At 42.8% G+C, this 60,948-nt stretch overlaps 5 protein-coding genes across 6 annotated transcripts; 4 read left to right on the top strand and 1 right to left on the bottom strand.

Moving 5' to 3' along the window:
- Positions 1-3,472: 3,472 nt before the first annotated feature.
- Positions 3,473-6,036, top strand: LOC117352008 (nitric oxide synthase-interacting protein-like). The gene is made up of 3 exons (XM_033927965.1): positions 3,473-4,105; positions 4,946-5,087; positions 5,981-6,036. Exons 1-3 carry the CDS (start codon positions 3,929-3,931, stop codon positions 5,983-5,985), a joined length of 324 nt encoding a protein of 107 aa, XP_033783856.1. The 5' UTR covers positions 3,473-3,928; the 3' UTR covers positions 5,986-6,036.
- A 10,089-nt stretch (positions 6,037-16,125) lies between these two features.
- LOC117352007 (nitric oxide synthase-interacting protein-like) lies at positions 16,126-18,327 on the top strand. The gene is made up of 3 exons (XM_033927964.1): positions 16,126-16,393; positions 17,237-17,378; positions 18,272-18,327. Exons 1-3 carry the CDS (start codon positions 16,217-16,219, stop codon positions 18,274-18,276), a joined length of 324 nt encoding a protein of 107 aa, XP_033783855.1. The 5' UTR covers positions 16,126-16,216; the 3' UTR covers positions 18,277-18,327.
- A 968-nt stretch (positions 18,328-19,295) lies between these two features.
- LOC117352006 (nitric oxide synthase-interacting protein-like) lies at positions 19,296-35,228 on the top strand. Of its 2 annotated transcripts, XR_004537551.1 has the most exons (9): positions 19,296-19,607; positions 19,950-20,094; positions 30,966-31,047; positions 31,888-32,029; positions 32,372-32,516; positions 33,204-33,285; positions 34,126-34,267; positions 34,610-34,754; positions 35,161-35,228. XR_004537551.1 is itself a non-coding variant. In XM_033927963.1 (3 exons), exons 1-3 carry the CDS (start codon positions 30,871-30,873, stop codon positions 32,925-32,927), a joined length of 324 nt encoding a protein of 107 aa, XP_033783854.1. In that variant the 5' UTR covers positions 30,850-30,870; the 3' UTR covers positions 32,928-32,979. The 2 variants fall into 2 exon arrangements, 1 of the variants encoding a protein (XP_033783854.1); XM_033927963.1 differs by lacking the exons at positions 19,296-19,607; positions 19,950-20,094; positions 32,372-32,516; ... (2 more) ...; positions 34,610-34,754; positions 35,161-35,228 and adding an exon at positions 32,923-32,979 and having other exon boundaries at positions 30,850-31,047.
- Positions 33,027-42,431, bottom strand: LOC117352010 (vitamin D 25-hydroxylase-like). Its single transcript, XM_033927968.1, has 3 exons — positions 42,342-42,431; positions 40,849-40,990; positions 33,027-33,309 (listed from the first exon to the last, which is right to left on the bottom strand). Exons 1-3 carry the CDS (start codon positions 42,405-42,407, stop codon positions 33,269-33,271), a joined length of 249 nt encoding a protein of 82 aa, XP_033783859.1. The 5' UTR covers positions 42,408-42,431; the 3' UTR covers positions 33,027-33,268.
- A 14,219-nt stretch (positions 42,432-56,650) lies between these two features.
- CALCA (calcitonin related polypeptide alpha) lies at positions 56,651-59,251 on the top strand. Its single transcript, XM_033928574.1, has 4 exons — positions 56,651-56,741; positions 57,215-57,310; positions 57,630-57,758; positions 58,688-59,251. Exons 2-4 carry the CDS (start codon positions 57,225-57,227, stop codon positions 58,884-58,886), a joined length of 414 nt encoding a protein of 137 aa, XP_033784465.1. The 5' UTR covers positions 56,651-56,741; positions 57,215-57,224; the 3' UTR covers positions 58,887-59,251.
- Positions 59,252-60,948: the final 1,697 nt, after the last annotated feature.

Genomic DNA, 60,948 nt, shown 5'->3' on the forward strand with positions numbered 1-60,948 from the left:
AGGAACTGGTACTCTTCTCCAAACTCCAGGAGCATCGGGTGCACATTCCCATCCCTTCTGCTTAGGCTCCCACCGCCCTGAAGACCTGGTGCTACTGCTGTCCAGCCCAGGGAAGCTTTTAGCCTCATTAGCTAAGAGACGGTGATGTCCTGTATGACCCAGTTCAAATGCAGTGGAAACACAGGAATATTCAAAGTCTCCATCCCTCTCTGGATTAGTTAACGAATGGATCCAGTCCACCTTTTATCCCCACTGAATGCCATGCTGATTGCCTCAAGACAAAGCAGTGGACAATTAGAACAAGTCTCTGCACGCAGTGGGATAAAATTCAGGAGTGAATCAGTTTGGTCGACCTGGGATGGAGCAGCAAATCCACGGTCATTTGAGACTCGCTAGACCAGCCCTCAGGATGGCTACTGAAGCAGCCTGTGCTGTGTAGAAGCTGTGGAGCAGGGGTCTCCAAAGTCCCTCCTCGAGCGCCGAATCCAGTCAGGTTTTCGGGATTTCCCCAATGAATATGCACTGAAAGTATTACATGCACATAGATCTCATGGATATTCATTGGGGGATTCCCGAAAACCTGACTTGATTCGGCCCTCGAGGAGAGACTTTGGAGACCCCTGCTGTGGAGTCTTCCCTAGAAGCTGGTATGCGATCCCAGGGCTACCAAGTTTCCCAGTTCCAGGCTGGAGCCTTTTTGGCCAGTCCTGGTTTTGAACCTCCATCCTAACGCACTATGGGATTCGTAGTCCCTGCTTTTACCCACTGAACTTTGTGCTGAAAATCAAAGATATCAAGGATAAGGCTGTCAGAAACCCAGAACGGACCTATGATCTCCCTTCTGGAACTGGGCAATTTGGCAGTTGTGGCACAATGCCTCCAAAATACATGTCTCTAAGATGTTATAAGCAAGGAGTTAATATATTGAACATTTGTCATCCTTCTAATATAATTATAATACACATGTTGAACATATAACTTTTAAATGTGCTAAAAGTCATAAGTATAAAGACACTGCAGAGAAACTTGTTAAATGTTCTGAATGTGCTATGCATTTTAGGCATGCTTTGTTTCTGCAATATCATATAAAGACACATATTTGCATGCTTAATTGATAAATGTCAATATTGTACTTGATTTAAGATTTGAAATGAATAAAGATTAAAAAAATAAAATAAAATAGACACATACTGAAGAGATACCTTTTAAATGTTCTGAATGTGATAAATATAAAGACACTGAAGAAAAACCTTTTAAATGTTCTAAAAGTTATAAGTATAAAGACACTGAAGAGTAATCCGTTAAATGTTCTGAATGTGATATGCATTTCAGGCATGCTTTGTTTCTGCAATATCATATAAATACACATACTGAAGGGAAACCACTTTAATGTTCTGAATGTAATAAGTATAAATATAATGAAGAGAAACCTTTTAAATGGTATGAATGTGATAAGTCCTGTAAGACCCTGTTCAAATGCAATGGAAACACAAGAATATTCAAAGTCTCCATCCCTCTCTGGATTAGTTAACGAATGTATCCAGTCCACCTTTTATCGCCACTGAATGCCAGTCTGATTTCCTCAAGACAAAGCAGTAGACAGTTAGAACAAGTCCCTGCAAGTAGTGGGATAAAATTCAGGACTGAATGAGTTTGGTCGACCTGAGATTGAGCAGCAAATCCAAGGTCATTTGAGACTCGCTAGACCAACCCTCAGGATGGCTGTGCAGAAGCTGTGGAGTCTTCCCTAAAGGCTGGTAAGCGACCCCCCAGGGCTACCAAGTTTCCCAGTTCCAGGCTGGAGCCTTTTTGGCCAGTCCTGGTTTTGAACCTCCATCCTAACGCACTATGGGATTCGTAGTCCCTGCTTTTACCCACTGAACTTTGTGCTGAAAATCAAAGAGATCAAGGATAAGGCTGTCATAAACCCAGAACTGACCTATGATCTCCCTTCTGGATCTGGGCAATTTGGCAGTTGTGGCACAATGCCTCCAAAATACATGTCTCTAAGATGTTATAAGCAAGGAGTTAATATACTGAACATTTGTCATCCTTCTACTGCCCTTTGTATGTTTTAATAGATAAGCGAGAGGTAAAAATAAATTCCAGAATGTTTAAGGTAGAAGACCTCCAGCTAGCTGGCCGGTCTGAGGAGGGACAGAGAAGGTGGGGTGCAGTGAACATTGCTGTAAATTTATATCAATGATTAAGCGATTATACCTGTATTCTGAGGAATGGCCACAGGAGGACAGCACTGAGCTATTAAATGTAATTGGCGCCCTCCTGTGGCGCTATCCAGAATAACACCTATAAATCTAAGATTTGAAATCCAGCACAAAATTTCTTTAGATGCATTTTGTTTTTATTTATAGATTTATTTATTTGGTTGCTTAGCCCATCCTCCCAAAAGAGCCCAGAATGGGTTACAGATCAGCATACATAGTATAATTAAATAACTGCATAGCACAGACAGATACTCTTACAAAGAATGTTGTTAATTTTCCTGGGAACAGTATTTCAGATGCATTCAGGTAACAATTTAGAAGTCAGAGTCTATGATTGCAGTCCAGTTCATGTGGGGATTTAAATACACAGGCGGTCCCTGCTCAGAAGTGCTGACAATCTAATTTAGACTGTAAGGAGAAGGAGAAGTATAAGTGGGAGAAAACGTGATGCAGCCTCCCATCAGCCCACTGGTTGTTTGAATTTTAAATCCAAAACAAGGCTGGAGAAGTATAAGGTGGAGAAAAAGAGAGCCAAACTTCATCAGTCCAGTGGTGGACTAGAGGAAAGCTTTGCTACCTTGCACCAAAGAGTCTTGGGTTCGACTCCCGTGCTAGGATGTTTGTATTTTAAAATCCAAATCAAAGCATGAAAGGTTTAAAGTTAAGAAACCGAAAGCATCTAGTACCTGCCTCACTGGTGGCTCAATGGATAAAGCACTTCCACTTGATACAGGAGATCGTGGGTTCGAGTCCAGCTTAGCCAGAGGCTAGGTGGGACCAGAGCTGGTAAGTAGATGGGTTGAAGGGGGGGTTTGTCAGAAACTAGGTGGAAACAGAGAAGGAGGTTAGATAGATCCTGAAGAGGTGGGGGGGACTAGGCAGACCAGGGGTAGGAGGGGCCGGGTATCTCTGTGTTTTAAGTATACTTCATGAAAATTAATAACCTTTGCTACTTTTTACTATGATTGGACTACATTTGAGTAAAACTACCCTCTTCTCTTCGAGCAGTATCAACCCCTACTCCTTAGCTGAGACTTGAACCCTCAGTCTCCTGTTACTAAGCCAGCACACAACTCTTTAAACATCAAGAGCTTTTCAGAACTTATAGTTATCCATTTCTGGGTTCAAATCCTAGCAGTTGACACAGACAAAAAAAAAAAAAAGATTTGAACCCTTAACTTCCTCTTACCCTCTTCTCTTGAACCCTCAGCCTCTTCTCTTGGACCCTCAGCCTCTTCCCTTGGAGCAGTGTCAGCCCTACTCCTTAGCTGAGGTTCGAACCCTCAACCTCCGGTTACTAACCCAGCACTCAACCGTTGAGCTAGCCAAGTTTTCACACTAAGAGCTTTTCGGAACTTATATTTATCCTTTTCTTTGTTCAAATCCTAGTAGTTGACACAAAATAGAGTTGAACCTACTCCTTACCTGAGGCTCGAACCCTGAGCCTCCAGTTGCTAACCCAGCACACAACCCTTGAGCCAACCAGGTTTTCACAGCAAAAATTTTTCGGAACTTATATTTATCCTTTTCTGGGATCAAATCCTAGTAGTTGTCCAACAAACATCAAAATAGAGTCTAATGTTGGCATAGTACCAGAGGGATGATCCAGTGGTGACTGTGAGTACTGCACGTTAGAAACAATTATTCAGGTTCAAGTGGATGATAGAAGTGAATGCATGTGAGGCCTCTGGCAGGTGTTTCAAATGGACCATCAAGTAGACTTATCTCCTGTTTTGTTAGGCTTGTGTGATGGTGGTGTGATGACTGGTGGAACATTCTCTTATCTTCCTTTCCTTAGCCCTGACGGTTACATCTATGACAAGGAAGCAATCCTGGAATACATTTTGCACCAGAAGAAGGAGATTACCCTGCAGCTGAAGGTACGTTGGCCATGGTTGATTTTCCTAGAGGGCAAAATTAGTGGCGTGTTATTAGACAAGCTGTGAGGACTCTTGCCGATGTGAATGCTGAGAACTAGAAAGAGAAAGTTTGGCTGTGTGAGGGATCGCTATTGAAAAGCACCGATGCAGTTGGCTGGGGTAGGGGAGAGTTTAGGTTTTACCCACATAAGGCATGAACACATGAATGAGCTTTCAGTGGGGGTATTCTCATACCTGCTTGAAACCTGCCGCATCTCTGGGAGGATCATAAGCGAGGGCTCAGAGTCACAATTTCAGAAATCCCATCGCTATTGTAAAGTCCTCTTACTTGTGATGTCCTGTCCTGTCTGTCTGTCCAAATTAGATTGTCAGCTCTTCTGAGCAGGGGCTGTCTATTGAATGTTAAATGTACAGCGCTGCATACGCCTTTCAGCGCTATAGAAATGATAAATAGTAGTGTTCACGATAAGCCTCAAGACCTCGGTAGTGGCGCGTTTCACGTGAAGACTTTCGCCTCACAATTTGCTTCTATTGTCATTGGTCATGGAGAGACTGTTTCAGGTCACAAATATCCCGATGTAACTTTAATATTTGAAAAACATTTATATGAGGAATAAAGTACATCGGGGCATTTGTGACCTGAAACACTCTCTCCATGCAAGCAAATTGTGAGGCGAGAGTCTTCACGTGAAACAAGTCCCTGCCAAGGTTTATTATAGGTCTGAGGACTTTATAACAGCACTGGCATCTCTGTGAGGAGACGGATGAGTTTGGGTGCTTGAGGGGGAAGGTGTCCTAGGTTACTTTTTTTCCTTCTCCTTGCCATTTCTGGCTGTGCAGGCATATGAAAAGCAGAGGAGCGAGCTGAAGACGGAGCAAGAGGAGCTGAGCAAAGCAGCCAAAGAGTCGCAAGTGAAAGGCTTTCTGGAGAAAGAAATGTCCATTGTCCTCAAACCTCTGAACCCTTTGACCGCATTGCCAGGTACTGTGACTTAGAAAATTCAGACTATATCTTTCATGCTTGAAGCTGGCTTCGTATGCTGTCCAACATCCCGAGGGGTATCCCATATTTGTACACATGTAAACATGGGCAAATTGGCTATGTGAAAATACACCCACTCATATAGTGTGCAGGGGGTGTACGCGATACGTAAAAAACGTACGCATTCCATGCAAGAAAATATGCTACTTGGGCGCAAAAGCGTGGGCATCCTTGCTTGTATTCGATGTGGCAATGAATCCCCTGCCTAAACAGAGCTTGATGTACAGAACTTAATTCTGCTTCTTTGATTATTTTAACTCGTAGTTCCTCTTTATTTTCCAGATTGAAAATGGCCAGTGCAAAAGTCTGCTTTAGTCAGCGAAGAGCCTGTCAATTCTTGCTTTTTTGGGAGTTATATTGTATGGCAGCAGTGTGTGTGTTTGTGTACTCTTTAGCTCACACCTTTTCAATAGTCGCTCAAAACAAGGTAACATAGTAAATGACGGCAGATAGAGACCCAAATGGTCCTTTTGCTTAGATATTTCTTGGCCAGAAACCCAGAGCTCTGCCTGGTAGTGTGCTTAACCGTGCACATCTGCCCTGTACTGGCCTTAGTTCTTCAATATATACCATTATTTTCTGATTAGAGATCCTCTGCTTCTTTGAACTCTGTCACCGTTTTCCTCTCCACCACCTCCCTCGGGAGCGCATTCCATGCATCGATTAAAGATGAATTTCCTACCATTATTCTTGAGTCTACCACCCCTCAACCTCAAATTATGTCCTCTGGTTTTACCATTTTCCTTTCTCTGGAAAAGATTTTGTTCTACGTTAATACCTTTCAAGTATTTGAACGTCTGAATCATATCTCCCCTGTCCCTCCTTTCCCCTAGGGTAAACATATTCAGGACTTCCAGTCTCTCCTCATACGTCTTTTGCCGCAAACCTTCTACCATTCTCTGGACCGCTTCAAGTCTTCTTATGTCCTTTGCCAGATACAGTCTCCAAAATTGAACACAATACTCCAAGTGTGGCCTCACCAACAACCCATCCAAGGGCATCAACACCTTCTTCTGCAAATGGACCATCAAGTAGACTTATCTCCTGTTTTGTTAGGCTTGTGTGATGGTGGTGTGATGACTGGTGGAACATTCTCTTATCTCCCTTTCCTTAGCCCTGACGGTTACATCTATGAGAAGGAAGCAAACCTGGAATACATTTTGCACCAGAAGAAGGAGATTACCCTGCAGCTGAAGGTACGTTGGCCATGGTTGATTTTCCTAGAGGGCAAAATTAGTGGCGTGTTATTAGACAAGCTGTGAGGACTCTTGCCGATGTGAATGCTGAGAACTAGAAAGAGAAAGTTTGGCTGTGTGAGGGATTGCTATTGAAAAGCACCGATGCAGTTGGCTGGGGTAGGGGAGAGTTTAGGTTTTACCCACATAAGGCATGAACACATGAATGAGCTTTCAGTGGGGGTATTCTCATACCTGCTTGAAACCTGCCGCATCTCTGGGAGGATCATAAGCGAGGGCTCAGAGTCACAATTTCAGAAATCCCATAGCTATTGTAAAGTCCTCTTACTTGTGATGTCCTGTCCTGTCTGTCTGTCCAAATTAGATTGTCAGCTCTTCTGAGCAGGGGCTGTCTATTGAATGTTAAATGTACAGCGCTGCATACGCCTTTCAGCGCTATAGAAATGATAAATAGTAGTGTTCACGATAAGCCTCAAGACCTCGGTAGTGGCGCGTTTCACGTGAAGACTTTCGCCTCACAATTTGCTTGTATTGTCATTGGTCATGGAGAGAGTGTTTCAGGTCACAAATACCCCGATGTAACTTTAATATTTGAAAAACATTTATATGAGGAATAAAGTACATCGGGGTATTTGTGACCTGAAACACTCTCTCCATGCAAGCAAATTGTGAGGCGAGAGTCTTCACGTGAAACAAGTCCCTGCCAAGGTTTATTATAGGTCTGAGGACTTTATAACAGCACTGGCATCTCTGTGAGGAGACGGATGAGTTTGGGTGCTTGAGGGGGAAGGTGTCCTGGGTTACTTTTTTTCCTTCTCCTTGCCATTTCTGGCTGTGCAGGCATATGAAAAGCAGAGGAGCGAGCTGAAGACGGAGCAAGAGGAGCTGAGCAAAGCAGCCAAAGAGTCGCAAGTGAAAGGCTTTCTGGAGAAAGAAATGTCCATTGTCCTCAAACCTCTGAACCCTTTGCCAGGTACTGTGACTTAGAAAATTCAGACTATATCTTTCATGCTTGAAGCTGGCTTCGTATGCTGTCCAACATCCCGAGGGGTATCCCATATTTGTACACATGTAAACATGGGCAAATTGGCTATGTGAAAATACACCCACTCATATAGTGTGCAGGGGGTGTACGCGGTACGTAAAAAACGTACGCATTCCATGCAAGAAAATATGCTACTTGGGCGCAAAAGCGTGGGCATCCTTGCTTGTATTCGATGTGGCAATGAATCCCCTGCCTAAACAGAGCTTGATGTACAGAACTTAATTCTGCTTCTTTGATTATTTTAACTCGTAGTTCCTCTTTATTTTCCAGATTGAAAATGGCCAGTGCAAAAGTCTGCTTTAGTCAGCGAAGAGCCTGTCAATTCTTGCTTTTTTGGGAGTTATATTGTATGGCAGCAGTGTGTGTGTTTGTGTACTCTTTAGCTCACACCTTTTCAATAGTCGCTCAAAACAAGGTAACATAGTAAATGACGGCAGATAGAGACCCAAATGGTCCTTTTGCTTAGATATTTCTTGGCCAGAAACCCAGAGCTCTGCCTGGTAGTGTGCTTAACCGTGCACATCTGCCCTGTACTGGCCTTAGTTCTTCAATATATACCATTATTTTCTGATTAGAGATCTTCTGCTTCTTTGAACTCTGTCACCGTTTTCCTCTCCACCACCTCCCTCGGGAGCGCATTCCATGCATCGATTAAAGATGAATTTCCTACCATTATTCTTGAGTCTACCACCCCTCAACCTCAAATTATGTCCTCTGGTTTTACCATTTTCCTTTCTCTGGAAAAGATTTTGTTCTACGTTAATACCTTTCAAGTATTTGAACGTCTGAATCATATCTCCCCTGTCCCTCCTTTCCCCTAGGGTAAACATATTCAGGACTTCCAGTCTCTCCTCATACGTCTTTTGCCGCAAACCTCCTACCATTCTCTGGACCGCTTCAAGTCTTCTTATGTCCTTTGCCAGATACAGTCTCCACAATTGAACACAATACTCCAAGTGTGGCCTCACCAACAACCCGTCCAAGGGCATCAACACCTTCTTCTGCAACAGAGTAGACACGCCGGATGGTGTGAAGGACCTGGCGAAGCTTGAAGAATGGTTTGAAATTTGGCAGCTAAAATTTAATGCTAAGAAATGCAAGGTCATGCATTTGGGCTGCAAAAAACAGAGGGAACGGTACAGTTTATTGGGGAAAGAACTTATGCGCACGACGGAAGAGGGGGATTTGGGCGTGATTGTATGTGATAATGTTAAGATGTCATAAATCACCACTTAAATTATTATTGTGAAATTCACTATCCACCTGATACAATGCGCTGTCGCAGAAAATTCAAATATAATCTTCTGACACAATATTTTTGAGATTAACTGGGATCTCAAGTGCTCACAGCCATAGTATTGACGTATATTTCAAAATCAATGGCCGATACCGTGAGCTATCATTGAACCCTTATGTAATCTCTATGCATTCTATTGTGTCTACTTTTTTCTTTTTCCTTTTTTCTTTTATAGTTTTTCCTTTTATAAAATATATAAATTATTTGTTTTACTTTCCCATATAGTGTGAAACCACTTATCTTATTTTCTTTCTTAGTGTTTCTCTTGATGTTCGTTCACTTCAATATTTTATTCTCACTTCCTTCATTGGATATTGTATTTTACTTTCTTTCTACGGAAGATCTCCGTTTCGCACCCAAATTTTAATGTGGGGCTTCGTCAGGAAAGCGATAACATTCACTATAGAAAAAGCAAATTTCATTAATATTCACTTTAAAAACGGGTACACCCTTAATTCTTACCTATTTATATTAATGTTTTAATACTTTGCGCTAAACTTGGTGATATGGTGATAGCCATTGGGGATAATTTTTCCTTATTCTACAATTTTTACATCATATATATTATATTATAATTCTTCTTGAAAAATAGAGGTTATCCAGGTAGGGAAATAAAAAAGTCTTATCGCAGGGCGAAGCACAATCATCCTGAATGGCTTTTGCAACCTTCGAGGCTAGAAGTTTCCAGTGCTCAGGAAAACAGGGGGGACTATAATATAAATAAGGAAGTGTCCACATTCATACTTAGATACAATTCTGAATCTGAACATGTAGCCAGAGTGATTCGGAACCATTGGCGAATAGTGCAACGTAGTCCTTGCTTTGAAAACACTAAACTACGGTTAACCTACACTCGAGGTAGAAATTTGAGGGAACACCTTAGATATAAAGTAGATAAAAAACAACCAAATGTAGAACGAAGAGGGTTTCATTCACAATGTGGTGCATGCCAGATCTGTCAATTAACAATTCAAGGCAGTGTATTTGAACATCCAAGAAATCACAGGCAATATACCCTACAATATATGACTACATGTAAGTCAGATCATGTAGTATATATTATTACATGTCCCTGCCAGAAAATTTATGTAGGGAAAACAACTAGGCGGTTGAATGTACGAATGGCGGAACATAAGTCTTGTTTGAAACATCAAAGAAAAGAAGCCCCACTAGTAGCCCATTGCATGCAATATAATCACGATTTTCAACAGCTAAAATGTATGGTAATTGATAAAATTGAAACATCAGTACGAGGAGGAGATAGGGGGAGAAAGCTGCTACAGGCAGAACAAAGGTGGATTGAGCGTTTGGGTAGCCTACAACCCCAAGGGCTGAATATAGCCATTAACTGGCAAACCTTTTTTTGAAAGAAAAACTAGAAGCAAATGAGAAAAATGTTTATAAGTGTAAATGAGAAGTGAGTTTTATATATATAAAAATAAGGATTGCTAGTTATAATGAAGGACAGTAAAATTTCGTTTGATTCGGTTCATCTCAGTCAAATTTGAATGACGTCATGACGTACGTTTAGGGGGTGGAGTCTAAGTAGGGCCGTGGCTTCTCTGGTTTCACCGGATGTGATGTCAGACGCCACCGATAAGTTTTAAATAAGAAAGAGTCAGAGCCTGGCGCATTCTCCGATTGATAGTAGCTGGGTATGGAGACCAAGAAGAAGTCTCTTAGAATTGCTGTGAGACCCCAGTCTAAAGAATCTTCATTTCATGTCATGATCATAAGCGAGGTAGGCGAAAAGGCTATTTTGAGTAGAAGGGGGTATAGAGGATATATGTGTGTTATGGAGGGGTGGATTCTTGTGTCTGTAACACAGCGTGTTATATATTAGATAATATAAGGCAGAAGGAAGTTTAAAACATTATGCAAAGAAGAATTATAGTATAATATATATGATGTAAAAATTGTAGAATAAGGAAAAATTGTCCCCAATGGCTATCACCATATCACCAAGTTTAGCGCAAAGTATTAAAACATTAATATAAATAGGTAAGAATTAAGGGTGTACCCGTTTTTAAAGTGAATATTAATGAAATTTGCTTTTTCTATAGTGAATGTTATCGCTTTCCTGACGAAGCCCCACATTAAAATTTGGGTGCGAAACGGAGATCTTCCGTAGAAAGAAAGTAAAATACAATATCCAATGAAGGAAGTGAGAATAAAATATTGAAGTGAACGAACATCAAGAGAAACACTAAGAAAGAAAATAAGATAAGTGGTTTCACACTATATGGGAAAGTAAAACAAATAATTTATATATTTTATAAAAGGAAAAACTATAAAAGAAAAAAGGAAAAAGAAAAATGTAGACACAATAGAATGCATAGAGATTACATAAGGGTTCAATGATAGCTCACGGTATCGGCCATTGATTTTGAAATATACGTCAATACTATGGCTGTGAGCACTTGAGATCCCAGTTAATCTCAAAAATATTGTGTCAGAAGATTATATTTGAATTTTGTGCGACAGCGCATTGTATCAGGTGGATAATGTTAAGGTGGCCAAACAGGTTGAAAAGGTGACGGCGAAAGCTAGAAGGTTGTTAGGTTGCATAGGGAGAGGCACGGCCAGTAGGAAAAAAGGGGGTATTGATGCCTTTGAATAAGGCTCTTTTGAGATCTCATTTAGAATATTGTGTACCATTCTGGAGGCCGCACCTTCAAATAGATGTAAAAAGTATTGAGTCGGTCCAGAGGAAGGCTACTAAAATGGTATGTGGTCTTCGTGATAAGGCGTATGGGGACAGACAATCTGTATACTTTGGAGGAAAGGCGGGAGAGGGGACATATGATAGAAATGTTTAAATACCTATGTAATATAAATGTGCATGAGTCGAGTTTCTTTCATTTGAAAGGAAACTCTGCAATGAGAGGGCATAGGATGACGTTAAGAGGTGATAGGCTCTGGAGTAATCTAAGGAAATACTTTTTTACAGAAAGGGTGGTAGATATATGGAACAGTCTCCCAGAAGAGGTGGCGGAGACAGAGACTGTGTCTTAATTCAAAAGGGCCTGGGATAGGCACGTGGGATCTCTCAGAGAGAGAAAGCGATAATGCATAACGCAGATGGGCAGACTAGATGGGCCATTTGGCCTTTATCTGGCATCATGTTTTTATGCTAATTATCCCGGAACCACAACCCTCAGAATTTTCTGATTCTGGACATGTTATGTCAGGCAACAATGATATACATCTTGGTTTAATGGGTTCGATATATTTATTATTATGATTATGCCAGTTCATTCATCTGCCACTCTTGAGGAGGGCAGTGGATAGGAAATGAGGCACTTATACGCCCCTTTTCCACCCCAAATATTCTGTGACATGCTTCTTCTCAGGAGGCACCAGCCCAAGGTCCTGTGCCTGGATAAGCTCCCTGTTAGCATTGCGAACAGAAACGGGTCAGGTGTAATGGAAATACACAGAAAAACACCTCAGCGGGACAGGATTGGCCCATCAGAGTTCCCAATATCGATTCATCTTTTATTTTTGAAATCCATTTAATCATGGATATACCCTCTCTAAAAATACGTAACAGCATGATGTTCTTCCGAGGAACTGGTACTCTTCTCCAAACTCCAGGAGCATCGGGTGCACATTCCCATCCATTCTGCTTAGGCTCCCACCGCCCTGAAGACCTGGTGCTACTGCTGTCCAGCCCAGGAAAGCTTTTAGCCTCATTAGCTAAGAGACGGTGATGTCCTGTATGACCCAGTTCAAATGCAGTGGAAACACAGGAATATTCAAAGTCTCCATCCCTCTCTGGATTAGTTAACGAATGGATCCAGTCCACCTTTTATCCCCACTGAATGCCATGCTGATTGCCTCAAGACAAAGCAGTGGACAATTAGAACAAGTCTCTGCACGCAGTGGGATAAAATTCAGGACTGAATCAGTTTGGTCGACCTGGGATGGAGCAGCAAATCCACGGTCATTTGAGACTCGCTAGACCAGCCCTCAGGATGGCTACTGAAGCAGCCTGTGCTGTGTAGAAGCTGTGGAGCAGGGGTCTCCAAAGTCCCTCCTCGAGCGCCGAATCCAGTCAGGTTTTCGGGATTTCCCCAATGAATATGCACTGAAAGTATTACATGCACATAGATCTCATGGATATTCATTGGGGGATTCCCGAAAACCTGACTTGATTCGGCCCTCGAGGAGAGACTTTGGAGACCCCTGCTGTGGAGTCTTCCCTAGAAGCTGGTATGCGATCCCAGGGCTACCAAGTTTCCCAGTTCCAGGCTGGAGCCTTTTTGGCCAGTCCTGGTTTTGAACCTCCATCCTAACGCACTATGGGATTCGTAGTCCCTGCTTTTACCCACTGAACTTTGTGCTGAAAATCAAAGATATCAAGGATAAGGCTGTCAGAAACCCAGAACGGACCTATGATCTCCCTTCTGGAACTGGGCAATTTGGCAGTTGTGGCACAATGCCTCCAAAATACATGTCTCTAAGATGTTATAAGCAAGGAGTTAATATACTGAACATTTGTCATCCTTCTAATATAATTATAATACACATGTTGAACATATAACTTTTAAATGTGCTAAAAGTCATAAGTATAAAGACACTGCAGAGAAACTTGTTAAATATTCTGAATGTGCTATGCATTTTAGGCATGCTTTGTTTCTGCAATATCATATAAAGACACATATTTGCATGCTTAATTGATAAATGTCAATATTGTACTTGATTTAAGATTTGAAATGAATAAAGATTAAAAAAATAAAATAAAATAGACACATACTGAAGAGATACCTTTTAAATGTTCTGAATGTGATAAATATAAAGACACTGAAGAAAAACCTTTTAAATGTTCTAAAAGTTATAAGTATAAAGACACTGAAGAGTAATCCGTTAAATGTTCTGAATGTGATATGCATTTCAGGCATGCTTTGTTTCTGCAATATCACATAAATACACATACTGAAGGGAAACCACTTTAATGTTCTGAATGTAATAAGTATAAATATAATGAAGAGAAACCTTTTAAATGGTATGAATGTGATAAGTCCTGTAAGACCCTGTTCAAATGCAATGGAAACACAAGAATATTCAAAGTCTCCATCCCTCTCTGGATTAGTTAACGAATGTATCCAGTCCACCTTTTATCGCCACTGAATGCCAGTCTGATTTCCTCAAGACAAAGCAGTAGACAGTTAGAACAAGTCCCTGCAAGTAGTGGGATAAAATTCAGGACTGAATGAGTTTGGTCGACCTGAGATTGAGCAGCAAATCCAAGGTCATTTGAGACTCGCTAGACCAACCCTCAGGATGGCTGTGCAGAAGCTGTGGAGTCTTCCCTAAAGGCTGGTAAGCGACCCCCCAGGGCTACCAAGTTTCCCAGTTCCAGGCTGGAGCCTTTTTGGCCAGTCCTGGTTTTGAACCTCCATCCTAACGCACTATGGGATTCGTAGTCCCTGCTTTTACCCACTGAACTTTGTGCTGAAAATCAAAGAGATCAAGGATAAGGCTGTCATAAACCCAGAACTGACCTATGATCTCCCTTCTGGATCTGGGCAATTTGGCAGTTGTGGCACAATGCCTCCAAAATACATGTCTCTAAGATGTTATAAGCAAGGAGTTAATATACTGAATATTTGTCATCCTTCTACTGCCCTTTGTATGTTTTAATAGATAAGCGAGAGGTAAAAATAAATTCCAGAATGTTTAAGGTAGAAGACCTCCAGCTAGCTGGCCGGTCTGAGGAGGGACAGAGAAGGTGGGGTGCAGTGAACATTGCTGTAAATTTATATCAATGATTAAGCGATTATACCTGTATTCTGAGGAATGGCCACAGGAGGACAGCACTGAGCTATTAAATGTAATTGGCGCCCTCCTGTGGCGCTATCCAGAATAACACCTATAAATCTAAGATTTGAAATCCAGCACAAAATTTCTTTAGATGCATTTTGTTTTTATTTATAGATTTATTTATTTGGTTGCTTAGCCCATCCTCCCAAAAGAGCCCAGAATGGGTTACAGATCAGCATACATAGTATAATTAAATAACTGCATAGCACAGACAGATACTCTTACAAAGAATGTTGTTAATTTTCCTGGGAACAGTATTTCAGATGCATTCAGGTAACAATTTAGAAGTCAGAGTCTATGATTGCAGTCCAGTTCATGTGGGGATTTAAATACACAGGCGGTCCCTGCTCAGAAGTGCTGACAATCTAATTTAGACTGTAAGGAGAAGGAGAAGTATAAGTGGGAGAAAACGTGATGCAGCCTCCCATCAGCCCACTGGTTGTTTGAATTTTAAATCCAAAACAAGGCTGGAGAAGTATAAGGTGGAGAAAAAGAGATAAGGTGGAGAAAAAGAGAGCCAAACTTCATCAGTCCAGTGGTGGACTAGAGGAAAGCTTTGCTACCTTGCACCAAAGAGTCTTGGGTTCGACTCCCGTGCTAGGATGTTTGTATTTTAAAATCCAAATCAAAGCATGAAAGGTTTAAAGTTAAGAAACCGAAAGCATCTAGTACCTGCCTCACTGGTGGCTCAATGGATAAAGCACTTCCACTTGATACAGGAGATCGTGGGTTCGAGTCCAGCTTAGCCAGAGGCTAGGTGGGACCAGAGCTGGTAAGTAGATGGGTTGAAGGGGGGGTTTGTCAGAAACTAGGTGGAAACAGAGAAGGAGGTTAGATAGATCCTGAAGAGGTGGGGGGGACTAGGCAGACCAGGGGTAGGAGGGGCCGGGTATCTCTGTGTTTTAAGTATACTTCATGAAAATTAATAACCTTTGCTACTTTTTACTATGATTGGACTACATTTGAGTAAAACTACCCTCTTCTCTTCGAGCAGTATCAACCCCTACTCCTTAGCTGAGACTTGAACCCTCAGTCTCCTGTTACTAAGCCAGCACACAACTCTTTAAACATCAAGAGCTTTTCAGAACTTATAGTTTTCAGAACTTATAGTTATCCATTTCTGGGTTCAAATCCTAGCAGTTGACACAGACAAAAAAAAAAAAAAGATTTGAACCCTTAACTTCCTCTTACCCTCTTCTCTTGAACCCTCAGCCTCTTCTTTTGGACCCTCAGCCTCTTCCCTTGGAGCAGTGTCAGCCCTACTCCTTAGCTGAGGTTCGAACCCTCAACCTCCGGTTACTAACCCAGCACTCAACCGTTGAGCTAGCCAAGTTTTCACACTAGGAGCTTTTCGGAACTTATATTTATCCTTTTCTTTGTTCAAATCCTAGTAGTTGACACAAAATAGAGTTGAACCTACTCCTTACCTGAGGCTCGAACCCTGAGCCTCCAGTTGCTAACCCAGCACACAACCCTTGAGCCAACCAGGTTTTCACAGCAGAAATTTTTCGGAACTTATATTTATCCTTTTCTGGGATCAAATCCTAGTAGTTGTCCAACAAACATCAAAATAGAGTCTAATGTTGGCATAGTACCAGAGGGATGATCCAGTGGTGACTGTGAGTACTGCACGTTAGAAACAATTATTCAGGTTCAAGTGGATGATAGAAGTGAATGCATGTGAGGCCTCTGGCAGGTGTTTCAAATGGACCATCAAGTAGACTTATCTCCTGTTTTGTTAGGCTTGTGTGATGGTGGTGTGATGACTGGTGGAACATTCTCTTATCTTCCTTTCCTTAGCCCTGACGGTTACATCTATGACAAGGAAGCAATCCTGGAATACATTTTGCACCAGAAGAAGGAGATTACCCTGCAGCTGAAGGTACGTTGGCCATGGTTGATTTTCCTAGAGGGCAAAATTAGTGGCGTGTTATTAGACAAGCTGTGAGGACTCTTGCCGATGTGAATGCTGAGAACTAGAAAGAGAAAGTTTGGCTGTGTGAGGGATCGCTATTGAAAAGCACCGATGCAGTTGGCTGGGGTAGGGGAGAGTTTAGGTTTTACCCACATAAGGCATGAACACATGAATGAGCTTTCAGTGGGGGTATTCTCATACCTGCTTGAAACCTGCCGCATCTCTGGGAGGATCATAAGCGAGGGCTCAGAGTCACAATTTCAGAAATCCCATCGCTATTGTAAAGTCCTCTTACTTGTGATGTCCTGTCCTGTCTGTCTGTCCAAATTAGATTGTCAGCTCTTCTGAGCAGGGGCTGTCTATTGAATGTTAAATGTACAGCGCTGCATACGCCTTTCAGCGCTATAGAAATGATAAATAGTAGTGTTCACGATAAGCCTCAAGACCTCGGTAGTGGCGCGTTTCACGTGAAGACTCTCGCCTCACAATTTGCTTGCTATTGTCATTGGTCATGGAGAGAGCTGTTTCAGGTCACAAATATCCCGATGTAACTTTAATATTTGAAAAACATTTATATGAGGAATAAAGTACATCGGGGCATTTGTGACCTGAAACACTCTCTCCATGCAAGCAAATTGTGAGGCGAGAGTCTTCACGTGAAACAAGTCCCTGCCAAGGTTTATTATAGGTCTGAGGACTTTATAACAGCACTGGCATCTCTGTGAGGAGACGGATGAGTTTGGGTGCTTGAGGGGGGAGGTGTCCTAGGGTTACTTTTTTTCCTTCTCCTTGCCATTTCTGGCTGTGCAGGCATATGAAAAGCAGAGGAGCGAGCTGAAGACGGAGCAAGAGGAGCTGAGCAAAGCAGCCAAAGAGTCGCAAGTGAAAGGCTTTCTGGAGAAAGAAATGTCCATTGTCCTCAAACCTCTGAACCCTTTGACCGCATTGCCAGGTACTGTGACTTAGAAAATTCAGACTATATCTTTCATGCTTGAAGCTGGCTTCGTATGCTGTCCAACATCCCGAGGGGTATCCCATATTTGTACACATGTAAACATGGGCAAATTGGCTATGTGAAAATACACCCACTCATATAGTGTGCAGGGGGTGTACGCGATACGTAAAAAACGTACGCATTCCATGCAAGAAAATATGCTACTTGGGCGCAAAAGCGTGGGCATCCTTGCTTGTATTCGATGTGGCAATGAATCCCCTGCCTAAACAGAGCTTGATGTACAGAACTTAATTCTGCTTCTTTGATTATTTTAACTCGTAGTTCCTCTTTATTTTCCAGATTGAAAATGGCCAGTGCAAAAGTCTGCTTTAGTCAGCGAAGAGCCTGTCAATTCTTGCTTTTTTGGGAGTTATATTGTATGGCAGCAGTGTGTGTGTTTGTGTACTCTTTAGCTCACACCTTTTCAATAGTCGCTCAAAACAAGGTAACATAGTAAATGACAGCAGATAGAGACCCAAATGGTCCTTTTGCTTAGATATTTCTTGGCCAGAAACCCAGAGCTCTGCCTGGTAGTGTGCTTAACCGTGCACATCTGCCCTGTACTGGCCTTAGTTCTTCAATATATACCATTATTTTCTGATTAGAGATCCTCTGCTTCTTTGAACTCTGTCACCGTTTTCCTCTCCACCACCTCCCTCGGGAGCGCATTCCATGCATCGATTAAAGATGAATTTCCTACCATTATTCTTGAGTCTACCACCCCTCAACCTCAAATTATGTCCTCTGGTTTTACCATTTTCCTTTCTCTGGAAAAGATTTTGTTCTACGTTAATACCTTTCAAGTATTTGAACGTCTGAATCATATCTCCCCTGTCCCTCCTTTCCCCTAGGGTAAACATATTCAGGACTTCCAGTCTCTCCTCATACGTCTTTTGCCGCAAACCTTCTACCATTCTCTGGACCGCTTCAAGTCTTCTTATGTCCTTTGCCAGATACAGTCTCCAAAATTGAACACAATACTCCAAGTGTGGCCTCACCAACAACCCATCCAAGGGCATCAACACCTTCTTCTGCAAATGGACCATCAAGTAGACTTATCTCCTGTTTTGTTAGGCTTGTGTGATGGTGGTGTGATGACTGGTGGAACATTCTCTTATCTCCCTTTCCTTAGCCCTGACGGTTACATCTATGAGAAGGAAGCAAACCTGGAATACATTTTGCACCAGAAGAAGGAGATTACCCTGCAGCTGAAGGTACGTTGGCCATGGTTGATTTTCCTAGAGGGCAAAATTAGTGGCGTGTTATTAGACAAGCTGTGAGGACTCTTGCCGATGTGAATGCTGAGAACTAGAAAGAGAAAGTTTGGCTGTGTGAGGGATCGCTATTGAAAAGCACCGATGCAGTTGGCTGGGGTAGGGGAGAGTTTAGGTTTTACCCACATAAGGCATGAACACATGAATGAGCTTTCAGTGGGGGTATTCTCATACCTGCTTGAAACCTGCCGCATCTCTGGGAGGATCATAAGCGAGGGCTCAGAGTCACAATTTCAGAAATCCCAGCGCTATTGTAAAGTCCTCTTACTTGTGATGTCCTGTCCTGTCTGTCTGTCCAAATTAGATTGTCAGCTCTTCTGAGCAGGGGCTGTCTATTGAATGTTAAATGTACAGCGCTGCATACGCCTTTCAGCGCTATAGAAATGATAAATAGTAGTGTTCACGATAAGCCTCAAGACCTCGGTAGTGGCGCGTTTCACGTGAAGACTTTCGCCTCACAATTTGCTTGTATTGTCATTGGTCATGGAGAGAGTGTTTCAGGTCACAAATACCCCGATGTAACTTTAATATTTGAAAAACATTTATATGAGGAATAAAGTACATCGGGGTATTTGTGACCTGAAACACTCTCTCCATGCAAGCAAATTGTGAGGCGAGAGTCTTCACGTGAAACAAGTCCCTGCCAAGGTTTATTATAGGTCTGAGGACTTTATAACAGCACTGGCATCTCTGTGAGGAGACGGATGAGTTTGGGTGCTTGAGGGGGAAGGTGTCCTGGGTTACTTTTTTTCCTTCTCCTTGCCATTTCTGGCTGTGCAGGCATATGAAAAGCAGAGGAGCGAGCTGAAGACGGAGCAAGAGGAGCTGAGCAAAGCAGCCAAAGAGTCGCAAGTGAAAGGCTTTCTGGAGAAAGAAATGTCCATTGTCCTCAAACCTCTGAACCCTTTGCCAGGTACTGTGACTTAGAAAATTCAGACTATATCTTTCATGCTTGAAGCTGGCTTCGTATGCTGTCCAACATCCCGAGGGGTATCCCATATTTGTACACATGTAAACATGGGCAAATTGGCTATGTGAAAATACACCCACTCATATAGTGTGCAGGGGGTGTACGCGGTACGTAAAAAACGTACGCATTCCATGCAAGAAAATATGCTACTTGGGCGCAAAAGCGTGGGCATCCTTGCTTGTATTCGATGTGGCAATGAATCCCCTGCCTAAACAGAGCTTGATGTACAGAACTTAATTCTGCTTCTTTGATTATTTTAACTCGTAGTTCCTCTTTATTTTCCAGATTGAAAATGGCCAGTGCAAAAGTCTGCTTTAGTCAGCGAAGAGCCTGTCAATTCTTGCTTTTTTGGGAGTTATATTGTATGGCAGCAGTGTGTGTGTTTGTGTACTCTTTAGCTCACACCTTTTCAATAGTCGCTCAAAACAAGGTAACATAGTAAATGACAGCAGATAGAGACCCAAATGGTCCTTTTGCTTAGATATTTCTTGGCCAGAAACCCAGAGCTCTGCCTGGTAGTGTGCTTAACCGTGCACATCTGCCCTGTACTGGCCTTAGTTCTTCAATATATACCATTATTTTCTGATTAGAGATCTTCTGCTTCTTTGAACTCTGTCACCGTTTTCCTCTCCACCACCTCCCTCGGGAGCGCATTCCATGCATCGATTAAAGATGAATTTCCTACCATTATTCTTGAGTCTACCACCCCTCAACCTCAAATTATGTCCTCTGGTTTTACCATTTTCCTTTCTCTGGAAAAGATTTTGTTCTACGTTAATACCTTTCAAGTATTTGAACGTCTGAATCATATCTCCCCTGTCCCTCCTTTCCCCTAGGGTAAACATATTCAGGACTTCCAGTCTCTCCTCATACGTCTTTTGCCGCAAACCTCCTACCATTCTCTGGACCGCTTCAAGTCTTCTTATGTCCTTTGCCAGATACAGTCTCCACAATTGAACACAATACTCCAAGTGTGGCCTCACCAACAACCCGTCCAAGGGCATCAACACCTTCTTCTGCAACAGAGTAGACACGCCGGATGGTGTGAAGGACCTGGCGAAGCTTGAAGAATGGTTTGAAATTTGGCAGCTAAAATTTAATGCTAAGAAATGCAAGGTCATGCATTTGGGCTGCAAAAAACAGAGGGAACGGTACAGTTTATTGGGGAAAGAACTTATGCGCACGACGGAAGAGGGGGATTTGGGCGTGATTGTATGTGATAATGTTAAGATGTCATAAATCACCACTTAAATTATTATTGTGAAATTCACTATCCACCTGATACAATGCGCTGTCGCAGAAAATTCAAATATAATCTTCTGACACAATATTTTTGAGATTAACTGGGATCTCAAGTGCTCACAGCCATAGTATTGACGTATATTTCAAAATCAATGGCCGATACCGTGAGCTATCATTGAACCCTTATGTAATCTCTATGCATTCTATTGTGTCTACTTTTTTCTTTTTCCTTTTATAGTTTTTCCTTTTATAAAATATATAAATTATTTGTTTTACTTTCCCATATAGTGTGAAACCACTTATCTTATTTTCTTTCTTAGTGTTTCTCTTGATGTTCGTTCACTTCAATATTTTATTCTCACTTCCTTCATTGGATATTGTATTTTACTTTCTTTCTACGGAAGATCTCCGTTTCGCACCCAAATTTTAATGTGGGGCTTCGTCAGGAAAGCGATAACATTCACTATAGAAAAAGCAAATTTCATTAATATTCACTTTAAAAACGGGTACACCCTTAATTCTTACCTATTTATATTAATGTTTTAATACTTTGCGCTAAACTTGGTGATATGGTGATAGCCATTGGGGATAATTTTTCCTTATTCTACAATTTTTACATCATATATATTATATTATAATTCTTCTTGAAAAATAGAGGTTATCCAGGTAGGGAAATAAAAAAGTCTTATCGCAGGGCGAAGCACAATCATCCTGAATGGCTTTTGCAACCTTCGAGGCTAGAAGTTTCCAGTGCTCAGGAAAACAGGGGGGACTATAATATAAATAAGGAAGTGTCCACATTCATACTTAGATACAATTCTGAATCTGAACATGTAGCCAGAGTGATTCGGAACCATTGGCGAATAGTGCAACGTAGTCCTTGCTTTGAAAACACTAAACTACGGTTAACCTACACTCGAGGTAGAAATTTGAGGGAACACCTTAGATATAAAGTAGATAAAAAACAACCAAATGTAGAACGAAGAGGGTTTCATTCACAATGTGGTGCATGCCAGATCTGTCAATTAACAATTCAAGGCAGTGTATTTGAACATCCAAGAAATCACAGGCAATATACCCTACAATATATGACTACATGTAAGTCAGATCATGTAGTATATATTATTACATGTCCCTGCCAGAAAATTTATGTAGGGAAAACAACTAGGCGGTTGAATGTACGAATGGCGGAACATAAGTCTTGTTTGAAACATCAAAGAAAAGAAGCCCCACTAGTAGCCCATTGCATGCAATATAATCACGATTTTCAACAGCTAAAATGTATGGTAATTGATAAAATTGAAACATCAGTACGAGGAGGAGATAGGGGGAGAAAGCTGCTACAGGCAGAACAAAGGTGGATTGAGCGTTTGGGTAGCCTACAACCCCAAGGGCTGAATATAGCCATTAACTGGCAAACCTTTTTTTGAAAGAAAAACTAGAAGCAAATGAGAAAAATGTTTATAAGTGTAAATGAGAAGTGAGTTTTATATATATAAAAATAAGGATTGCTAGTTATAATGAAGGACAGTAAAATTTCGTTTGATTCGGTTCATCTCAGTCAAATTTGAATGACGTCATGACGTACGTTTAGGGGGTGGAGTCTAAGTAGGGCCGTGGCTTCTCTGGTTTCACCGGATGTGATGTCAGACGCCACCGATAAGTTTTAAATAAGAAAGAGTCAGAGCCTGGCGCATTCTCCGATTGATAGTAGCTGGGTATGGAGACCAAGAAGAAGTCTCTTAGAATTGCTGTGAGACCCCAGTCTAAAGAATCTTCATTTCATGTCATGATCATAAGCGAGGTAGGCGAAAAGGCTATTTTGAGTAGAAGGGGGTATAGAGGATATATGTGTGTTATGGAGGGGTGGATTCTTGTGTCTGTAACACAGCGTGTTATATATTAGATAATATAAGGCAGAAGGAAGTTTAAAACATTATGCAAAGAAGAATTATAGTATAATATATATGATGTAAAAATTGTAGAATAAGGAAAAATTGTCCCCAATGGCTATCACCATATCACCAAGTTTAGCGCAAAGTATTAAAACATTAATATAAATAGGTAAGAATTAAGGGTGTACCCGTTTTTAAAGTGAATATTAATGAAATTTGCTTTTTCTATAGTGAATGTTATCGCTTTCCTGACGAAGCCCCACATTAAAATTTGGGTGCGAAACGGAGATCTTCCGTAGAAAGAAAGTAAAATACAATATCCAATGAAGGAAGTGAGAATAAAATATTGAAGTGAACGAACATCAAGAGAAACACTAAGAAAGAAAATAAGATAAGTGGTTTCACACTATATGGGAAAGTAAAACAAATAATTTATATATTTTATAAAAGGAAAAACTATAAAAGAAAAAAGGAAAAAGAAAAATGTAGACACAATAGAATGCATAGAGATTACATAAGGGTTCAATGATAGCTCACGGTATCGGCCATTGATTTTGAAATATACGTCAATACTATGGCTGTGAGCACTTGAGATCCCAGTTAATCTCAAAAATATTGTGTCAGAAGATTATATTTGAATTTTGTGCGACAGCGCATTGTATCAGGTGGATAATGTTAAGGTGGCCAAACAGGTTGAAAAGGTGACGGCGAAAGCTAGAAGGTTGTTAGGTTGCATAGGGAGAGGCACGGCCAGTAGGAAAAAAGGGGGTATTGATGCCTTTGAATAAGGCTCTTTTGAGATCTCATTTAGAATATTGTGTACCATTCTGGAGGCCGCACCTTCAAATAGATGTAAAAAGTATTGAGTCGGTCCAGAGGAAGGCTACTAAAATGGTATGTGGTCTTCGTGATAAGGCGTATGGGGACAGACAATCTGTATACTTTGGAGGAAAGGCGGGAGAGGGGACATATGATAGAAATGTTTAAATACCTATGTAATATAAATGTGCATGAGTCGAGTTTCTTTCATTTGAAAGGAAACTCTGCAATGAGAGGGCATAGGATGACGTTAAGAGGTGATAGGCTCTGGAGTAATCTAAGGAAATACTTTTTTACAGAAAGGGTGGTAGATATATGGAACAGTCTCCCAGAAGAGGTGGCGGAGACAGAGACTGTGTCTTAATTCAAAAGGGCCTGGGATAGGCACGTGGGATCTCTCAGAGAGAGAAAGCGATAATGCATAACGCAGATGGGCAGACTAGATGGGCCATTTGGCCTTTATCTGGCATCATGTTTTTATGCTAATTATCCCGGAACCACAACCCTCAGAATTTTCTGATTCTGGACATGTTATGTCAGGCAACAATGATATACATCTTGGTTTAATGGGTTCGATATATTTATTATTATGATTATGCCAGTTCATTCATCTGCCACTCTTGAGGAGGGCAGTGGATAGGAAATGAGGCACTTATACGCCCCTTTTCCACCCCAAATATTCTGTGACATGCTTCTTCTCAGGAGGCACCAGCCCAAGGTCCTGTGCCTGGATAAGCTCCCTGTTAGCATTGCGAACAGAAACGGGTCAGGTGTAATGGAAATACACAGAAAAACACCTCAGCGGGACAGGATTGGCCCATCAGAGTTCCCAATATCGATTCATCTTTTATTTTTGAAATCCATTTAATCATGGATATACCCTCTCTAAAAATACGTAACAGCATGATGTTCTTCCGAGGAACTGGTACTCTTCTCCAAACTCCAGGAGCATCGGGTGCACATTCCCATCCATTCTGCTTAGGCTCCCACCGCCCTGAAGACCTGGTGCTACTGCTGTCCAGCCCAGGAAAGCTTTTAGCCTCATTAGCTAAGAGACGGTGATGTCCTGTATGACCCAGTTCAAATGCAGTGGAAACACAGGAATATTCAAAGTCTCCATCCCTCTCTGGATTAGTTAACGAATGGATCCAGTCCACCTTTTATCCCCACTGAATGCCATGCTGATTGCCTCAAGACAAAGCAGTGGACAATTAGAACAAGTCTCTGCACGCAGTGGGATAAAATTCAGGACTGAATCAGTTTGGTCGACCTGGGATGGAGCAGCAAATCCACGGTCATTTGAGACTCGCTAGACCAGCCCTCAGGATGGCTACTGAAGCAGCCTGTGCTGTGTAGAAGCTGTGGAGCAGGGGTCTCCAAAGTCCCTCCTCGAGCGCCGAATCCAGTCAGGTTTTCGGGATTTCCCCAATGAATATGCACTGAAAGTATTACATGCACATAGATCTCATGGATATTCATTGGGGGATTCCCGAAAACCTGACTTGATTCGGCCCTCGAGGAGAGACTTTGGAGACCCCTGCTGTGGAGTCTTCCCTAGAAGCTGGTATGCGATCCCAGGGCTACCAAGTTTCCCAGTTCCAGGCTGGAGCCTTTTTGGCCAGTCCTGGTTTTGAACCTCCATCCTAACGCACTATGGGATTCGTAGTCCCTGCTTTTACCCACTGAACTTTGTGCTGAAAATCAAAGATATCAAGGATAAGGCTGTCAGAAACCCAGAACGGACCTATGATCTCCCTTCTGGAACTGGGCAATTTGGCAGTTGTGGCACAATGCCTCCAAAATACATGTCTCTAAGATGTTATAAGCAAGGAGTTAATATACTGAACATTTGTCATCCTTCTAATATAATTATAATACACATGTTGAACATATAACTTTTAAATGTGCTAAAAGTCATAAGTATAAAGACACTGCAGAGAAACTTGTTAAATATTCTGAATGTGCTATGCATTTTAGGCATGCTTTGTTTCTGCAATATCATATAAAGACACATATTTGCATGCTTAATTGATAAATGTCAATATTGTACTTGATTTAAGATTTGAAATGAATAAAGATTAAAAAAATAAAATAAAATAGACACATACTGAAGAGATACCTTTTAAATGTTCTGAATGTGATAAATATAAAGACACTGAAGAAAAACCTTTTAAATGTTCTAAAAGTTATAAGTATAAAGACACTGAAGAGTAATCCGTTAAATGTTCTGAATGTGATATGCATTTCAGGCATGCTTTGTTTCTGCAATATCACATAAATACACATACTGAAGGGAAACCACTTTAATGTTCTGAATGTAATAAGTATAAATATAATGAAGAGAAACCTTTTAAATGGTATGAATGTGATAAGTCCTGTAAGACCCTGTTCAAATGCAATGGAAACACAAGAATATTCAAAGTCTCCATCCCTCTCTGGATTAGTTAACGAATGTATCCAGTCCACCTTTTATCGCCACTGAATGCCAGTCTGATTTCCTCAAGACAAAGCAGTAGACAGTTAGAACAAGTCCCTGCAAGTAGTGGGATAAAATTCAGGACTGAATGAGTTTGGTCGACCTGAGATTGAGCAGCAAATCCAAGGTCATTTGAGACTCGCTAGACCAACCCTCAGGATGGCTGTGCAGAAGCTGTGGAGTCTTCCCTAAAGGCTGGTAAGCGACCCCCCAGGGCTACCAAGTTTCCCAGTTCCAGGCTGGAGCCTTTTTGGCCAGTCCTGGTTTTGAACCTCCATCCTAACGCACTATGGGATTCGTAGTCCCTGCTTTTACCCACTGAACTTTGTGCTGAAAATCAAAGAGATCAAGGATAAGGCTGTCATAAACCCAGAACTGACCTATGATCTCCCTTCTGGATCTGGGCAATTTGGCAGTTGTGGCACAATGCCTCCAAAATACATGTCTCTAAGATGTTATAAGCAAGGAGTTAATATACTGAATATTTGTCATCCTTCTACTGCCCTTTGTATGTTTTAATAGATAAGCGAGAGGTAAAAATAAATTCCAGAATGTTTAAGGTAGAAGACCTCCAGCTAGCTGGCCGGTCTGAGGAGGGACAGAGAAGGTGGGGTGCAGTGAACATTGCTGTAAATTTATATCAATGATTAAGCGATTATACCTGTATTCTGAGGAATGGCCACAGGAGGACAGCACTGAGCTATTAAATGTAATTGGCGCCCTCCTGTGGCGCTATCCAGAATAACACCTATAAATCTAAGATTTGAAATCCAGCACAAAATTTCTTTAGATGCATTTTGTTTTTATTTATATATTTATTTATTTGGTTGCTTAGCCCATCCTCCCAAAAGAGCCCAGAATGGGTTACAGATCAGCATACATAGTATAATTAAATAACTGCATAGCACAGACAGATACTCTTACAAAGAATGTTGTTAATTTTCCTGGGAACAGTATTTCAGATGCATTCAGGTAACAATTTAGAAGTCAGAGTCTATGATTGCAGTCCAGTTCATGTGGGGATTTAAATACACAGGCGGTCCCTGCTCAGAAGTGCTGACAATCTAATTTAGACTGTAAGGAGAAGGAGAAGTATAAGTGGGAGAAAACGTGATGCAGCCTCCCATCAGCCCACTGGTTGTTTGAATTTTAAATCCAAAACAAGGCTGGAGAAGTATAAGGAAGAGAAAAAGCGAATAAGTTTTTGTCAGTCCATTGGTGTGCTAGAGGGAAGGTTTGTTACCTTTCACCAAAGAGTCCTGGGTTCAACTCCCATCCCTGCATGTTTGGTTTTTTAAATTAAGGAAGGAGAAGTATAAAGGGGAGAAAACGTGATCTACTCTTCATCAGTTCTTTGGTGGACTAGAGGAAAGCTTTGTTACCTGGTACCAAAGAGTATTGGGTTCAACTCCCCTTACTGGCTGTTTGAATTTTAATTCCAAATCAAGGAATGAGAAGTATAAAAGGGAGAAAAGGTGACCCCACCTTCATCAATCCAGTGGTGGACTAGAGGGATGCTTTGTTACCTTGTATTAAAGAGTCCTGGGTTTGTGCCAGGATGTTTGAATTTTAAATCCAATCAAGGAAGGAGAAGTATAAAGGGGAGAAAAGGTGACCCATCCTTCATCTGCCCAGTGGTAGACGAGAGGAAAGGTTTGTTACCTTTTTACCAAAGAGTCCTGTGCTCAACTCCCCTGACTGGCTGTTTGAATTTTAAATCCAAATCATGTAAGGAGAAGTTATAGATGTTGATAACTCCCCCACAAAAAGTTATCTGCAAAGCAGCACCTGGTAACTGGGAAAAGTTGTGCTGATTGAGGGCAATTATCTGGACAAATTATTATAAATCACCTCAGTGCTTCTCAGGTAATGCCACGGTGGTCTGTGGGCAGAGTGAGAGGTTTCCCCAGTGTTACTCAGTTACCAGAGGGTCTTTTTTTATATATTCATAACCACATAACTACCCAGATATAGGGTTAAGACAATAAAAAGAAGTTTCTAAGTGTATTTGAATATCACTAGCTCTGTCTGCCTCTCTGGATAAATACACTGACTGTGTTTAATCTACTGTGGTAGGATTTACAAAAAAAAAAAACTCAAACAAAATACTGATCACCTCAGCTGTTCATCTTTTTCCCATGATTTGTTGCAGTATACCTAAAGTATAAAAAAAATAAAAATAAAAAAAGATCTCAAGTGATGGGATTATTCTCCAATCCAAGGCTCTCCACTGATGTTCTGTACAGTCTGAGATAAGCGCAGAGGATTCGTAGGTGTGAGGGTTTAAAGTCTGGGATTAGTACAGGGATTCAGGAAGAAGCTATTGGTTCAGAGACCAATTTACCAAAAACTGAAAAAAAGCACAATGTTACATTAGCTGTTAGTGAGCCAAACTTCATCAGTTCCTGTGATGGACTAGAGGAAAGGTTTGCTACCCTCTACCAAAAAGATCTGGGTTCGAGTCCAATCCCTGCCTAGTTGTTTGAATTTTTTAAATTCATATCAGGGAATGAGAGATATAAGAGGGAGAAAAATTATCATCATTACATGAAGCAGCTGGTGGCTGTGGGTGGGTGTGAAGCAGCTTAAAGGTTGTGGGTTTAAATCCCCTATTTCATGAGTTATTGGAATGTGAAACCAGAATGATGGGAGGAGAGGTATAAGGGGGAGAAAAAGTGAAGCCATTCTCACCAGTCCAATCGTGGAGTAGAGGTAAGTTTATTACCTTGTAGCAAAGAGTCCTGGGTTCAACACCCTGTCCCCGGCTGTTTGATTTTTAAATCCAAATGAAGGAAGAAGAAATATAAGGAGAAGAAAAAGTCCTGGGTTAAATTCCCCTGACTGGCTGAATTTTAAATCTAAATCAAGAAAGGAGACCTATAAGGAGGAAGAAAAATTGAGTTAACCATCACCAGTCCAGTTGTGGACTAGAGGAAAATTTGTTACCTTACAGAACAGGGTTCTGGGTTGAACTCCCCTGATGGCTGTTTGAATTTTAAATCCAAATAAAGTAAGGAGAAATATAAGAAGAGCAAAAGTGAGCGGGGTTTCATCAGTCCATTGGTGGACTAGAGGAATTCTTTGTTACCTTGCACCAAAGGGTCCTGGGTTCGACTCCTGTGTCAGGATTTTTGCATTTCTAATCCAAATCAAGGAAGGAGAAGTATAAGGTGGAGAAAAAGAGAGCCAAACTTCATCAGTCCAGTGGTGGACTAGAGGAAATCTTTGCTACCTTGTACCAAAGTGTCCTGGGTTCGACTCCCGTGCTAGGATTTTGTATTTTAAATCCAAATCAAGGAAGAAGTATAAGGTGGAGAAAAAGAGATCTCAAACTTCATCAGTCCAGTGGTGGACTAGAGGAAAGCTTTGCTACCTTGCACCAAAGAGTCCTGGGTTCGACTCCCATGCTAGGATGTTTGTATTTTAAAATCCAAATCAAGGAAGGAGAAGTATAAGGGGGAGAAAAAGTGTTTCAACCTTCGTCAGTCCAGTGGTGGACTAGAGGAAAGCTTTGCTACCTTGCACCAAAGAGTCCTGGGTTTGACTCCCGTGCTAGGATGTTTGTATTTTAAAATCCAAATCAAGGAAGGAGAAGTATAAGGGGGAGAAAAAGTGTTTCAACCTTCGTCAGTCCAGTGGTGGACTAGAGGAAAGCTTTGCTACCTTGCACCAAAGAGTCCTGGGTTCGACTCCCGTGCTAGGATGTTTGTATTTTAAAATCCAAATCAAAGCATGAAAGGTTTAAAGTTAAGAAACCGAAAGCATCTAGTACCTGCCTCACTGGTGGCTCAATGGATAAAGCACTTCCACTTGATACAGGAGATCGTGGGTTCGAGTCCAGCTTAGCCCAGAGGCTAGGTGGGACCAGAGCTGGTAAGTAGATGGGTTGAAGGGGGGGTTTGTCAGAAACTAGGTGGAAACAGAGAAAGAGGTTAGATAGATCCTGAAGAGGTGGGGGGGGACTAGGCAGAGCAGGGGTAGGAGGGGCTGGGTATCTCTGTGTTTTAAGTATACTTCATGAAAATTAATAACCTTTGCTACTTTTTACTATGAATGGACTACATTTGAGTAAAACTACCCTCTTCTCTACGAGCAGTATCAACCCCTACTCCTTAGCTGAGACTTGAACCCTCAGTCTCCTGTTACTAACCCAGCACACAACTCTTTAAACATCAAGAGCTTTTCAGAACTTATAGTTATCCATTTCTAGGTTCAAATCCTAGCAGTTGACACAGACAAAAAAAAAAAAAAAGATTTGAACCCTTAACTTCCTCTTACCCTCTTCTCTTGAACCCTCAGCCTCTCCTCTTGGAGCAGTGTCAGCCCTACTCCTTAGCTGAGGTTTGAACCCTCAACCTCCGGTTACTAACCCAGCACTCAACCGTTGAGCTAGCCAGGTGTTCACACTAAGAGCTTTTCGGAACTTATATTTATCCTTTTCTTTGTTCAAATCCTAGTAGTTGACACAAAATAGAGTTGAACCTACTCCTTACCTGAGGCTCGAACCCTGAGCCTCCAGTTGCTAACCCAGCACACAACCCTTGAGCCAACCAGGTTTTCACAGCAGGAATTTTTCGGAACTTATATTTATCCTTTTCTGGGATCAAATCCTAGTAGTTGTCCAACAAACATCAAAATAGAGTCTAATGTTGGCATAGCAGTACCAGAGGGATGATCCAGTGGTGACTGTGAGTACTGCACGTTAGAAACAATTATTCAGGTTCAAGTGGATGATAGAAGTGAATGCATGTGAGGCCTCTGGCAGGTGTTTTAAATGGACCATCAAGTAGACTTATCTCCTGTTTTGTTAGGCTTGTGTGATGGTGGTGTGATGACTGGTGGAACATTCTCTTATCTTCCTTTCCTTAGCCCTGACGGTTACATCTATGAGAAGGAAGCAATCCTGGAATACATTTTGCACCAGAAGAAGGAGATTACCCTGCAGCTGAAGGTACGTTGGCCATGGTTGATTTTCCTAGAGGGCAAAATTAGTGGCGTGTTATTAGACAAGCTGTGAGGACTCTTGCCGATGTGAATGCTGAGAACTAGAAAGAGAAAGTTTGGCTGTGTGAGGGATCGCTATTGAAAAGCACCGATGCAGTTGGCTGGGGTAGGGGAGAGTTTAGGTTTTACCCACATAAGGCATGAACACATGAATGAGCTTTCAGTGGGGGTATTCTCATACCTGCTTGAAACCTGCCGCATCTCTGGGAGGATCATAAGCGAGGGCTCAGAGTCACAATTTCAGAAATCCCAGCGCTATTGTAAAGTCCTCTTACTTGTGATGTCCTGTCCTGTCTGTCTGTCCAAATTAGATTGTCAGCTCTTCTGAGCAGGGGCTGTCTATTGAATGTTAAATGTACAGCGCTGCATACGCCTTTCAGCGCTATAGAAATGATAAATAGTAGTGTTCACGATAAGCCTCAAGACCTCGGTAGTGGCGCGTTTCACGTGAAGACTTTCGCCTCACAATTTGCTTGTATTGTCATTGGTCATGGAGAGAGTGTTTCAGGACACAAATACCCCGATGTAACTTTAATATTTGAAAAACATTTATATGAGGAATAAAGTACATCGGGGTATTTGTGACCTGAAACACTCTCTCCATGCAAGCAAATTGTGAGGCGAGAGTCTTCACGTGAAACAAGTCCCTGCCAAGGTTTATTATAGGTCTGAGGACTTTATAACAGCACTGGCATCTCTGTGAGGAGACGGATGAGTTTGGGTGCTTGAGGGGGAAGGTGTCCTGGGTTACTTTTTTTCCTTCTCCTTGCCATTTCTGGCTGTGCAGGCATATGAAAAGCAGAGGAGCGAGCTGAAGACGGAGCAAGAGGAGCTGAGCAAAGCAGCCAAAGAGTCGCAAGTGAAAGGCTTTCTGGAGAAAGAAATGTCCATTGTCCTCAAACCTCTGAACCCTTTGACCGCATTGCCAGGTACTGTGACTTAGAAAATTCAGACTATATCTTTCATGCTTGAAGCTGGCTTCGTATGCTGTCCAACATCCCGAGGGGTATCCCATATTTGTACACATGTAAACATGGGCAAATTGGCTATGTGAAAATACACCCACTCATATAGTGTGCAGGGGGTGTACGCGGTACGTAAAAAACGTACGCATTCCATGCAAGAAAATATGCTACTTGGGCGCAAAAGCGTGGGCATCCTTGCTTGTATTCGATGTGGCAATGAATCCCCTGCCTAAACAGAGCTTGATGTACAGAACTTAATTCTGCTTCTTTGATTATTTTAACTCGTAGTTCCTCTTTATTTTCCAGATTGAAAATGGCCAGTGCAAAAGTCTGCTTTAGTCAGCGAAGAGCCTGTCAATTCTTGCTTTTTTGGGAGTTATATTGTATGGCAGCAGTGTGTGTGTTTGTGTACTCTTTAGCTCACACCTTTTCAATAGTCGCTCAAAACAAGGTAACATAGTAAATGACAGCAGATAGAGACCCAAATGGTCCTTTTGCTTAGATATTTCTTGGCCAGAAACCCAGAGCTCTGCCTGGTAGTGTGCTTAACCGTGCACATCTGCCCTGTACTGGCCTTAGTTCTTCAATATATACCATTATTTTCTGATTAGAGATCCTCTGCTTCTTTGAACTCTGTCACCGTTTTCCTCTCCACCACCTCCCTCGGGAGCGCATTCCATGCATCGATTAAAGATGAATTTCCTACCATTATTCTTGAGTCTACCACCCCTCAACCTCAAATTATGTCCTCTGGTTTTACCATTTTCCTTTCTCTGGAAAAGATTTTGTTCTACGTTAATACCTTTCAAGTATTTGAACGTCTGAATCATATCTCCCCTGTCCCTCCTTTCCCCTAGGGTAAACATATTCAGGACTTCCAGTCTCTCCTCATACGTCTTTTGCCGCAAACCTCCTACCATTCTCTGGACCGCTTCAAGTCTTCTTATGTCCTTTGCCAGATACAGTCTCCAAAATTGAACACAATACTCCAAGTGTGGCCTCACCAACAACCCATCCAAGGGCATCAACACCTTCTTCTGCAAATGGACCATCAAGTAGACTTATCTCCTGTTTTGTTAGGCTTGTGTGATGGTGGTGTGATGACTGGTGGAACATTCTCTTATCTTCCTTTCCTTAGCCCTGACGGTTACATCTATGAGAAGGAAGCAAACCTGGAATACATTTTGCACCAGAAGAAGGAGATTACCCTGCAGCTGAAGGTACGTTGGCCATGGTTGATTTTCCTAGAGGGCAAAATTAGTGGCGTGTTATTAGACAAGCTGTGAGGACTCTTGCCGATGTGAATGCTGAGAACTAGAAAGAGAAAGTTTGGCTGTGTGAGGGATTGCTATTGAAAAGCACCGATGCAGTTGGCTGGGGTAGGGGAGAGTTTAGGTTTTACCCACATAAGGCATGAACACATGAATGAGCTTTCAGTGGGGGTATTCTCATACCTGCTTGAAACCTGCCGCATCTCTGGGAGGATCATAAGCGAGGGCTCAGAGTCACAATTTCAGAAATCCCATAGCTATTGTAAAGTCCTCTTACTTGTGATGTCCTGTCCTGTCTGTCTGTCCAAATTAGATTGTCAGCTCTTCTGAGCAGGGGCTGTCTATTGAATGTTAAATGTACAGCGCTGCATACGCCTTTCAGCGCTATAGAAATGATAAATAGTAGTGTTCACGATAAGCCTCAAGACCTCGGTAGTGGCGCGTTTCACGTGAAGACTTTCGCCTCACAATTTGCTTGTATTGTCATTGGTCATGGAGAGAGTGTTTCAGGTCACAAATACCCCGATGTAACTTTAATATTTGAAAAACATTTATATGAGGAATAAAGTACATCGGGGTATTTGTGACCTGAAACACTCTCTCCATGCAAGCAAATTGTGAGGCGAGAGTCTTCACGTGAAACAAGTCCCTGCCAAGGTTTATTATAGGTCTGAGGACTTTATAACAGCACTGGCATCTCTGTGAGGAGACGGATGAGTTTGGGTGCTTGAGGGGGAAGGTGTCCTGGGTTACTTTTTTTCCTTCTCCTTGCCATTTCTGGCTGTGCAGGCATATGAAAAGCAGAGGAGCGAGCTGAAGACGGAGCAAGAGGAGCTGAGCAAAGCAGCCAAAGAGTCGCAAGTGAAAGGCTTTCTGGAGAAAGAAATGTCCATTGTCCTCAAACCTCTGAACCCTTTGACCGCATTGCCAGGTACTGTGACTTAGAAAATTCAGACTATATCTTTCATGCTTGAAGCTGGCTTCGTATGCTGTCCAACATCCCGAGGGGTATCCCATATTTGTACACATGTAAACATGGGCAAATTGGCTATGTGAAAATACACCCACTCATATAGTGTGCAGGGGGTGTACGCGGTACGTAAAAAACGTACGCATTCCATGCAAGAAAATATGCTACTTGGGCGCAAAAGCGTGGGCATCCTTGCTTGTATTCGATGTGGCAATGAATCCCCTGCCTAAACAGAGCTTGATGTACAGAACTTAATTCTGCTTCTTTGATTATTTTAACTCGTAGTTCCTCTTTATTTTCCAGATTGAAAATGGCCAGTGCAAAAGTCTGCTTTAGTCAGCGAAGAGCCTGTCAATTCTTGCTTTTTTGGGAGTTATATTGTATGGCAGCAGTGTGTGTGTTTGTGTACTCTTTAGCTCACACCTTTTCAATAGTCGCTCAAAACAAGGTAACATAGTAAATGACAGCAGATAGAGACCCAAATGGTCCTTTTGCTTAGATATTTCTTGGCCAGAAACCCAGAGCTCTGCCTGGTAGTGTGCTTAACCGTGCACATCTGCCCTGTACTGGCCTTAGTTCTTCAATATATACCATTATTTTCTGATTAGAGATCCTCTGCTTCTTTGAACTCTGTCACCGTTTTCCTCTCCACCACCTCCCTCGGGAGCGCATTCCATGCATCGATTAAAGATGAATTTCCTACCATTATTCTTGAGTCTACCACCCCTCAACCTCAAATTATGTCCTCTGGTTTTACCATTTTCCTTTCTCTGGAAAAGATTTTGTTCTACGTTAATACCTTTCAAGTATTTGAACGTCTGAATCATATCTCCCCTGTCCCTCCTTTCCCCTAGGGTAAACATATTCAGGACTTCCAGTCTCTCCTCATACGTCTTTTGCCGCAAACCTCCTACCATTCTCTGGACCGCTTCAAGTCTTCTTATGTCCTTTGCCAGATACAGTCTCCATAATTGAACACAATACTCCAAGTGTGGCCTCACCAACAACCCGTCCAAGGGCATCAACACCTTCTTCTGCAACAGAGTAGACACGCCGGATGGTGTGAAGGACCTGGCGAAGCTTGAAGAATGGTTTGAAATTTGGCAGCTAAAATTTAATGCTAAGAAATGCAAGGTCATGCATTTGGGCTGCAAAAAACAGAGGGAACGGTACAGTTTATTGGGGAAAGAACTTATGCGCACGACGGAAGAGGGGGATTTGGGCGTGATTGTATGTGATAATGTTAAGGTGGCCAAACAGGTTGAAAAGGTGACGGCGAAAGCTAGAAGGTTGTTAGGTTGCATAGGGAGAGGCACGGCCAGTAGGAAAAAAGGGGGTATTGATGCCTTTGAATAAGGCTCTTTTGAGATCTCATTTAGAATATTGTGTACCATTCTGGAGGCCGCACCTTCAAATAGATGTAAAAAGTATTGAGTCGGTCCAGAGGAAGGCTACTAAAATGGTATGTGGTCTTCGTGATAAGGCGTATGGGGACAGACAATCTGTATACTTTGGAGGAAAGGCGGGAGAGGGGACATATGATAGAAATGTTTAAATACCTATGTAATATAAATGTGCATGAGTCGAGTCTCTTTCATTTGAAAGGAAACTCTGCAATGAGAGGGCATAGGATGAAGTTAAGAGGTGATAGGCTCTGGAGTAATCTAAGGAAATACTTTTTTACAGAAAGGGTGGTAGATATATGGAACAGTCTCCCAGAAGAGGTGGCGGAGACAGAGACTGTGTCTTAATTCAAAAGGGCCTGGGATAGGCACGTGGGATCTCTCAGAGAGAGAAAGCGATAATGCATAACGCGGATGGGCAGACTAGATGGGCCATTTGGCCTTTATCTGGCATCATGTTTTTATGCTAATTATCCTGGAACCACAACCCTCAGAATTTTCTGATTCTGGACATGTTATGTCAGGCAACAATGATATACATCTTGGTTTAATGGGTTCGATATATTTATTATTATGATTATGCCAGTTCATTCATCTGCCACTCTTGAGGAGGGCAGTGGATAGGAAATGAGGCACTTATACGCCCCTTTTCCACCCCAAATATTCTGTGACATGCTTCTTCTCAGGAGGCACCAGCCCAAGGTCCTGTGCCTGGATAAGCTCCCTGTTAGCACTGCGAACAGAAACGGGTCAAGTGTAATGGAAATACACAGAAAAACACCTCAGCGGGTCAGGATTGGCCCATCAGAGTTCCCAATATCGATTCATCTTTTATTTTTGAAATCCATTTAATCATGGAAATACCCTCTCTTAAAATACGTAACAGCATGATGTTCTTCCGAGGAACTGATACTCTTCTCCAAACTCCAGGAGCGTCGGGTGCACATTCCCATCCCTTCTGCTTAGGCTCCCACCGCCCTGAAGACCTGGTGCTACTGCTGTCCAGCCCAGGGAAGCTTTTAGCCTCATTAGCTAAGAGACGGTGATGTCCTGTATGACCCAGTGGTGGACTAGAGGAAAGCTTTGTTACCTTGCACCAAAGAGTCCTAAGGCGTGCTAACAGATTTAGCATGCGCTAATTGATTTAGCTCATGCTAACGATTAGTGTGCGCTAAATGCTAGCGCGTCTGTAGAATACAATAGGCGTGTTAGAATTTAGCGCACGCTATATCGGCTAGCGTGCCTTCGTAAAAGAGGGGGCAAGTTAATTAAGAAACACCATTTTAAAATGAAAGAAGAAACAAACATTAACTCGTTTGTGGAATTTCCTCCTATGCGATTTAGAGGCCATGCTTTTTTAGAAAGACATGCAGCCAGATATGTATGCAGGTTGTAATGAGCACTAATTGATGTTGATAATTGGTTGGTAGAAGCCAATCATTGATGGCTCAGAGCTCGTTTAGCCAGTTAAGTTGTGCACCCTAATATGGGCACCACATAGAGAATCTGGGGTTACTAATGTGTCCTGCCCCTTAAATGTGTTTATTCAAGTCCATGGACTGAGCACTGTTTCTAATCTAATCTAATGTTTCGTCTTGTATACTGCCTCTTCCCTTAGTAAAGTTAGGGCGTGACGTAGTTCACAAAGCACTTACTAATGTACAATGAACATCAGAAAATATATTCAATTACAGGCAGTTCCCGGGTTAAGAACAGTTACGTTTTTCAAGCAGTTCTTATGCAACTCAGAACTTGTAGATTTTAAGGTTCTTGCTGCTGACATAAGAACATAAGCAGTGCCTCCGCCGGGTCAGACCACAGGTCCATCCCGCCCAGCAGTCCGCTCCCGCGGCGGCCCAAAACAAGTCAAGACCTGTCTGAATCATCACAAGGGGCTCCCTTGCCACCTTGGTTTCCCATTTAAGTCCTGCCTTCCTATCGAAGTCCTAGCCCTCCGGTCTTGCACATGCACGACCAGGTTAGTTTATACTCATTACCTGATTTACTTCCTATACTTGTGTTACCTCCCAGCTCCTCCCTCAGTATCCCACGATCCCTTTATCCCTCAGGAATCCATCCAATCCCTGTTTGAATCCTTGTACCGTATTCTGCCTGATCACTTCCTCCGGTAGCGCATTCCAAGTGTCCACGACCCTTTGGGTGAAAAAAAACTTCCTTGCATTTGTTTTGAACCTGTCTCCCTTCAGTTTCTCAGAATGTCCCCTCGTATTTGCTGTCCCCTTCAGTCTAAAGAATCTGTCCCTATCCACCCTCTCTATGCCCCTCATGATCTTGAAGGTCTCTATCATATCTCCCCTGAGCCTCCTTTTCTCCAGAGAGAAGAGCCCCAGCCTATCCAGCCTCTCGGCATATGAGCAGTGTTCCAGCCCCCTTACCAATTTCGTTGCTCTCCTTTGGACTCTCTCAAGTACCGCCATGTCCTTCTTGAGGTGCGGCGACCAATACTGAACGCAGTATTCCAAATGTGGACGCACCATCGCTCGATACAATGGCATGATGACTTCCCGTGTTCTGGTTGCTATGCCCTTCTTTATGATGCCCAGCATCCTGTTGGCTTTTTTCGAGGCTGCTGCGCACTGTGCAGATGGCTTCAGTGATGCATCCACCAGCACACCCAAGTCTCTCTCGAGTCTGCTGTCTCCCAACAATACCCCCCTTAATTTGTAGCTGAACAACGGGTTCTTTTTCCCTATATGCATGACCTTGCATTTGTCCACGTTGAAGCGCATTTGCCATTTGTTTGCCCAGTCTTCCAGCTTGTCCAGGTCCCTTTGTAGGTCCTCACACTCCTCCCTGGTCGTAACTCTGCCGCACAGTTTGGTATCGTCTGCGAATTTTATAACCTCACACTTTGCCTCCTTTTCCAGGTCATTGATGAATATGTTAAAGAGTAAAGGCCCCAGCACCGATCCCTGTGGCACACCGCTCGTGACTCCCCACCAGTCAGAATATTGACCCTTTACTCCAACCCTCTGCAGTCTTCCCGACAACCAGTGCTTGATCCATCTGTGCACATCCCCTCCCACCCCATGGTTCCACAGCTTCTTAAGTAGCCTTTCATGTGGCACCTTGTCGAAAGCCTTTTGAAAGTCGAGGTAAATGATGTCTATGGGCTCCCCATTGTCCACCCGACTGCTTATTCCCTCAAAGAAGTACAGAAGGTTTGTTAGGCACGACCTTCCCTTACAGAATCCGTGCTGGCTTGTTCTCAGTAGGCCATTCCTCTCGATGTGCTCGCAAATGCCGTCCTGACAAAAGGGCCAACTGACCCTACCAGTGTTCCATCTAAGGTACAGCATGCACAACCACACACTGTTTTTAATGTGGTCATGCATCAGTCCTGAATCTACTACAGGAGAAATTTAGGAGTCTAGGCCACTAGAAATACTGCTCAGTGAAATCAAATGAAGCCGTGACCGTGTTCTTAGCAACAATTCCAGAGCTCACATTGTGATGTCATAATGCCTCATTCCATCAATGCCTAAGAGCCATCTTTATCAGTGATGTCACAATGGCTTGATTATTCCTATACAGGCAGTCCCTGGGTTAAGAACGAGTTACGTTTTTAAAGCTGTTCTTAAGTCAGATTTGTATGTAACTCAGAACTTGTAGATTTTAAGATTCTTGCTGCTTACCTCTGCGTCCAGCTGACAAAAGGGCCACCTGTCCTTACCAGTGTTCCCTCTAAGGTTCAGCATGCACAACCACATACTGTTCTTAATGTAGCCATGCATCATTCCTGGATCAGCTACAGGAGAAGTGTAGAGTCTAGGCCACTGGAAATATTGCTCAGTGAAGAATGTTTCTATGACTCCTTGTATAAGCCTTTTTGGCTTTTATTTTAGAGTGGTGTCCTGAGGATTATTTGTTTATGTCTGTCTGATTTTATTTTTTACAGTTTTTGTGTATGCAAAATTATGTAAACCATTAGGTCTAAACAGTATAGAAATTTTTAAAATAAATAAATGAAGCCACAACCGTATTCTTACGTATTCTGTAACTCAGGGACTGCCTGTATTCTAAAAAAAAAAAAAAAAAAAGTTTGCTATAATAAAGTCTTCAATTATTCTAAAAGAGTTTGAAATAATAAAGTTTTTAAAAGTTTTTGGAAGATGTAATAAAATGTACAACCTTTTGGACTGAATAGGTCATCCCAAAATGAAGACGAATGAGAAAGAATGGGAAAAGTAAGACTTTGACTGAACCCCCTTTAATGATGGAAATGATAAAGAATGTATACAAGTTTTTTTTTCATTTAACTTGCCTTGAAAAATTCAATACCAAAGGTATAAGGAACTCAGTAGATAGGTCGTGGTAAATCTTAAAGACCATACAAGCGCATTTGAACTTAACTCTGGACTGAGGAGGAAACCAGTGAAGAGTCCTCCAAAGAGGTATGACATGTTCAAATTTTGTTTTACCAGAAATCAAGCAGGCATCCATGTTCTACATCAGCTGCAACCGCTTCAGGTTTCTTGAGTTTATGCCACAATAAACTGAATTGCAGTAATCTAATTGTGCCAATATGGTAGACTGAACAAGAATAGCAAAATGCTGATGACGTAAAGCATGAACTGACTTAAGATGAGGCATAATTAAAAAATATTTTCTGACTAAGGGCTCCTTTTACAAAGGCGCGCTAACCCCCGCTCAAGAGGAGGCGGTAGTGGCTAGCGCAGCCAGCGGTTTAGTGCGTGGTATCCCGTGCGTTAAATCGCTACCGCGCCTTCGTAAAAGGAGCCCTAAATTATTTATCTGGTGATGAAATGAAAGAGTGGAATCTAAAATAATACATAATATTCTAGAGGATTTTTCAACAAGTAATAAATCTGAAAAAATTTCATCAGGAAGATCTGTACAATCCTGACCCACACCAAAGTAATTTAGTTTTAGAAGGATTCAACTTCATCCGGAATAATGCTGTAATCTGGAAATACAGGGGCAAAAGCTAGATTGAAAAGAACTCAAGTCTGGGTTAACTTCCTGCAATATGAAAACATTGCCCACATAAGAAAGAGTACTTAATGTTGTCATATAAATGTTTGTGACATGGCTAGGAGATGAAGGGCTCACAGGAAAAAGTAATAGGAAAGGCTAGATAGAGGACATACCACATACCTCCCATTTTTGTCATCTTCTCAAACAGTGGAAGAGAGGGCCTGTCTGCAAAGACATCACTCTGATGGACCAGACATTCCTTCACGACATCATAACCATTGAGAACCACAGCCGATATCCCACCAAGATCCAGGCTAAATATCTGTAACATAGTAACATAGTAGATGACAGCAGATAAAGACCCGAATGGTCCATCCAGTCTGCCCAACCTGATTCAATTTACATTTTTTTATTTTTTTCCCAGCTATTTCTGGGCAAGAATCCAAAGCTCTACCCGGTACTGTGCTTGGGTTCCAACTGCCGAAATCTCCGTTAAAACCTACTCCAGCCCATCTCCACCCTCCCAGCCACTGAAGCCCTTCCCAGCCCATCCCCCACCAAACGGCCATACACAGACACAGACCGTGCAAGTCTGCCCACTACTGGCCTTAGTTCACTATATAATATTATTTTCTGATTCTAGATTCTCTGTGTTCATCCCACGCTTCTTTGAACTCAGTCACAGAGGTTAACATGTAAATACCATGTAAAAAGCATATTTATTTAACATATTTATTATCTGCCGAAAACCTAGGTGGCTTATAATAAAACATTCATAATCAGTTGAACAACGAACATTAAACAAATACCACATCATTTCTATCACCCATAAGCTGTAATAATGATAAAGAAGAAAGCTCACCAGCCACTGAAAAGGAGGATTTTGCTGTATCAACATAATGTACCTCTTTGCGTCTCCCCACATCTAACAACATTCAACTTTCAGATCTCAATGTACGTTCTGGCTTATATATGTGCATGATTTCATTAAAGTATCTGGGCAATTTTACCATACACTTCCCTGTCCCGATTCGCAGCTTTAGGACTCGCGATTTTGATTATTCGTGATTTCCTAAAACCGGAATCACCACCTCCCTCCCGCCTCCCAGATCTCCCTGGCCCTTACCTTATCTCGAGAAACTACGGGAACTCACGGCAGCCATTTTGGATGAGTGATCTGCACGGGGCAGGAGCGTAGGAAGACCACTCCTGCCCCATAAGACCGCTAGACCACCAGGTAAGGTCCGGGATGTCGGGGGGGGGAAGGCTGGAGGGAGGCAGGGGTGGTTAAGAACCGGCCCAAAAGTTCTTCACGAATTTTCAATATTCGCCGGCCGGCTCTGCCCCTAACCCCCGCAAATATTGAGGGAGGAGTGTATATCTATCCCCTGATGTACCAATTTTATTATCTTATATGTAAGACTGGACTGGAAGCCAGTAAAGCTTCTTCAGTATAGGTGAGATATGGTCAAAATGTGACACACCCATCAACATTCAAGCAGCAGCATTCTGTATAACCTGCAATGCATGCAGTGCCGTAGTTAAGGGGGGGAGGCGGTCTGCCTCGGGTGCCCTCTTGGTGAGTGCACCAGCACCCATCCTCCTGTCCACCCTCTCTCCTCCACCCCCACCCCCCACTACTGCGCACATGAGCTGTTTCCCTTCTCTAATACCTTTTTAATGTTGGTAGAGCAAACAGCAACCCCAACTTGCTGCTCATGCCAGCGACGGCTCTTCATCTAACATCACTTCCTGGACCGGTGCCCAGGAAATGATGTCAGAGGAAGCACCGACACTGGAACAAGCAGCAGGTCGGGGGTTGCTGCTCACGCTGTGATGCGGGAGGGGGGGGGGAAAGAGGCGTGGCAGGAGGGAGCGGGGAAGGAGTGAATGGGGGTGAAGAGATCTTTTAATATTACATGTACAAAAATAATGCTCCATCACTTTCATTGTTCTCAAAGACCACCACAAGTCGCTAAGAAGATTCCAGTTTAATATAATAAAAAGAATACTGAAAAAGAGTATTCTTTTTATTATATTAAACTGGAATGTTCTTAGATTATAATTGTAATTGTATTTAAGTGCTTTTATAGAATTATATGATTGTATTTTATTTTGCACTTACTTATGGCTTTACAATGAATAAAGAATTTATTTATTTATTTTTTAAGAATACTGAAAGCAAACTTTCTAAATCCTGCAAGTAGTAAAATGTCTGTGAAGTGCAGTATGAACAATTGCTGTAAGCAGCTCAGAGCTTAAAAGCATTTACAAACCAGTGTCTCTTGAGACAAGGGTTAAAGTATAAGCCATTTCCCAAGAACACTGCAAGGATGCGAGACAGCCAGCTATCAACAAGACAGCACTTCATGCCAAAGGACAGATTGCTTCCACTATAAGCAGGAAAAGTATAACCAAGAGTCAGAAAAAGCACTATGCTATAAACAAAACAGACTGACTCAGTAGCAGTATCACAACCCCGGAGGAGGACCCGTTGCACAAAAATTTAGCTCAGAGATATAAAACTCTGAAGAGGGAGAGGTAACCCCCTCTTAGGAAGAGTTTATCTTCCAATCATTGCTTCATAATATGTAACAAACGAGTCCAGCTCAAAGGTATAAAAGGTTCAGCTGTGTATATATCTTAATGATGATGCAATATGCATTCCAAAAGCTTTCAAAAAACAGGTAAATTTTGCATTCAGGTAGGCACTGGAATATTCAGCATTCATATAAATAAGTTTCAAAAAATACTTATCAGGGTCCCGACGCGGCCCCATTTCGGTGTGTACTTCAGGAGACCCCGTCCAACTAATTGAATTCTGCCATAGGTTAATAGCTATAAGAAATTCAAGAACAAGTTCTGAAATGCAAAAACAAAGAGTCAGGTTGCAATAGATATGGGCTAATGCATTCAAATAGCCACAAACCCATGCAAAATGTAACAAAACTTCCAGCTAACTTAAAGGACAGGAGCACAAAGATGTACATACCGTTTTGCAGTTGAAAAATCTCCGTGCTACACAAGTCGCCCGCCCCCACTTCGGCATTTAAACCGGAGAAAGGCGGGAAAACGAACGTAGCAGGCGTGATGACGTCACTGTAGCGCTGAAAAGTCAATACAGAGCAGAAAAACTTCAATACGGAGCAAATAACTTCAGATATGCCTAGCGATTGCCAGACATCTGGCGCTACAGTGACATCATCACGCCTGCTATGTTCATTTTCCCGCCTTTCTCCGGTTTAAATGCCGAAGTGGGGGCGGGCGACTTGTGTAGTACGGAGATTTTTCAACTGCAAAACGGTATGTACATCTTTGTGCTCCTGTCCTTTAAGTTAGCTGGAAGTTTTGTTACATTTTGCATGGGTTTGTGGCTATTTGAATGCATTAGCCCATATCTATTGCAATCTGACTCTTTGTTTTTGCATTTCAGAACTTGTTCTTGAATTTCTTATAGCTATTAACCTATGGCAGAATTCAATTAGTTGGACGGGGTCTCCTGAAGTAGACACCGAAACGGGGCCACGTCGGGACCTTGATAAGTATTTTTTGAAACTTATTTATATGAATGCTGAATATTCCAGTGCCTACCTGAATGCAAAATTTACCTGTTTTTTGAAAGCTTTTGGAATGCATATTGCATCATCATTAAGATATATACACAGCTGAACCTTTTATACCTTTGAGCTGGACTCGTTTGTTACATATTATGAAGCAATGATTGGAAGATAAACTCTTTTCCTAAGAGGGGGTTACCTCTCCCTCTTCAGAGTTTTATATCTCTGAGCTAAATTTTTGTGCAATGGGTCCTCCTCCGGGGTTGTGATACTGCTACAAAGGACAGATTGCTGCAGGATTATTGACAAGGTCAAAAAGTTTACAGTACAAAAGCGCTCATACAGTGAGTTAATATTTGCATACATTTGTGTGACTTCTACTTCTAGTAAAAGAGACAAAAAGTTAGAACAATGGGTACAGCCAAACAGCAACATGGGTTTTGTGCCACCGGAGTTTAATAATAATAATAATAATAACTTTATTTTTCTATACCGCCATAGTCAGGTGACTTCTAGGCGGTTCACACTGTAAGAAGGCTGGACATTCAGCGAATAACAAGGTCACAATACAATACAATAAGTCAACATACAATACAAGACAAAACAATACAATACAATGAGTGTATACAACACAGTACCAATTCTGGGATGGTACAATAATGTTGCCTCCCAGCCTAATTTGATCTGCTACTGTCTCCCCCTATCCCCAAGCCGCATCCAATACCTGGCCATGGATCTTACTTTGCTTCTTCATGTAGACATGTGGCCCAGACGCCAGTGCCAGGATATTGCCAACCAGGGGGAAGCCAGTGGGTCCCGGGGGGAAGCTTCAGCAGTTGCCGGACCATGACAAAGACAAGCAGCAGCCCAGCGCCGCCCACGCCCGCCCTACGATCCACATCCCCCCCGGGGATGTCTGCACCTGCTGGAGATCCCCCTCGGCATACCCCGTCCAGCGTCCACGCTGGAAGACCCTCGTGTGAATAGGCTACGCCGGCGCTTCCTGGTCAGCTCTCATTGGTCGCCAAAGTATGGCGTCACCCCCCCCCCCCCAGCGCCTGCTGATTGGTGAAGCCGCCAGCCACTTCCACGCCCAGGGCAGCGTTTTTTGGTTTTTTTTCGACACTCAGCTGGAGTGAGGTGGGCGGGGTCTGCGCTGCTGGCGGGAATCTGAAGTTGGGCTGTTTTAGAGGGAAAGTAGGAAGACCGAAAGCCACCGCGGACCTAGGGAATGTGACAACCGGGGCCGATCTGTTTTTTTACACTCCCCATATATTAAAAAAAAGTATTGTTACCGTGTTTCCCCGATGGTAAGACACTGTCTTATTTTTTTTGGAAGGCCAAAATATGCTCTAGGGCTTATTTTCGGGGGGATGCCTTATTTACCCTTTCATGTCCCCTCTGTATCTCTATCCTTATTCAGTAGGTCCTGCTTACTCTTTCTCTTCTTTGTGTCACTATCTCCATTTTCAGCTTTCCTCCCTTTTCCTTTGTTAATGCACCCTGTAGCCAGAATCTTTCCACCCTCCCTCCACTCCGGCCCAGCCCAGTATGAAATATTTCCTTTTGTTTCCCTCCCCTCTCTCTTTCTCTCTCTCTTCTGCTCCCTCACCCACGAGTCCTGCATCTGGCCCTCTCCCTTCTACCTGCACCTGGCAACACCCCCCTGCTCCGCGGCTCTCTTCAGCAACTCGTCAGCAGCGGTGATCAAGACAAGCTACCGACATCGAGGCCTTCCCTCTACGAGTCCCGCCTTTGTGGAAAAAGGAAGTTGAAACAAGCGGGACTCGCAGAGGGTAGGCCCCGACGTCAGAAGCTTATGTCGATCGCTGCTGCTGAGTTGCCGAAGAGAGCCGCGGAGCAGGGGATGTGGCCAGAAGCAGGTAGAAGGGAGAGGGAGATAGGAAGGCTGTAGATCTCCGGAGCATGACACCGACCCCGGCCAGGATGATTTCTTTTTCAGGCGTGCATCTTACAAGTCCGGCGTCACGGCGGGAAATAGCCATGCTGAGCAGTGAGCTCAGCACTACACAGATGAAAGCCTTGCTTGCTGATTGGTCTGGCGGCACGGCCGCTGGACCAATCAGCAAGCAAGGCTTTCATCTGTGTACGTGCTGAGCTCACTGCTCAGCATGGCTATTTCCCGCCGCGACGCCGGACTTGTAAGTTGCATGCCTGCGTGACACACTACCGGAGCCACGGCAAAGGTGGAAAAGAGCCGCATGCGGCTCTGGAGCCGCGGGTTGCCGACCCCCGCGGTAGACGGAGGGACCACACGGAGTCACCCACCGTACCACCCGATTCGGGTAAGCGCAGGTATCGGTGGGTGGCTTATTTGCGGGGGGGGTGCCTTATTTTACAATTTTTTCTAAAAAGGGGGGGCTGTCTTATTTGATGGCCCTGCCTTATCATCGGGGAAACACGGTAGTAATTTTATTTATATTCCCGTCTCCCCAGAGAGCTCAGACGAGTTACACTTTAACGTTCACAGTGTTACAATATAACATTACATAGGGTTACAACCTCTCCAACCCCAGCCAAGTAGTGTAGGACCTAGCTCAGCTCTGGCAGGATACACATTTCAAATCTCTGGCAGCTACATTAACCTCTAGGTTTATGAAATGCTAAACTTTTGGCACTTTTAGGCCCCCATTCATTAAAGTCAGCGATCGTCGCTAAACCGACCCGATTCACAAAACTGCCCACCATGTGGTTGTCCCCTCAAAGATTGCCCATTTTCTGATCCGGCCATGCAAATTAGTAAAACCCGATGCAAAATAGCCAAGCGATTGATTCACTTACATTGCTTGGCTTTTTTGCATCAGGTTTTACTGATCCTAAAACCAGACTGCTGTAGACCTGTATTACACATACAAAATATCTGTCCCATAAAAAAATAAAAATCCCCCACCTCCAGCCTTCCCTCAGAAACCCCTGACAAACGCACACACCCCTTGACAATCACGGCAACCCACAAACGGCAGGAGGAATGCCCACTCCCTCCTGCCACCAGAGGCCCCCCTCCCCGCCCTCCCTGTGCCCTGTAACTCCTACCTTAACATTGGGAGCAGGAGGTACTCAAAACAACTCCTGCTTCTCCTTTTTTCTGAGGACACTAGGCCTTAGGCCCCTCCCTGGTGCATCATGTGATGCACAGGGAGGGCCCTAAGGCCCTGATTGGCTCAGACGCCTCAGACTTCTCCCTTGGGAGGGGCCTAAGGTGTCAGGGACTTCCTTAGGAAGAAGCCTAAGGAAGTCTCTGATTGGCTCAGATGCCTCAGGCCCCTCCCAAGGGAGAAGCCAGAGGCGCCTGAGCCAATTAGGGCCTTAGGCCCCTCCCTGTGCATTACACAATGCACTGGGGAGGGGCCTAAGGCCCAGTGTCTTTTGAGTACCTCCTGCTTCCAATGTTAAGGTAGAAGTTACAGGGCACAGGGCAGGGAGGGGAGGGGGGCCTCTGGTGGCAGGAGGGAGTGAGCATCCCTCCTGCTGATTTTTTCGAGGAGGGGGGAGGATAGGTTCTTCATGGCAAATGGGGGGATTAAATGCTGAGGCTGTAGCTTTAACCACTGCACCACTCTAGAAATTGAAATGTAGTAAAAGAGAACTATTGTGACATCACTGATGAGGTTGGCTCTTAGGCATTGGTGGAATGAGGCATTATGATGTCACAATACCAGCTCTAGTTATCAAAGGCAGAAACTTGTTACACTATTTATTTATTTAATTTTCTATATTGTTCTCCCTGGCACTCAAGCATTTTTCCCTGTCTGTCCCGGCAGGCTCACGATCTATCTAATGTACCTGAGGCAATGGGGAGTTTGGGTGACAAGAAGCAGTGTGGGTTGGAACCCACAACCTCAGGGTGCTGAAGCTGTAGCTTTAACCACTGCACTACACTCTCACTCTCCCTAATGTTGGACATAGGGTGGAGTGCAGGGAGAGATGGTGCATGGGGAGAGAGAAAGAAATGTTGCACATGATAATGGAGGTGAGGAAGGGAGAGATGCTGTATGGAGGGGAATAGAGAAGTTTGACCCAGGGAGAGAGAGATGGTAGACAAGGCAGGGAGAGAGAGAGAGATGGTAGACAGTAGGAAAGAAACAGAAATGTTGGATATGACAGTGGGAGGGAAGGTACAGAGATGGAAGATGGATGGTGAGCATGGAGGGGAAGGATTAAATAGCGGACTTCGCGGATCTCAACCTCACATCCTTAAAAAAATCTGCTTCCTTTGGTTTTTGACAGCTGCGGTTTCCAATTTCATGTCGGCGAGACCCGTGCTTTACCCCCTCTTTCCACCACTGCAGTTGCTGCGGTTTCTGACCCCACATATCTGTGCTGATAGTCTTAATACTGTAATTAATTTGAGGAAACACTTCAGCAAAAGGAGGTCGGTTCAATGTACACAAGGGAGGAGAGCAACAGCACCCAAGGACCTCACTGGAATGAGGTCTGTGCTTTACCCAGTGCTGGGACAGGAAAAACTTTTTTTTAGAGAGGGGTTCAACCTGGTCTGGAACCCAGATCACCGGTTTCTCTGGCAGCTACATTAACCTCTAGGCTATTTCAGTAGCTTATAAAATGTTAAACTTTTGGCACTTTTAGTCTCAGCGTAGGTTATGGCTCCCTAACCTAAGCTGAGACAAAGGGCTAGATTCACTAACAATAGCGACTCATTCGCTATTGGCTGATTCTCTGGCCAATTTTCCAACAGCAACTGATTCACTATTAAGTTTGCATGCAAATGATTTGCACTGAGGTGCACGGTGACAAAATTCATCACCGTCCCTGTCCCCGCGGATAACCGCGGGAAACCATCTTCATGCCATTCTTTAAAGATAGAGGGAAGAATCAGAGTGTGAATGGCCACAACCACTCACCTGCAAGCTTTGCTTTGAAGAATGCTAGTGTAGAAGGACTGAGGTTGAAATAGACACTAGAAAATGACATGGGATTATTTCCCGCGGTTATCTGCGGGAACGGTGATGAATTTTGTCACTGTGTCATTCTCTAGTGCAAAGCATTTGCATGCAAACCCACTGACTTAGTCGCTCAGTGAGCGATTCAGACATGTGCAGAGCCCTAACAGTAGTGACAGGGGAAGCAGCCTCCTGTCACTGCTGTCAGGGCTTCTGCCGGGATATTTTTTTTTTTATTATTGCACAGATATTTTGGGTGTATTACACACACAAAATATCTGTCCCATAAAAAAATTTAAATCCCCCACTGCCGGTTCTCCCCCCAATGACCCCTGAAAAATGCACCCCCCTCCCCGACAAACACAGCAACCCACAAATGGCAAGAAGGATGCCAACTCCCTCCTGCCATGAAGAACCTCCCCTCCCCCCAAAAAAATGGCAGGAGGGATGCCTACGCCCTCCTGCCACCAGAGGCCCCCTCCCCTCCCCGCCCCATGCCCCGTAACTCCTACCTTAATGTTGGGAGCAGGAGGTACTCAAAACTCCCTTTTGCCATGAAGAACCTATCCTCCCCCCTCCCCGAAAAAATCAGCAGGAGGGATGCTCACTCCCTCCTGCCACCAGAGGCCCCCCTCCCCTCCCCGCCCTGTAACTTCTACCTTAACATTGGAAGCAGGAGGTACTCAAAAGACATTAGAGTATGAGCCCACTGGGACAGCTAGGGAAAAATTCTTGAGTACCTGAATGTAAGTGGTATTTAAATATAAATAAGTGGTATATAAATATAAAAAATACTAGCTAACAGTGGATGTGGTCATTTTAAAGAAATAAATACTGTATAATGTATTTATTAAGTCGATTGCAGAGACACATACAGGTGTCCATGAAGTCGATGCACATGAAGTGGAGCAAATACTAGATAGATAGATTTCAAACAAACCTACCTCTATTATTTTGCCTTTTAAAGACGTCTAGAGTGGTCAGATCTAATCGTCCATTCGCAGGATATTGACTGCAGTGATAGACCGGACGGCTGTCAGTCCTTGGCTTTAACCATCTCAGGGGTATCATTAAAAAAAAGCTCTTCAGCTTTAGAGCTGAGAGCTAAGCAGGCTGATCTATTGCTCACAGCAACCCATTAAATGAGGGAATCTGAGCTTCAAACTGAACTGTAACCAGCCAAACAAAACTGCAATCGAATCAGACCATCCAGGGGGCCGGGCAAGTTACTGGTTGCAAGGGACACAAATGACTCGGACACAGTGACGGGGGCTGATCCCTATCGGGGATGCTTCAGCACTCCCAGAGTTAGCACCTATGGCAAAAGAAGACTTTGAGCAGTTCATCAGGCTGTGAGCATTGAATGGGGGGTAGGGGTGGGGTGGGGACAGAAGGCAACCAGTACAGCCCAGCGGAGAAGAGCACGTGTTAGGAGCCAGATGCCACAGTGCACAAGTGGTTGCGGTTTCCTTGCAAATTGTGTTTGCTCCCATTTCAATCGGTTGCACAGGATGCAGGCTTTGAATGTCGGAAGAGGGCTCGCTGTTCCCTTCCTATGCAAGCATCATTCAGCCACTCGAGCCCTCAACCTAATCCAACTTTGTTGAAAGAGCTCCTTTGCTGGCTGAATTCTTGCAAAGAGGAGGCTCTTGAAATAATGCATTTATCCAAGCCCTGGCTCAAGAGCAGGTGTGCAAACTCTATCCTGGGCTAATGAATTGGAGCCTCCCCCTCCTCCCCCCCTGCAGACAAAGATTTATTGTGGATGTCTCTTAGCAACTCCAGGCCCTGGGAAGGAAGTCTCCGGGGAGAGATACTCGACCCTTTTGGTCTCTGGGTTGCCAGCTACACTGCACTTATGTCCATTTTCCCCCCTCCCACGTAACTAAGTGGCTCTTAAGCCACACTGTCACTGAATCTATAAATCACTCTCTCCTGTAAAAAGTGGCCTCCCCCCCCCCCCCCCCCCCGATGTTTGCTCTCTTATGGCTAATCCTTGCGTTTGGAAAATGGAGATGAAACTTTTCCTTGGCCTTTTATAAAACTGCAAACATTTACAAAGTATGTTTATGCTGTGGTACAATTTATTAGAGGCTTAACTTCTATAGATTCCTGTTCATTCTTTTTTTTTTTTTTTTTAATTGTCCGTCAGACAAATTCTAATTACCTTCGTACCGAAGTAACAAAATTTGAGATAACCAGGTGAATTGAACATAACTGGCAGAGTGGCAGTTCAGGAAAAAGAAGGAAAGTCAAGATCAGAAATCGCTAAACCAGAAAATTGGATTCACTAATTGGGTTTTCCCAATTTAAGGTGACCACATGACTCCAATGGAAGTAAAACCCAGATGTCTGTCTACCGTACTTCCATTGGAAGAAAGACCCCGAGAGCTGGTCTCGATGGGTGACTTTAACAATGGGCTGGATGGCCCGAGTTGGTCACCCATGGAAGGTCAGCTCTGCAGGGCTGCTGGGAAGGGTAGTAAGGTTAGGGGTAGCAGGAAGCACGAGAAGAAATTTGGTGTCCAGCCGAGGGGACTAAAATGGATTGGTGGGAAAAGGGTGCAGGGTATGATGGGAGGGGCTAGAAGGTTGCGAGCCTCTGAGCCCCTGTTCCTCAGAGGCAACTTTCCCACCCACCCGCCCTGTGGTGTGCAAGTTTGTGAAGGAGGTGGTTCTTGGGGCTGTCGCAGCTGCGGTAATCCCGAGCTACAAGGTTTTGGCACATTAGAAGATGAGCGGTTATTTGAAAGTGAACTTAGGTAAGCGGTTACGCATGGGGTCAGGTGACCCCCGAAAAGGGCCCTGGAGGTCCATGTCCACTCCCAGGCTCATTGGGGGATGAGCGGTTACTGGGAAGTGAGCTCAGGGGAGCCTACCCCCTAGGCTCTTGCTGATACAGCGGGGTCAGGGGCTATAGTTCTTTATTTGTCAATTGCACAATGTTTGTAGCTCAGGAGGTGAAACAATTGTTAATTGTACCCCCAATAAACAAAGCTGCGGCCTGACATTACCATCAATAAAGTGTCTGTGGTCTATTGATTGCAGGTGCAATAACTGAGGTATTTAAGGGACAAGGGAAGAGGGGGTGGGTTGGGCCTTATGGGCGCAACTCGGCCATTCCAGATCCAAATGTTAGTAAAACCTGGATTTCTCAATCTGTCCTCCTTTTCCTAGAGCCAGGGGTCCACATTAAGAGTCGCCGCCCAGAAAAAGGATCTCGGTGTCATCGTCGAGGATGCATTGAGGCCCTCAGTTCAGTGTGTGGTGGGCGGCTAAGAAAGCAAATAGAATATTAGGAATTATCAGGAAAGGAATGGAAAAAAAAAACAAAGACGAAAATGGTATCATGATGAGGGTGGGAGTAAATGACTGTTTAATGTAATCATTGTATAGTTATTAGTGCGTTCTGTGCAGCATTTATGATTTACCAATTGTATTGCACTATCAAAGTTTGAAAATCAATAAAGATTTAAACACATAAAATGGTATCATGCTTTTGTACGAGGGGGTGCTGAAAAGTTCTCAGCCCAACCAAGACGAGAATGATGTGGAGCCATGGAAACTTACAAGTTATTCCACCTCTTCACCCCTAAGTTCAAACACTTAGCTCGTCGTGTCTGAAATTTCTGTAACTCTTCCACAAAATACTCTGATGGCTGGTCACTGAAATACTGCTCCGCTGCTGTAATCACCTCTGAATCACTCAATAATGAATTAGAGAATGACACGGTGACTAAATTCATCACCGTTCCCGTCCCCACGGATAACCGCGGGAAACCATCTTCATGTCATTCTTTAAGGAGAGAGGAAAGAATCAGAGTATGAATGGCCACAACCACTGACCCGCAAGCTTTGCTTTGAAGAATGCTGGTGTAGAAGGACTGAGGCTGAAACAGACACTACAGAATGACAGTCTCTGGTATCCAGAGCAGATATTGTGATGTCATAATGCCTCATTCCACCAGTGCCTAAGAGCCAATCACATCAGTGATGTCACAAATGCTTCATTATCCTTGGCTCACATAAGAATCAAAGTATGAATAGCCCCAACTTGGCTGACAGCTTCTGCATACCCAACTGCTCATGGGTTATAAACCCAACATGTTTTCTGGTTATCTGTAGTGTCTCAACAATTGTTTTTGCTGATATTCGCTGATCTGCCAAAATCAGGTCATGGACATGGTCAACAATTTCAGGAGTTGACACCGTTGGAGGCCTCCCAGACCTTGCTGCATCTTCAGTCTTGAAATCTTTTTGCTGAAAGTTTGAGGGTGGGGGGTTGGGTGGTTGGAAGAAATATTGATAATGATGTTTTAGGTAACTTGGTTTTCTTTTATATTATTTATTTGGTTCTTATGTTATTAATATATGCAAAATAATGTAATTATTGAATGATAGTTCTGTTATCTATATAGATATTAATGTTATGAATGAATGCAATAATATAATGTTCTTTTATTGTTTAACACTGTTCTTGATTAAAAATCAATAAAGATGTATATAAAAAAAAAAAAAAGAAAGTTTGCACAGCAATTCTTCACTGTGGAGTATGATAGGCATTTTTCACTCAATATTTGCATCATACATTCATGAATCTCCTTTGGAGTTTTCTTCTGTAGGAATAGGAACTTCATGACTGCTCAGAGATCCACACTTAAAATTCCAAACTTTTCATTTGACATTGTTCAATCAGTGATCTGAAACAATGGCAAAACATAGCAGTATGATTCTGCAAATTGGCACCTTGTAAAATACAGTGGCAAAATAATGCTCAGAATTTTGGAAATTGGTTGGGCTGAGAACTTCTCAGCATCCCCTCGTATTGTTTGTGTGCGGCCTCACCTCAAATACTGTGTGCAGTTCTCAAAAACGATATAGTGGAATTAGAAAAGGTGCAGAGAAGGGCAACAAAAATGATACAAGGGATGGGGCAATTTCCCTATGAGGAAAAGCTAAAGCAGCTAGGGCTCTTTAGCCTGGAGAACAGACAGCTCAGTGGAGTGGAATGAGTAGATGTGAATCGCTTGCTTATTCTTTCCAAAAATACTAGGGCTAGGGGGGCATGCAATGAAGCTACTAAGTGGTCCATTTAAAACAAACTGAAGAAAATATTTCTTCACTCAATGTGTAATTAAACTTTCAAATTTGTTGCTGGAGAATATGATGAAAGCAGTTAGCTTAGCAGGGTTTAAAAGAGGTTTTGGCTAATTTCCTAAAACAAAAGTGCTTAAGCCATTAAGATGGACTTGGGAAAGCTACTTCATATTCCTAGGGTAAATAGTATAAAATCTATTTTTCTCTTTGGGGGTCTTTCCAGGTACCTGTGACCTGGGTTGGCCAGTGTAGGAAACAGGATACTGGGCTTCAATCTGTCCCGATATGGCAACTCTTAAGTTCATTTTAGTCCATGGGACTAAAATTTAGGCACAGTTATGCCAATGAAAACCTGGCATAAATACCTGCGCCTAGATTGTGCGTGGATCAGAGTGCCTAACTTTTAGAAAAAAAAATTGACCTGCATAAGCCCCTCCCCTGGCCACACCCCCCTTTGAGATCTGTGTACTAGAATTTATGTGCATCACTTTATAGAATATGCCTAGAAAGCTGTGCATATGCATTCTAATTAGTGCTAATAATTGCTTGTTAATTGGCAATCATCAGCGCTGACTAGTTTGTTAATTAATTAAGTTGCATGCACCCAAATTTGTGTGTGCAACTTTAGTTGCAGTTTACAGATTCTGGGGCTTGGTGCCCATTTTTGTTAGGCACCAATTTATAGACGTGCCCTTCACATCTTAGCATACCATTTCTTCTCTTTTCCACCGTAGCGATGGGCACAGACTACAGTGACAGGAGGCGCTCCAAGAAGGCACAGATACAGGATGAGTTGCCAGAGGTGTAAAAAGGCTAGTCTAATAGCTATGGAGTGTAGTCACTAAAAGACTGTTTTCTTCTGCAATGCAGTATGGCTTGGCAGTAGATGTAACCCACCCTTCGTGGCATCAGATCTAACAGCTTTTGGATGGTGGGAAGCCGGGGAGATAAGCTGTTCCTTGGGCTAGTAGGTCTCCGAGTGAACTCCCCGGCTGCAAATTCTCTCGTAGTCATATAGAAATGGGTTTTAGTTATTATACAGCATTCTTGGTTGAGCGCAGTGTCCCCTGCATCAATAAAGCGACACATATGAAACATACAGAGCACTTTAGGTAACTTTAATGGAAGCCAAAATGGAAATGAACAAAGTAAATATGCTTTTGCTTTTGATTTATCTCAGCCCAAGTCCTTCAGCTCCGAAGGAGCAACAGACTGAACGATTATTTTCCTGTACAGAGAAGCAGGTTCTTCTCACAGAGGCTCGCCTTCCGCTTCTAACATACTCAGTTCATATAAATGTTTTTTGGGGGGGATCAAGGTTTTGGTTTCAGCCACTAACAGGAGTGGCAGCATCTGATCGCTGTTCTGTACAGAGACATCCTACAAAAATGCTCCCCCCCCCCCAACCAGAATCAGGTACCAGACACAATAATATGAGCAGGGTAAGCCCTGGGGCATTCCCTGGCTTCTACACTTAAAAACACCTTGACGGCTTCAGTTTAAATTTTAAGGGCTCCTTTGACTAAGCCGCATTAGGGCATTAACGCGGGGAATAGCGCCTGCTACAACGCCCCGCGTGCTAGACGCTTACGCCGGCATTTGAGCTGGCGTTAGTTCTAGCCGCGTAGCACGGGGGTTAGCGCATGCCAACATTCTGCGTGCGCTAAAAAAAAAACAAAAACCAAAAACGCTATCACACCTTAGTAAAAGGAGCCCTACATTTTTTTGAGTGAAAGAGCACCCTCAGGGGGAGTTTGAAAGCTTTTAAGACCAGCTCAGCAGAGCTTAAAGAAGCAGAGCCGGCAAACACTACTCCAGCCAGCACACACCATCATTTAGGGCTGTAGAAAGGCGTAACAACATTACAGTGGGTGAAGATGGTCATTTCACAGCAGTTCTTCTCGTCTCCTTTTTCATTTTCTGAGACCTGCTGCACCCCCTGCAGTGGAACTGCTTACCTGTCTACATTAACCAAAAGGAAATAATGCCCGGGACAAAAAGAAGTCTGGTTTAAGGGGGCCGAGTGCAGCCAATCTACAGTTTGCGGTTATAGAAATACAATAGTTAATGAATCACTAGGGGAACAATAAGATGTCCTTTTGAGTTTCTCTGATCTGAAAAGTGACAGCACTGTATAAATTACTAAGGACTCGAGACAAATTTCCTTACTTTTCATTAATGGTCTAATGTGACTCTTTTTTTTTTGCTTCTCAGTGACATCAATGGTCAATCAATCAGATGGCGAAATGCCTGACAAATTTTTTGTGAATGGAAATACTCAAGGGACCGAAAGATGACGTCATTGGAACGCGATGGCTTCATGCTCCCTTGCGGATTGGCTACCGAGCGCTAGCGGCGTGCCTTCATTGGCTGGCGCCTACTAGCCGAGAGCCTACACGCTCTCACCCTGATATTAAAAAGGATGGGGTTCCAGCTCTGGACTGCAGCACCGTTTAGATCTGAAGACAATCTCTCCACCAAAGTACTTCAATTCAAGGTAAGCACCTACTAGATTGTCAAACCTGCATTTCCAAAAAAAAAAGTTTCAATTGTGTGCTTGAAACTGTATTTATTGGGGAACCGGTGTTATATTTCATGAACTTAAACCTTTTTACTTGCAAACCATCAGTTTGTTCCTTAAGAGGCCCTTTCTTTTGTAATGGCTAGATTGAACACATTTTGGCTTTAGATGTGGTGATGTTGCATTGTCTGGCGAGCACTCCTGCTTGCAAAGTCTCCACTGCAAAATCTCTAGCGGTTTCATTACTTCCAAAGAATTGATCTCCTTTCTTAAGTAGCTAGAAAGAATTGTTGCCTTGACCCTGCTTGGGACATATGGGTTTCCTGCTTCTTTTTTTTTTTGGCCAGTGGCCAAGGAAGAGTTAAGTGGAGGGTCTGTGTCATTGAGAACAAGGAGTAAAGGATGCTGGAAGGCGGCCAGTACTTTGTCTCTTCTCATTTTTCTTGTAGGGCGGGCATTATGGTTATACTGAAGATCTCGTCTTTACTTGCTGTCTTTGCCTTGGTTGCCTGTCAGCTGCCCAGCTCACGGGCAACACCCTACAGGTAAGAGCAACCGTGCCTAGCTGATCCCTGCATTTCATTTGCTTTTTTTTCTGGATGCATTTGCCATCATTTTAATCAATTTGAAGATGCAATGAATTGTGTTCAAAAGAAAAGCCAAACTGCAAATCATCATAGCTTCTCTCCCTCTGAACTGGGCATCTGTGTTTAGCACTAGGATTTGTTTTGCTAACACAATGTGATCTTTAATTACAGTAATCTAACTAGTAGTCCTATTTGTTGATGTGCAATGGAGCTTTTTTTTTTTGGGGGGGGAATGTTAAAGTTATGGCAACCCATTTTCTGATTTGTCGCCACACAGAGCCGGGTCAGACTCGTTAGCGGACAGGGTGACGCTCAACGACTACCAGATCGGACGATTGCTGAACGCTTTGATGAAGGAGTTAGTGCGTCTGACGGCGGAGGAGCTCGAGGAAGGTCAGGGCAACAGGTAAGCATAGGAGGCTGCGAGATCACAACTGCCCAGGGGCGCGCGGGAACCGCTGGGCAGAAGCTGGATTCGATGTTGCCGTGTTTTGCCGTAAAAAAGCAGCGCATTTCGCAGATGGCGACGTTTCCAAAAGAAATCTAACTTTCAAAGGCAGGGTTATTGCATTTGCACATTACAGGGAACAAAAAGAGGTGTTTTCTATATCTCATAAAGGGGAAAGAAAATTCCCATGGAGGTTGGACTTGAGAAAGGGAGTGGGGGGGGGGTTAGAAATGGTAGGGATGACAGGTATGTTTTCCAGTTTAGAGGGGACAAAGTGTCCTGAATTCTCTGTGGTGATTTTGCATATTTCTAGGAGTAAGGCATGCCTGTACAGCGTCCTGCAGCTGTTTTCGCCTGCAGTGAAGACCATTAATAATGGCGGGAGGGTTACCTAATGCACTTAGCAATGACTTCACCCACATAGCTGTCCGATCAATGGCAGCATGCATGTTCTGCATCTGAATTTTCTGTATTGAAATCCTTTGGCACAGCATGAGATAGTTAAAAAAAAGAAAAACAACCCACCCCACCCCTCTAGAAGCATGTTGAAAATGGAGGCATAGCACCTCCAACTGCCCGATCCTGCTGCTTCACCTTCCTATATGCCTGACCTATATGTTTTCAGTTCCTGCTGCTCTGAATGCATTTGGGTAGCAGTATTGTCTTCCTTTTCACTTCTCTCATTCAGTTCTTAGGGAAACTGGCTTGAAAGCTAATGACTGCATTGCAATATACAGAAATGTCAGTGCATGAATCCGAAAGAAGAAAAAAATATATATATATGTTTGCAGAAATTGATCGTTTACTTACAGTTGTGCACGCCTTTGCATGCAATTTTCTTTTAGTTTTTTTTCCCCGGCATGGTTTTTTTTTATCCCCTCTTGCAGCTCGGATAGACCTATTTCCAAACGTTGCTCCAACCTGAGTACTTGCGTGCTGGGAAGACTCTCTCAAGACTTGCACAAGATGCAGAATTCCCCTTCTACAGATGTTGGGGCCGGATCTCCTGGCAAGAAACGAAATGTGCTCAGCGACATGGAAAACGAACACTATTCCAACTATGGGGAATCTCTCCCATACAACTAGACACCAACTTTTTTTTTTTTTTTTTTTTTAATCTTTTTTGTTTGTTTTTTTCATTTCTTTTGTACTTGATGCATGTAGATCTAGTCTTGATCGCATTTGATAAGCTCTTTTGATTCAGTTATGGACAGAGAATGTTTGAGGGGGGACAAGATTATAGGATAACATCGCACATATACTGAGTTAGAAAAACCTAACAAATAAAAATAAACAGCAAAACTTTGAGATTTCATCTGAATTTCTTAGCAGTTTATTTACAAATAAATCGTATGAGAGCTTTACATTTCTGTCTATGATATTTATAAATAAAATACTTTCTTTCATGCCTGGTCATGCACATATACAATAAAACTATTTTTCTACAGGGACCAGGTCTTTGTTTTAATTATTTTTTCATTAAAGATGCACAGATATCAGATATGCATATCTAAACTGTAAAGCCTTAACATCAAAACATGAAACTATATTTAAATTTAAAAAAATCATTCATCTTAATAAGACATACACTCTGCTTATTAGCTATAGATACAAAGACAAATTAGCATCATTTGCCAAATATTTCCATATGGTAATGACCACCTTTAAGACAACATTTAGTGGTAAAAGAATCAATGATTTGGAAAGATATTGCTAACAGTTCATTGAAAGCATTCAGGTAAGGGTTTTGAACTTATTCCTTGTTTGTTGTTGAAATAGTTGCATGGTTATGTTTTTGTGAGTTATTTTTTTTTAACTTATGCTATAAGCATTAATAAGTGCAATAACTCTTACTTTTTTGGATGTGTGTGTGTGTTTGTCAATGTTTCTTACCCAAACGTTTCAAAACCATACCTAAAGAAAAAAACGCTCATGTCTTAAAAATGTTAAATTTGCTTTCTTCAGTTTTAAAATGCTTTCACAATTCCCCCCCCCCCCCTTTAGGCTGAAATGCATAAGGGTGGTTTGGCCCCTCAGTCCCCCAGTTAGATGAGTCTGGACCTCTATGTTGTGTAAAAAATCAGGCACAGGAGTAAGCTAAGATCTTTAATTCAGCTTAAGGAAACAATCAGTACAGTATGAATACTGTCTTTTGATAGCTTGCCCATTTTTGTATAGAAATAGGGCACTTTTATATGATATCATACTTTTTTTTCTATTTTGTATTTATGAGAAAAAAGTACTTGTCAGCTGGATATAGAGTTCTAGGAGAAATATTAAGAAAGTCATGAAATTCAAAGTAAATCCCCTTCCCCCCCCCCACAATGTTCTGTGACTTTGCTTTTCGACTTTGTCGAATGCCATTCCTTAGAGGCGCACCGCACCCCCTGCTTCTGAATAGAAAATGTTAGTTTGGAGTCAGGTTTTGTAATTTTATGAAGTGCCTGGCTTAAAACATTACATTTTGTTTCACTTCTTATATTTCACCACTGCCTTTTATATGTCTATGTAGGGTACATTTCATGAGCTGGGTCTAGCTAGGAGGGGAGGCGTGGCCTAGTGGTTAGGGCTTCAGCACCCTGAGGTTGCAGGTTCAAGCTCAGCTGTGACCCTGGCCAAGTCAGGTCAGGGGTAGGCAATTCCAGTCCTTGAGAGCTGGAGCCAGGTCAGGTTTTCAGGCTAACCACAATACATCTGAATGAGATAGATTTGCATCTCAAGGAGGCAGTGCATGCAAATCCATCTCATACAGATTCATGGTGGAGATCCTGAAAACCTGACCTGGCTCCGGCTCTCAAGGACCGGAATTGCCTATCCCTACCCTAGGTACATTAGTCAGATTGTAAACCCACCAGGACAGATAAGGAGAAACGTTTGAGAACCTGAATGTAAACCATTTCAGCTATAAGTGGTCTATAAATACTAAAATAATTACAATTCTTTTTTTCAAAAACCTTTTGACTTAAATGAGTGAACTTATTGGTTCTTAACATGAGCCTATAGTTCTGAATTTTTACTTAAAAGCAGTTTTAAAGTGACTTCTATTTGCTTCTGTCCACCAGAAGAGATAAAGATAGTGACAGAGGAAGAGACACAGGGAATTTCTCATGGTTGTCAATTTATTAAACGCAGGTTTTATTTTCAGTGG

This window comes from Geotrypetes seraphini, chromosome 19 (assembly GCF_902459505.1).
Source record: "Geotrypetes seraphini chromosome 19, aGeoSer1.1, whole genome shotgun sequence".
Classification (NCBI taxonomy): Eukaryota; Metazoa; Chordata; class Amphibia; order Gymnophiona; family Dermophiidae; genus Geotrypetes; species Geotrypetes seraphini.

What these genes read in the sequence shown, in the direction of transcription:
- LOC117352008 (XM_033927965.1), top strand. Translation starts at nt 3,929, where the DNA reads ATGGACCATCAAGTAGACTTATCTCCTGTTTTGTTAGGCTTGTGTGAT. An exon ending in AGATTACCCTGCAGCTGAAG is followed by an intron (nt 4,106 to 4,945) that starts GTACGTTGGCCA and finishes CTGGCTGTGCAG; the next exon opens with GCATATGAAAAGCAGAGGAG.
- LOC117352007 (XM_033927964.1), top strand. Translation starts at nt 16,217, where the DNA reads ATGGACCATCAAGTAGACTTATCTCCTGTTTTGTTAGGCTTGTGTGAT. An exon ending in AGATTACCCTGCAGCTGAAG is followed by an intron (nt 16,394 to 17,236) that starts GTACGTTGGCCA and finishes CTGGCTGTGCAG; the next exon opens with GCATATGAAAAGCAGAGGAG.
- LOC117352006 (XM_033927963.1), top strand. Translation starts at nt 30,871, where the DNA reads ATGGACCATCAAGTAGACTTATCTCCTGTTTTGTTAGGCTTGTGTGAT. An exon ending in AGATTACCCTGCAGCTGAAG is followed by an intron (nt 31,048 to 31,887) that starts GTACGTTGGCCA and finishes CTGGCTGTGCAG; the next exon opens with GCATATGAAAAGCAGAGGAG.
- LOC117352010 (XM_033927968.1), bottom strand. Translation starts at nt 42,407, where the DNA reads ATGAAGAGCCGTCGCTGGCATGAGCAGCAAGTTGGGGTTGCTGTTTGC. An exon ending in GCTCTACCAACATTAAAAAG is followed by an intron (nt 40,991 to 42,341) that starts GTATTAGAGAAG and finishes ACTATGTTACAG; the next exon opens with ATATTTAGCCTGGATCTTGG. An exon ending in GAAGATGACAAAAATGGGAG is followed by an intron (nt 33,310 to 40,848) that starts GTATGTGGTATG and finishes TTTGCCCTCTAG; the next exon opens with GAAAATCAACCATGGCCAAC.
- CALCA (XM_033928574.1), top strand. Translation starts at nt 57,225, where the DNA reads ATGGTTATACTGAAGATCTCGTCTTTACTTGCTGTCTTTGCCTTGGTT. An exon ending in TCACGGGCAACACCCTACAG is followed by an intron (nt 57,311 to 57,629) that starts GTAAGAGCAACC and finishes GTCGCCACACAG; the next exon opens with AGCCGGGTCAGACTCGTTAG. An exon ending in GAGGAAGGTCAGGGCAACAG is followed by an intron (nt 57,759 to 58,687) that starts GTAAGCATAGGA and finishes CCCCTCTTGCAG; the next exon opens with CTCGGATAGACCTATTTCCA.